The following is a 60,948-nucleotide window of genomic DNA, read 5'->3' on the forward strand; positions in this document are numbered from 1 at the left end:
TCTTCAATGGTATGGGGTCTTGGGTTCTTCGGGTTAGCTCTGCTGAGCATTGGGGGCACAACGGATCAGGTCAGATAAAACTAAGGTCACTAGTAGCTTCAACTTATTATTTCATGTTTAATGACATCACACTCAGGGTTCCCTATAGCGTAGAGGGGAAACGGACTCGGTATCCAGTGATGTGTAGTGATTGTCCTGCATCTGAACTTACTCCCTGAAGACACTATTAGACAGAAAACAATGTGGCATTCGGTACGGGGTGTTTAGGAGGTGCCATTGTTCCTGAGGCATGTTCTGGAGGCTTGTTCGGGTGGCAGCGATGCTTAGGGAAGCTGGCTGGGGTGGCGAGGCCCGGAAATGCCTTGCTCATGGTTCCTAGGTGCTGTGATGAGACACTCTATCTGAAAATTGCTGCAGGACACCTTGCCAGGGACTTTGAGAGCCAACTGTGCCCTGTGCCATTTCAACCCACCTCCTGGTCAGGGGGTCTCTGCTGCCCTCGGGGAACAGGGGGATATAAGCCTTCGTCAGGTCTCAGGTACTCGGAGTCCTTTCCTGGGGGGTTGCAGGTGGGCCGAGGAAGCCACCTCTGGAAGGAGAGCTTGGAAGAGGCAGGGCAGCCTCATCTCCGGGGAGGAGGCTGGCCTCTGATATAGGAAGGAGAGCAGGGCGATGTGGGGACTTGCAGGGGTCCCCAGAACACAGCTTCAGAGCTGGCTGGGTGGGATGAAGGAGTACCTCTGAACTCCCCCACGGTGGGCTCAGGAATGGACACATTTCTATCAGAGCTGATTCAACAGCGGAGGGAAACAAGGCCCAGAGAACGCCAACGGCCTGTCCAAAGTGACTCAGCTGCTCAAGGCCACAGGAGGACGAGGACTAGGTGTCCTGCCTCCTGGCTGGGGGACCCCCAGGCCCTGCGGACGCTCCACTCAGGTTTGCCTGATGCCCATCCGGGAACTTTCCCTGACCCCTCTGCTTTTCCTTAGGTTCCTGTGGCCTGAGGTTCCCCATCCAATGGAGCTCTGTGCTGCAGGCCCCTGGCAGTGACCCCTGGCAGTGTTACCAAGGGCAGTGACAACTCTGGTCATTTCTTCTCTCTTGGCCAACCTCTCCCTCTGCCCAGGATCCTTGGGTTTCCATCATCTTGTTCCAGGGCTCCCTGTGTCCAACCCCTACACCACCCCTAGCTGGTGGGTTGCGGTGGGTCTTGCACACAGTCTCCAGCCCCCTGTTGGGTTCAGGGGCTCCTCTCCCCACCCCGGATCCTCCTACCTTTCTTCTCCTTCTGCTGAGACCAAGCTTCATTCTCCCTTCAGTCGGCTGTGGGCAGTTTCCTGGTGTGTCTGTGGTGTGGCCTGCTGGTGACCAGGGTCCTGATGCTGGCCGCCCCCGGGTGGGCCTGAGCTGTAGAGCAGGGTGATGGGATCTGGGTTCACCTGGGAGGCGGTGGGCCCGTGTCAGCTGCTCCTCTGGGAGGGAGGGAGGGGCTGCACAGTAGACAGAGCCAGGGGTCACCCAGGTGGCCTGGTATCTATTGGAAATGGCATCAGCTTGACCCTGTTGTACCTTGTCTGTCTCTGCACACTCATCTGGTTGCCACTGTTCACCATTTTCTTTGAACTTCAGACTCATGCTCCTGGTTCATGTCCTGGCACAGCAGCTGGGCAGCCAGGTTTGAGGTGGTATCCTGACCCCCAGGAATGCGCACGCACATACCAGCGCATACATCCTTACAGGTATTTCAGGTATCCATCCCCTCCGTCAGCGACCAGACCAGCATGCCTGGGAATCCGCCCCAGCACCAGCCCTTAAGGAGGGGAGAGCCTGGAGCCCTAGAGCTCCCCACCAGGACTGTGCACCATTCTCTGTCCAGAGGGGGAAAGGAGCAGGTAGGTGGAAAAGGAAGACGGGATCTGGTGAGAAGGGGACATCATTGTAAGGAATAAAAAGGGACTGGGACCAAGAAGAGGTTGAGGTCAAAGAGGAGAGTTGGAAGAGAGCCAGTGAATGGACACACTTCATATTCTGAATTCCTCCCCTCCTCTCCTTTAGCTCTCAGGGGTGGAACAAACCAGGAACAGCAGCAGGGGCTGCCCCAACTCCTGCCAAGCCCCTAGACCCATGGGTTTGCCTTGTTGAGCCTGGGTTCTCTCACCTCTTCTTGCTCCTTGCTTATTTCACTTAGCATGAGAGTCTCCAGTTCCATCCATTTACTGGCAAATGCCATCATTTCATTCTTCTTTAAGGCTGAGTAATATTCCTTTGTGTATATGTACCATGTTTTATTTATCCATTTATCTGTTGATGAATTCATCTGTTGATCCATTCATCTGTTGGAACCCCTAGGTTGCTCCACAGCTTAGCTATTGTGAATTGAGCTACTATAAACATTGATGTGGCTATGTCACTGTAGTGTGCTGATTTTAAGTCCTTTGGGTATAGACCAAGGAGTGGGATGGCTGGGTCAAATGGTGGTTCCATTCCCAGTTTCCTGAGGGATCTCCACACTGCTTTCCAGAGTGGTTGCACCAATTTGCAGTTTCACCAGCAGTGTATGAGTGTGCCTTTCCCCCATATCCTTGCCAACATTTATTGTTCCTTGTGTTCTTGATAATTGTCATTCTGACTGAAGTGAGATGGAATCTCACTATAGTTTTAATTTGCATTTCTCTAATTGCTGGAGAGACTGGACCTTTCTTGAGCACATAGGAGAAGCCTTACAGTACCGAGTCCACCACTGTGGAGGCCCCTCCCCCAGAGCCAGGGACCCCCAGGTTGTCTGCCACAACCCCACATCCCCAAAGCCTGGATCTACCACCTGGGGGCCCTCTGAACCCCGTCCCACTTACCCCTCTCAGTGAGATCGAACCCAACTCATCGGTGTCACCTCCCCAGCCGCCCTCTCCTGCCCTCCTGACAGGTCTCCTGTTCTCTGTCAGCCAGAGCGCGGCTGGTTGCCTGGTCACAGGAACATCGCGGCCAGCTCCGTTTCTCTTGCTCCCTTTAAAAGAAATATCCATACTTCCTACCAGGTAAAAATGGAACATTTGACATTTCAAAAAATGACATAACTTTAAAAAATATCTGACAATGAAGGAAGAATTTCCAATATATACTGCAGATAAAAGGGTTAATAGCTTCAGTACCTAAACATATTTTCCTTAAAAAAAAAAAAAAAAAAGAATTGGGCAGGTCTTTCAATCTCAACAAAGGCCAAGGGTGGCTCAAGGCCACGGTGCCCTTGGGAGGCAGAGGCAAGAGGATGGCAAGTGTGAGGGCACCCGGGCAACTGGTGAGCCCTTGTCTCAAAATACAAAACACAAAGGGCTGGGGACGAGGTTCCACAGCAGACCACTGAGTTTCATCCTCAGTACCATTAAAAAAAAAAGCCAAGGGGTAAGAGCAAGTAATTGATTATAGAATAAAGAATGAGTAACATGGCTACACGTGTTCCATGTGGCTGAAAATCAAAGGGATGGAAAATGAAACGAGACCTTGCTATCCAACCATCAGTTCAAAGAAGATTCAACCAACATGATCCTGTGTCCTCAAGGGGTGGGGAAATGGCACTCTCACGTGTTTTTGGAAAGACATAGTTGATACCCTGCTCCTGGGGTCAAGGCAGTGATGAATTAAGGGCAGAGCAGAGCAAACAAACAAAAGAAGCGCCTGGCTTTTGATCCAGCAGTTCTAAAGTGTTTTTCTGAGCAAGTAATTTGAGTGTGTGTGAGGACTGCCATTGCTTTAAAAGTTAAATAATCCTAGGGAAAACCAAAGCAGCCCTCCTCCACCACCCTCTGCCTTAGTCCCCCTCCCCACTCCCCCCAAGGATTTGCTTCAAATCTTTTTTTTTTTTTTTTTGGTACCAGGGGTTGAACTGGTGCACTCAACCACAGAGCCACATCCTCAGCCCTGTTTTGTATTTTATTTAGAGACAGGGTCTCACGGAGTTGCTTAGGGCCTTGCTAAGTTGCTGAGGCTGGCTTTGAACCTGTGATCCTTCTGCTTCAGCCTCCTGAGATGCTGGGATGACAGGTTTGTGCCACCGCGCTCAGCTCTACGCTTTTCTTTTAAAATCTTTGTTGCTTTATATTAAGGTTTTAGAATCAGGTAGTATGAGTCCTGACTTTGTCCTTTTTAAACAAACAAACAAACAAAAAAACAATTTTAGCTCTTGGCTATTCCACATCCTTGCTTTTCAAACTCAATTTTAGAATCAGATGAAATGTTTTGACATTGTGTTGAACTTGTAGATCAGTGTGGGGAGAACGGGCATTAAAAATACTGAGTCTTGAAATTCATGAAGATGATATGTCTCTTCATTTATTTGGTTTCCTGGTGGATACTTTAAAGTTCTCAGATTTTCTCAGTTATTTCCCATTTTTTCCCTTACTTCCTCAAAATATTTTGTCAATTATTTCTATCACATTTTTAATTGCAAAAAATGCAATTTGTGTCCTCAGCGGGGCCTCTTTTTATGGTTTTTCTCTTCTTGTTTCATGGCTGTCTTCTCTTTTCTTTATAAATATATTGTTTTAGTCTGTTTTCTGTTGCTATCACAGAATAACTGAGCCTGGTTGATTTATAAAGAAAACATTTCTTTTAGATTAAAGAGTTGGAGGTCCAAGAACCCGGTAAGCAGGTACATGCACATGTGTGAGAGAGACTGAGGGGAGGTTACAGGCTTGCTTTACAATACTATCTTGCAGTAACTAACCCTGATTCAGGAGAGCAAGAACCCATTCTTGCAAGAAAAGCATGAATGTAATCCCTCTTAAAGGGTCCAATACCTCTCAACAATGAAGACCAAGCCTCAACCTGAGTTTTAATGGAGGAAAACATATTCAAACTATAGAGATATAATATAAAAAGTTCTTTGATTGTTTCATTCAGACTCCTGTGTTCTCTATTTGCCTCATGTTCTTTTATAGGTTTAATTTGGTTTAAGAGGGAAAAGAAATTCAATTGTAAAATGATCTACAAAACAACAAGGGATAGACAGACCGCAAAGAAGGCAGCAAGAAGCCAGAAGAATGAGAAAAGAAGCAAAGACTTAAGATGTGGTAGAAGAAAACTTTTTTTTTTTTTTGAAAGTGAGGAAAGAAACACCCGGGCTGATTTAAAGGACTTTCTGTGTCTCAGACAAAACCAGCGAAAAAAGATCTACAATCAGTTTAACAGCCAAGCACTCGAGAAGGGGGAGGGCCAGACCTGGAGGTGACACATTTCTTCACATTTCTTTGCACACAACAGATCATATTGCCCTGCGTGATTAAAGAAGAGAAGTATGAGTCTCCAAGTGTCTAGAAAGAAGGAGAAACAGGCTGCTGCTGAGCTGGAGTGATGTCAGCCCTGTGCCTTGAGGCACATCTGGGAGGTAAAAAAAAATTTTTTTTCTATGACAACCAAGAAAAAAATTCCCCCCAGCGTCCATGCCTGAGGGAAGAAAGGGTCACTTCCAAAGGACTCCAAAAAGAATCTTGTTGACTCTGGAGTGTTCTGCCACTGTGTGTTCCCTGTTCAAAGACAACAAATTACCTTCTCCCAAGGATAGAGGGAAATATTATGATCCGGCAATTTTACGCCTCATTAAACCGTCCTCATTTGTGAAGGCAACCCCAAGGATTTTCAGAGGAAAGAACCTGAGGGATCTTTCTTTAAAAATATTAATGGAACGTCTGCTTCGGGTCACTGAGGCAGAAAGTAAAATAACAAACTGACAAATGAGGAAGTCGTGGTTTAAACATGCAGAGTCCATCAGAAACCAGGCTCCCGAGACGCTCAAGTAACCGCGGCCATCCTGCTGGAAAGATGGACAGAACCGGCTCCCGGGGCTCTGATGCAGGGCAGAGAGGTGTCCTGGGGTTTCCTATTTGGCCCTCTTTCCTAAGGGCAGACGCGGTTTGGGAATCTCTCCAGACCTCACCTGCGCACAGTGGCAGTCTAATGGCCTCTTGTTCTGAGGCACTGCCTGGGATTTTCAGTGCAGCCCTGACAGGCAAGATGACAATGAGGACGCTGGTCTGGCTCCTGAGCTTCAAGGGCCCCCCCTCCCCTCCCTCCCTGTTCCCGAGTCAGGAGTTTTCTGGTCCAGTGCATCACTCCCGGGTAAAAGCACAGATCCTCGATTGCTGATTGCTCTCCATATCAGCCACAGGTTACTTAAAATGTGGTTTTAATTTTTCAAATACCTCATGACATTTTTGTCACTTATTCCTGACTCCACTGTGGCTGCAAAATGTGGACTATGTTTTGGAGATTGGGTGCCCATCTATAGATCCCAGATCTCCTCGTTTCCATAGTTTGTATGTCCCTGAAAGGATGATGTATTAAAAGCTCGGTCCCCAGATTGGTTCAATTAGCTGGTGAGGGGACCTTGAAGAGGTGGGGTCTAGTGGGTGGTCTTAGGTCACTGGGGCATGACCTTAAAGGAGACTGGGGGATTCCAGTCCCTTCTCTCTCTTTTGCTTCCTGATGACTGGCTTTGCTCTTCCACATGCTCCCTCCATGAGGAACTGCCTCACCACAGATCCAAAGCAATGAGTCAGTCAGTTCGTCACAGACTGAAAGCTCCAAAGCTGTGACCTTAAACAAACCTTTTATCTTTATAAGTTTATTATCTTGGGTACTTTGTTATAGTAATGGAAAGCTAACACCTGTAGACAGAAGTTGTCATTTAGCTCTGGTCAATGCAATCAAAACTCAAGTGTACAGGATGTATCCCAGGAACTCTCCAATGACACCTTTTGCTTGCTCTTTGCTCTCCTCTCTCCCATGTAGTAAACCACTATGGGTTGAGCATCCCTAATCTGAAACTTTGAACTCCAAAATGATCCAAAATCTGACCCTTTTGGAGACTGTTATGATGCCACAACTAGAAAATTCCATACCATGAAGCTTTTCTTCATGCACAAAACTATTATAAATATTGTATAAAATATTCATATTTTATATGAAGCTGCTACGGTTTAAACAGGGATGTTTCCCTTCACTCTTACAGGAGTTTAATCCCCAAAGTCATATGTTAGTGATATTAAAAGGGTAGAAAATTAATTTTACTATGTGCTTAGAGGTGGGGCCTCTGGAAAGTGATTAGGTTTAATAAGGGAGTGAGGGGGAAGCCCTCGCAACTGGATCCTGATGGCTCTGGAAGAAGACCCAGAGAGATCAGACACGCAGGCGTAGCATGCACATGCCCTGCCTCTTGACATATGATGCCATGTGTTCCTTTGGGAGCAAAAAGTCCATCACCAGACCTGAGTCACTGCCAGTGCCATACTATGCCCATGAACCTCGAAAAACCATTGGCTAAATAAACCTCTTTGCTTAAAAATTTGGTCTCCATCAGATATTTCCTTATAGTAACAAAAGGCTGACTTATACATAAACATATCTGATTTTTATGTATCCTTTCAGGAAGCCTTATGTACATGGTCAGCCATCGATATCCACAAGTTCTGCATCCACAGATGCAATCAACTTGAGATTGAAAATATTTGAAAAAGAAATGATATCTGTACTGAACATGTACAGACTTCCTCCTTCTCATTGTTTCTAATCAATACAATATAGAAACTCGTCACGTAGCCATTGTATTAGGTTTCATCATCTAGAGATGATTGGAGGGGCCTGGAATCCATCCCTAGTGGGGACAACCGGGGGACAAGGGGGAAAACTGCACCAGCGTATATTTATTTTTTCATTTTTACAAAAAAATGTACCCTGCATGAAGTGCAGTTCTGCATCTTTTCTCACTGGGACTGAACCTTGGGGACTGCTCTTCATCAGTGCATGGAGGTTCCACTCACTCCTTCTGCAAGCAGCAGTTTCCTTCACCATCTCCTTAATGATTATGGAAATTTAGAAAGACTTTCCAATCCTGCTGCAGTAAGGTTCCGTGTCCACATAATAGTGATTCAGGGGCACATCTGTGGGTAGGCATGGAGCAGTGGACTTGCTGGGCTAACAGGTAGGTACCTGCGATTTCTTCGATACGGCTAAATTGTCCTCCACAGGACACTGGCCCTTTTCTTGGGGGACCTCTTATACCACGACTGGTTTCTGATCACTAAGTCATGCAGAGAGATTTGCTCCAGGAAAACCCGAGAACGGTGAGCAGGCTGGATGGAAGAGGACAGAAGGAAACCGGTCACCTCTGGGGCCCTCGGGGTGACCTGGTGGGAACTGACCAGGAAGACAACAGTAGATGGTTCTGGAGAGATGGTGGGGCGGGTGAAGGAGCAGGAGGTGAGACAGAAGGCACTGGTCTTGGCAGAAACAGGACCTGGGAGAGAACCAGGAACCAGAGGCCTCTCTGGCCTCCAGTGGCTCAGGGAGGGTAGAGGGAGTCCCCGCCGGGGTAGGTGGCCTGGGAGTCCTGGCACTGTGAGCTGGCGGGCTCTGAGCTTGGGGACAGGACTTCTCTGTGGGAGCTGCTTGGGGCTCCGGGGACACATGCACCCGAGGGGCCGGAGCAGGCCTCCTGGGAGCCCGGTGTGGCGGGAGGGCGCTGGCTCGTGGGCCCAGGTTCCAGGGCAGCTGGAGGCGGCTCCATGAACAGGAGGGCCAAGGAGGTCGGGCCGGTGGGATGGACCCATCCGTGACCCTCCCGCAGCTCCTCAGCCCCTCAGCCCTCCCCACCAAGCCTGCGCGCTCCCTCTGCCTCTGTCCCTGGTCCCCGATAGTCTGACTTCCTGGGCTCCTTTCAGCCCAGGGGTCCCGGAGCAGGGACCTAAGGGGACATCTGTCTTCCTGAGACCAGCCTCCCTGCCACCCTTGCAATAACATGGTGGCCCTCTCCTGTGTCCGGGGCTGCCACCCGCAGTCCAGAGAGCTGCTGACAGTGTCCGGCACACTGAGGTTTAGAGCCATCACGGTTTCTTGTCTCGGGAGGGGTTTGGTGGCAGGGACCCTGGGACGTCCTGGGTACTCGGCCCCCAGTGCTGGGAGGGGAGGGGTCGCCTCTGGTCAAGGTCTCTGATGAGGACCGACCCGGGCAGCTGTGAAATGTGGAGCAGACGGATGGGGAGCCCGTGGGGAGGACCCCTGGTGCGTGTTCTGAAGGGCGGAGGACACCAGTGGCTGAAATCGGGGAAGAGCTGGTGGGGGGCCGGAAGGGGCCTGTCCTATCCCCCCCCCCCCCCCCCCCCCCCCCCCCCCCGGCCACCAGGACTTAAGTCCCAGGCCAGATCACTCCTCCAGACTTTGAGCCATGGCTCTCAGAGATGTGGGTCCCTCAGACCCACAGCACCTCCTAAGACGCGTGACGCGCCGATGCAGGTCCAATTTTTATTTTACCAAGAAAAAGAAAATCTCTTCTATCTCCACGGCCACCATTTTCCCAATGGAAAGGTCATTTCAGGGGTCTAAGGACCACCTTGAGCCGGAGCTGACTGGGCTCCCGAACTCCACGGAGCACAGCTCCATCCCTCACCCGTGCACACCTCTGGGTTTCACCTTCCTGGAAATGAACCTCAAGGAGGTAGGAGAACCGTTACTTGAACATTTTCTGCTCTCTACAGATGCACCTAGCCCTACCTGGTACAGCTCTGGCTGTTGAGCATTTGGTTAGTTGAACGGTTATGTTTCCTAAGCATTTTGGTATTGTTCCACCACCTGTTGGCTTGCGTGCTTGCAGATGAGAAGTCTGCTCTTTAAAATTCTTCCTGCCACCCGCGGTGGTGTGCGCCTTATCATCCCAGCGGCTCAGGAGGCTGAGGCAGGAGGATCACAGCCAGCCTCAGCAACTTAGTGAGGCCCTAAGCAACTCAGATAGATGCTGTCTGTAAATAAAACATAAAAAGGGCTGGGGATGTGGCTCAGCGGTTAAGTGCCCCTGGGTTCCATCCCCAGTGCCCCTCCACCCCCAAATCTCCCTGAGCACTGACTGCTTCCTCCCAGTTTTGTATTTTTGCATTTTTCTCTACAATTCGCCAGTTCGAGGGGTTCTTTTTGTTCCCATTGCTTGGTTTGTTATGGTCTGTAACTGTGGCTTACTGGCTCTTCAAAGCTCTGGGAAGTTCTCAGCCATTCCTTCCTCTTCGGGTGCTGCCTCTCAGGCTCAGCTTTTGCAGGGGGCTCAGACCTGTGCTGCTCCCGTTGGAACAAGGAGAAGAATCCAGGAAAGTGACAAAGTCTTCATGTGTCCCCGTGACAGCTGAAGTTCAAAGCAACCGAATCACCCAAAATCTTAGGAGGGTCAAGACACCCCAGGAGAGCTGAGCCGGGCAGCGGTTCGCCTGCCTCACAGACCAGCAAGGATGACTCAGCTGAGGTTTAACGAATGCTCAAAGGTCAAGTACAGGCTGGCACCATAGTCCAGGGCTTCCAAGGCTCAAGGGGAAGGATCCTATGTGTGCTGAATCTCTTCCCCCGGGACCACCACTGCATGAGGGTGGGTGAAGGCAGAGTGGGAAACTGGAGAGAGGGATGCTCCATGGTGAAGATCTCAAGAAAGAGTATGGAAACACAGACTCTCAGCCTCCACAGGACAAAAACTTCAAACCACTAGGATGGGAGCAGCAAGCCTTGCACCACCAGAGAGGGTGAAAAGAAGCAAAGGAAACATATAAAAAGAACTTTCTCATTGCATGGAACACAAATGTGATGACTGGCACTCTGGCAGCTATTTTGGAGGCTATGAACTGAGATGGTTGGGCAGAGAAGAACCAGTTTCCATTCACGTAAAGCTCTCATAGCAGCCGTAAGTGCCAATTTCTGAACTTTTAAATGAGAGATAAGAAACTTCTTTTGCTTAAGCTCCTCTTACTGGAGTTTTTTTATTATATGCAGCCAGATAAGTCTAACTGAATCAGAACCAGATCAACAAACCATTTGTTGAGACCCTTATATCCCTGGGATATCCCTGGATCATAAACCCTGTGTGCCTGATCCAACTAGGTAGGAAGGCAATGTTGTGCTTCCACAGGAAGATTCATTTGCAAGTTCCAGATGCTGAAAGAAAGGAAGGAAGGGAGAGAGTCAGAGAGTTGGGAGGGGGGAGGAAAGAGGGAGGAAAGGGGAGGGGCAGAAGAAGGAAGGAAGGAGAGAGAGAGAGAGAGAGAAAGAAAGAAAGAAAGAAAGAAAGAAAGAAAGAAAGGTAGGAACCTCTTCTAGTTAAAAATTATTTTAGTGTGCAAGACATTCGTGAGACAAAACTTTTTGAGTATTAAGGTCTGTGCCTGAAGCATCTAAAAAACGTTTGTCCCTGTGAGCCTCTTCCTTAATAACCTTGTGGAAGCTTATTCAGACATTAAACAGGGCAACTTACTCCCTCTAGTGGTGACATTAGATTTACACCAAGTTGTGCTTGGGAGGTTTGGTCATTTTGTTTTAGGATCAAAAAATGACTGAGTTTTTTGGGAGGGAGGGAATAGGTAGGTAGGTAGGTAGATAGATAGATAGATAGATAGATAGATAGATAGATAGATATCTCCAGGGATTGAACCCTGGGTGGCATAACCACTGAGCTACATCTCCAGCCCTATTTTTATGTTTTATTTAGAGACAGGGTCTTACTGAGTTGCTTAGGGCCTTGCTAATTTGCTGAGGCTGGCTTTGAACTCACGCTCCTGAGCTGCTGGGATTACAGGTGTGCGCCACGGGGGCCCAACTTTGGAAAAAATTTTTAACTGATTGTGTTTTAACTTTTCTTTTTTAAAAAGTAACTTCACATTTTTTTTTTAGTTGATAGTAATGTAATTACCTTGAGATGAATGGTACTGTTCTTTACTAAAACTTAAATATTTAAGAGTGATTGTTTTATAAACATTTTAAAGCTTGCCTTTATCAAATTAGTTACTATGTATAAACAACTGGTGTCCATATACTTACATAGTTGTATTGTATGTAAAATTGAAAATTCTGTGAACCTAATGTAATCATTCTACTTGGATCTTCTCATAAAAGTATAGTGTTTCTATTAAAATTCTTAATATGATTAAATTGATTGTTCTTGATTGTTCAGAATAATCTAAGAATATTTTATAAAGTTGTTAGTAAACTTTGGGGATTTTGCCAGGTATGGTGGTGCACACCTGGAATCTCAGTGGCTTGGGAGGCTGAAGCAAGAGGATTACAAGTTCAAAACCAGCTTCGGAAACTTAACAAGACCCTGTGTCTAAATAAATAAATAAATAAATAAATAAATGAATGGGGAGTGGCTGGGGATGTGACTCAGTAGTTAAGTGTCCCTGGGTTCAATCACTGGTATCCCCCCAACAAAAATGTGGTGACTTTGTACCAACACCATACTGGAATACTAGAACAATGAATATTTCTATTTAAATTGGATGGTGGTCGGTCAAAGAAAATAATACTACTATATACTAGTAGTATCTAGTAGGGACTGAATCTAAGTTAAAGCTGTAATATATATCAGAAGTACATGCATATATATGTGCTATATAGATAATACACACACACACACACACACACATAACGTTGACCAAAGGAACCCCAGAATGAAGAAAATTTAGCCTAAAACCTAAAAACCTTGTTTATGTTTGCATCCTCTCTTTCACTCATCATATGAAATGTTCTCTCAACTTCCCAACCCCTAGGTACAACAGAGTGTTTTCTACACAATTGTTTACTACAACTGTGTTAGGGCGATACTAACAGGGAGAATATTCTGGACAAATACAATGTGAAATAAATGTTAAGGTATTTGGGGTAAGAAATGGAAAAACAGTCCCCACGGTCCCCACATATCATTCCTGAAAGTTCTAAGGGAAGCTCAAGTTTTGTTAGCGATGCCAGTTCGTCTGTGGCCCTGTCTAGGGGATATTGTTGTTGAAGCAATATTCAATTTTCCAATTCACGGACAAGGGATGTCTTTCCCTTTGTTAAGTTCTTTGAAGACGTTTCTGTCCACGTTCTGTCTTTTCGAGTGTACAGGTCGTCCATCTCCCTTGTTAAACTGCTTCCCAGGCATTCATTCTTCCGGAGGTCATTATAAAGGGGAGTGTTTTCCTGATTTCTTTCCATTCTCAGACCGTTCATTGCCAGTGTATAGAAGCACAATGGCTTTTTCCTTGTTCATCTTATATCTTGCAACTTTGCTAAAGTTGTTCGTTAGTTTTGATCATTTTTTTTTCCTTCTCTTAAATCATTCCTTGGGTTTTCTATGAACACGTGAATATTCACCTGTGAACAGGGACGGCTTGACTTCTTCCTTTCTAATCTGAAAGCCTTTCATGTTGTTCCCTGGCTACTGCCCCCTCACAGTGCTGGGCAGGTTGGCAGAGAAGGTGTTCTGCCTTATCCTGACCTTGGGGAGGGTCACGGGATTTTCATCATTAAACACCATGTTAGTTGGAGGCTTTTCATAGACGCCCTTTATGAAGTGACGGAAGTTTCCTTCTCATCCTAGTTTGTTAAATGTCTTTCTTTCTAATCATGAGGTAGTGTGGCCGTTGTCAAGTGCTTTTTCTGCATCTGCAGATGACTCTGCGGATCCTCGCCCTTTGCTATTGCTCGGGCACATTAGGTGGACGGCTTGTCACATTGAACCGTGCCTGCCTTGGGAAGCTGACCCTGCTTGGGCCTGGCGTGCATTTCTTTTTATAGCTGGCGTGGTGTTCTTGGAGGATTTCGGTCTCTTCATAAGGAAAGAGTGTGTCTGCAGCGTGTTTTGTGATGCCTTCGTCTGGTTCTGGCATTTCGTGACATTCCATCGCAGGCACTTTGCAGAGCAGGCGAGAGGCAGGTGAAGCCCCCTTCGGCAGGATTCTGGCCTGCGATGGGGGCGGGGTGTCCTGGTGTGTGGGTCCTGAGAGTGAGTTGAACACTTCTCTACCTTGATTTGAGCTGAGATTCTGACACTAGTTTGCTTTACCAGCTGGTTCACTTCTGGGCTGTCGGAGGGGGAGCTAGAAAGATTTGGGGGAGGCAGCACCCCCAGGCTCTTCCCATGGGTGTCCTTCTCCTTTGAGGAGCCTTTGCAATGCCCTTATAGGGTAAGGAGGTACCCTGCAGTGGACAGGGTGAAGAGAGCGGGGTGGGAACTGTACAAGAGCCTAAGAGCCAGCCGCCATTGATTGACGGGGATTTGCCATTTTAACAGTGTCAGGTGTCAGGGGCCCAATGGATGGGACTGACATGATAAGGTTGTGGCAATCCATTTTAAGTCACCCCATTTCCAGAATCGAGGACAAAGTTGTACTGTTCAGTGGAGAATCCCTGGGATAATTACCCAGTTGTTAATGAGTTTTCATATAATAAGTTTTAATCTTGCAGGGCCCCATTTCCAGTCACATTTGCCCTATGAACTGTCTTCATTATGAGTTCATGGGCCCTCTATTTTTCAGCCTGTTGATAAGGGCCAAAAATTTACTTTTATTTATTTATTACTTTTTGTTGCTAGGGATGGAACCTAGGTCTTCAGCCATGCTAGGCAAGCACGCCTCCGGTGAGCCACACCCCTGGTGCTAATTTTAATTTATTCATTGTGTCAGAGCATCCAGGACCGACAGAATATTTCACAGCAATGAATATATGACTGTAGGAAATTAGGCAAAACTATGGTTATGGTGATGCATATTCTTTTATAAAACATTAATATTTAGTTGCCTTCTCAATATTATAGGGGCAGTGTTTAAATTTAGCAGGATCCCCAAGTAGAACTATAATCTATGCTCCAATAGGAAGTCCGTGAATTTTTGAGAACCATTGTGTTGTCATACATGTTAAAGTTTAGTTAGAACCTATACTGTAGGCTCAAAAACCAATCGGTGTCCTTTAATTTTTTTTTTTTGTACTAGGAATTGAATTTAGTAGTATTTTTTTTCACTGAACTATGTCCCCATCCCTTTTTATTTATTTTTAATTTTTATTTTGAGACAGTGTCTCACTAAGTTGTTTAGGGTCTTGCTAAGTTGCTGAGGCTGGCCTGGAACTTGTGATCCTTGTGCCTCAGCCACCCAAGTCACTGGGATTACAAGCGTGCACCACTGGACCCAGCTAAACTTTTTTTGGTTGTAGAATTTTTTGGTATATAAACTAATGCATGATTTTTGAATTTCAATGGAAACACATTAAGGAAAATGTATATACATTTACCTATTTCATATTATATTTAAATATATGTGCATATATTTTACTGGATTACCCTTTATTTCCCCAGATACCTGGCGATCTGTTCCTAAATGATGTAAGTAATCGAGGTCCATCACCGATTGATCCCACGCCTGGCATCTGCTCAGGACTTAAAGCTTCAGGTTTCCTTCTCCCCTGGGACTTGTTGCTGCCTAAGAACAGCAGGCTTCTTCATTTTTAGGTTTTTAGCCACCTGAAGCCAGGTTCTTAGCATCTGTCTGTGGTTGATAAGAAGAAAAAAGGGAGGAGGAAAGGGGCCCTGTGCCTCTAGCCCCACCAACATGCTCCTCAGTTCCTGCCCCCCCATTCTTTCCTTTTTAAGTAAAATCTTTTGCATTTCTAAGTGACTAAAAATTTTTCCCTCTCCTCTCTCTCTACAGTTGCTGACCTCATCAGTTCCTGGTGGGACTGAGTCAAAAACAGGATTAGCCTGTTTTTTGACTTTATACTGATTGTTACAAGAAAAAAAATATATATATATATATATATGTCTGACCTTGTGTTTGCTGGCCTCTTGGACAGCCACTTCCCTTTCCAGGTGTCCCAATCGGCTCTGAGGGATCAAGTCAGTGTCCCCCAGTGCGATTCTTCTTCTCCATCTTCCTGGTTCCCAGGCCCCACCTCTGCAGGTAGAGCACCCAGCAGGGCCTCTGCGGCTTCCTTGGGAGTTTGGCATTTACCTAAGAGCTGCGTTGACATCCTCTGGTGTCTGTGGTGGGACAGGGACCAAGTGTCCAGAGTATTTATATTTATCCATCAGAGTCTTAGCCATATGAGGCCAGGAATTAGACTCATGATACCCTCTGGGGCTGGGGACATGGATGACAGGACCAAGGGACCCAGCAAGAAGGCAGGGTGGACTCCAGCAGGGGCCACCCTTTCTAGCATTAGACCCACTGTACCCACTGCAGATACCTCCAGTCTGAATGGGGTCCCCCAGTGACACTTTGCTGCGTTGCACCCCACCACACCCATGAGGAGAACCGTGGGGCTCTGGGACGCTGTCCCCCAGTTGTTTCATTAGCGGGAGTGTTGCCCTGTGGTCTCAGGAGCTCACCTTGGCTCAGGCTGGGACAGAGAAATAGTTGTTACTGGGGACAAGGGATTAGGAATGTCACACTTCACTCTAAGAGAGTTGCCTCGCGTGGACGCCTTCCCAGTCAGGGTCCCAGAGCCACCCTGGCCCGTGGTCTAGACTAGAGTCCCTCTTGGGGTGGGCCTGATCACTTTGGGGAGCATTTTGGGGAGGCCCCTCTGAATGACTCATAGTCTCCGTCCTGGAGTGGAGAGGCTCTGAGCGTCACTACATCTCTAGTGACCTGGACATTGCCCAGGTCCCAGAGGCTGAGGATGCGTCTTCAGACGTAGGCGTGTCACCCCATGGATGGAGCTATGCTCACCTGTTCCTTTGTGATACCACCCCTTTGCCCCATTTGAGAGAATGTTCCATGGAAACATCTGCCCTTGGGTGTGGCCTTCCTAGATGTCAGTCAACCTGCTGACAGTGGACATCATGAAGCTAGACTCAGCACTTTGAAACTTGACCCCGGCCTCATTTGAATGGTTTCTCCTCAATAAAAGGAGTCAGCATGTGCGCTCGCTCTCTCTCTCTCTGTGGACCCTTAAGGTCTGAGGAGCTGTTACAGGACCCCAAAGAAAAAGATATCTCTGTCTATTTGGGGGTTATTTTATGCAGCCCAGTTCCCCTGGAGTGAGCCTGAGTGAGGAACACGACAGAGCATTATCACTGTCACTAACATTTTAGCCCAGGGGCACTCTACAGAGGTGACGGCAGCAGAGGGGGTCAGTTGAACTACAGGGAACAGCACCGCCTCCCCTGGTGGATGTTAGTAACCTCAGCAGCTCTGTGGTCCTAGTGAATCCGCAGAAGCACTCTCCGTCTTGCCAATAATTCTTTTTTTTTTTTTTAAGTGAGAGATAATTTTTTAATATTTATTTTTTAGTTCTCGGTGGACACAACATCTTTGTTGGTATGTGGTGCTGAGGATCGAACCCGGGCCGCACGCATGCCAGGCAAGCACCCTACTGCTTGAGCCACATCCCCAGCCCCTGCCAATAGTTCTTGACTGAGAACCTTCAAGGTGAAGAACACCCCCTCAATGATTAGCAGACACACAGATGGAAATAGAGATTTTCTTACTTACAGGTCCCGGTGGGTATGGGGCATGCCCAGAGGCCCCCCACATGCAGGCCAGGGAGTGAGTGGAGAGAGACCACGACTCGAGGACCAACACCTTTAGGGGTCTTGGGCAGGTTTCACTCAGAGATTTTTTATTTTTATTTTTAATTTTTTAATTTTTTTTATTGGTTGTTCAAAACATTACAAAGCTCATGATGTATCATCCTTCATACATTTGATTCAAGTGGGTTATGAACTCCCATTTTTACCCCAAATACAAATTGCAGAATCACATGGGTTACACATCCACATTTTTACATACTGCCATACTAGTAACTGTTGTATTCTGCTACCTTTCCTATCCCCTACTATCCCCCCTCTCCTTCCCTCCCATCTTCCCTCTCTACCCCATCAGCTGTTGTTCAATTCTCTCCCTTGTTTTTTTCTCCCCCTTTCCCCTCACAACCTCTTATATGTAATTTTGTGTAACATTGAGGGTCTCCTTCCATTTCCATACAATTTCCCTTCTCACTCAGAGATTTTTTTAAAAAATATTTATGTTTTAGTTGGAGGTGGATGCAATATCTTTATTTCATTTTTATGTGGTGCTGAGGATGGAACCCAGTGCCTCACGCATGCTAGGCAAGCGCTCTACTACTGAGTCACACCCCCAGCCCCTCACTCAGGGAATTGTAACTGCTGCCATTTAAAGCAAGCAGGCCTGAGTCCTGGGAGGTCATACTGTGATCAAGTGGTGGTAACAGTGACATATCTGCACAGTTCAGTGGGCCCAGTGAAGTGGACTGTGTTCGGCTGTCCCAAGGAAGAAAGTCACTAGGAGGAAGTTGTATGAGTCAGATATCTGGATCCACCGCTTTGAGGAACTGGACACAGTGTCAGAGGTAACTAGGGCCTGCAGCTGGATTGAGAAAGTGAAAACTGTATTTAAAATGGATGTCGAGGCAGCAATTATAATTGACCACAATATTCGCACAATTTTTTGCAGGGGGGTACTGGGGATTGAACCTAGGGCACTTTATCATTTTATCCCCATCTCTTTTTATTTTTTATTTTGAAGCAGGGTCTTGCTAAGAGTTACAAAGGGCTTGATTAAGTTGCTGAGACTGGCCTCCAGCTTGTGATCCTCCTGCCTCAGCCTCCCATGTCACTGGAATTATAGGCATGTGCCACGGCTCCCAGCTCACTTAAATTTTGTGAGGCTGAGAAGGGTCTTAGAGAAGAGGAAATTGAGGTTCAAAGAAGCTTAATTGAATCTTGGGCCGTGGTCTCTGGATTCCTCATTGACGTATGCAACCAGAGTCAACAGTGATGGAACAAAGCATCTGACCCGGAACCTTCCAGGAATGGCCTCATGTCCTGTTGAGCAACTTTCCGGAGCCACTGTGTCAGGGTGGTGCCTTATAACTGACGCAGGAGCCCACAGGGGCAGTTGGAGCTGGAATCCCTGAAGGATGATGCTTTGGGGGCTACTGTGGACGCTGTTTTTTTCAGGTAAGGCAAGGGAGAGGTGCAAGCAGGTGAGACCTGTGGTTTGGACCCCAGGAGACCTTCTCTTTTTGAAGCACCAGAGCACCTGGCCACCCAAAACAAAGCCAACCAGCAGTTAAAGTAGTCTGAGCTTCTTTACCCAAGGTCTGCAGGACCAGGAGAACGCACAGGTCTGAGTACATAAATCAAAGAAGGGTGGAATTAGGGAAGAAAGATGTCTCTGATTTTTTTTTTTTTTTTTTTGGCAGTCCTGGGGAGCGAACCCAGGTCCTCATGCATGCTAGGGCATCTGTGCTCTCCCACTGAGGTATGTCCCCAGCCTCCCTGTGCATTTTGCATTTGGATGTCAAAGACAGAAAAACCCTAGATGAAAATAATGATAGAGGAAATCTAACTCGGGTATGATCAGAAATAATTTTGTCTGATTTTGAAAAGCATTTTTCTCTTTTTTAAATTAGTACTTTTAAAAAATTATACAGAAAAATTGGACTTTATGTGTTCCATCATGGTGCTTTTAATGTGGACATCTGTTAACTCAAAAGATACCATATATTTAACAAGTATTTCCTGGGGCCTACTGTGAACCAGAAAATCTGCTACTGCTAAAGACACAGGTGGGAACAGAAGCAGCCTGGAGCCCGTTCTCCAGGAGGTTAGGATCCCTACTTTCTTTTGTGTGTTGGGGCTGGAGGGCCCTGTTGGGCAGGCTCAGCAGAGCTGATCCATCCCCAGCCCTACGGGTCTCTTTCAATCTGCAGAGCATTTGGGGCGTTGCTGGTTCTTCCTCCTAATCAACCCGAATAAGAGAGGGGAAATGACAAGACTTTAAAAACAAGTTTTGCCTTGGGAAGAGATGGAAGCCCAGGGAGTGGCTGTCTCTGGGACCTATTGAGCAGGGTCAAGGGCAGCTACCTGGCAGTGCTTGCTTTGGATCTCCTTGGAGCTGGGGCTGTCACCGAGGCAAATAGGAACTGGTTTCTCATGAACCAGTGCATTTGCTTTTATTTTACTTATGTTTTTCTGAAGGACAACTGGGAGAAGCAGAGGATTGAAGGTTAGGTACTTGTGAGAGAAAAAAACCAGAGCTGTATATTTCATTATACCCTACAGGGATAGGTTAAGGGTTCACCCCAAAGCCCATCCCAGCTAGATGCCCATTCATCCTTGGGTGGGGATGTTCTAACTCCAATCAGACTACAGTGTTGGGCAATGTAGCTCAGAGGCTTAGCACACACTGCGCTGACTCTCTAGGTTTGAATGCTGACTCCATCCCTTATTGCTGTGGGACCTTGGGCAAGTCACTTAGCTTCTCTGTCCCTCAGTTTCCTTATCCATAAAATAGGAATAACAGTGGCAACCTTATAAGTGATGAAAATTAAGTAAGATAATGCATTTAGCATATAATGCTTGGCAGATGGTAATTATTATTATTAGTATTTTTTTTATTAGTGTGTTGAAAGGGTTTCCTTTCTTGTGATGGGGTACAGACTGCTTTTGAGCATATATTTCTGTCTTCTTTCGCAAGAGGTGGTCAAGTTTCTAAAAAGAGTGGAAATCCATCTGTAACATTAATGTGGGAAGTTAGGTCTTCCTTGGTGGCAACCAGAAGTTGGAGTCGGTGTGTCTTTCACAAAGTCCAGCACAGTTTCTGGCTCAGAGAAGGCTTTCAGCCATAGTTCTATAAATGAGGAACTAAACTTGGTTTACAATATCTCTCCACCTCTGCTCATCATCTTTTGTGGGGGGTGCTCCTGGCCTGGGTGCATAGACATTGCATGGGAAAACCTTCGAAAGGTTTCCTTAGAAGTGAATTGGCCTTCAAGCTCTGCTTCACCTTCAAAGCCCCAGGAGCCCCTGAGGAGGGTCTTCCTAAGGTCAGGTTGAGATAGGCAGGGCCTCGGGAGCCTGGCCTGGCCAACAGGGAAGGTAGGCCCTTCACTGAAGGGACAACTCTTGGCGTTGTTCACGGGGGCACTCCTGAACTACCACGGAGGATAAAAGGGCCCGAAGGTGCAGTCATGGTGTTGAGAACAGCGATGGTGATTGCAGGTAGGGGTGGCCTGACCCACGGTTTGCCCTGGCATTACTGTCCAACCTGTTCCTGGTGTTCCTTGGAGCAAGGTGTCTCCAGGCCTGAGTGGACACACTGTGGTCCCTTAGTGAACCACAGAGCCCCGAGTGTCCCCTTGGAAGCAGAGACAGGATCTTCTGCACCTCCATCGGCAAGCCCTGCTTGGACTAGAGCAGAAAAATCACTCTTCCTGTCCCTGTAAACGCGGGGTTCTCAAAATCAGCACTCCTGATATTTTGGCCACTCTTGCTTTTCTGTACTTATTAGATGCCAGCAGCATCCACCTCCATCCCCGGTTATAACAACAGCAGTGTCTCCGGACATTGCTCAGTGACCCTGGGGGAGGGAGGAGGACTTGTCCCCAGGGGAGGCACAACGCTGTGTCTCCTTGTCAAAAACAGGAGGAGGGGTCTCTCGGCTGGGGTACTGGGGGAGCCCAGGGGTGCGGTTTTGGACAGGTAACACCGTCGGCTCGCTCCCTCGGCCTCCGGCCTCATTCTCGGGCAGCCGTTTCCACGCGGTAGAAAGACGGCTGCGAAAGTCCACAACCGCATTCCCAGCCCCAGCCCGAAGACACGTTTTTTACCCTCTGAATAGCCGTAGCAGTCTCGGGGAGGATTCTGATTGGCTCAACTGATGACATGCGCCCGGGAGGATTCTGATTGGCTCAGCTGATGACCAATCAGTGTGGCCAGGGCAAGGGGGAACTTTTAATTGGCCGGTTGGTGGGGCTGTGCTTGAGAACGTGGGCGGGCCCATGGGTAAGCCACTGAAGAGGGGCTACCCAAGGAAGGAAGAGCGCGGGAGGGAACTGTCGGGTCCCCAGTCCACCGTGTCCTCAGAATAGCCTCCTCACTGTTTGTTCAGTGGTCTCTTTGATCTCTTTCCCCTGACTTAGCTGAAGTCCTCAAGCTTCCTGGAGAATGGCTCTCTGCTGGTATCATGTCTTCCTCGCCTCTCTTCACCCCATGCCCCTCTCTATACCCTCTGCCATGCCTCAGCCACCATGATCTCTGTGCAGCATCCCTTGTTCTGTCCCCCATCAGGCACTTACTTCCTCTCAAAAGGATCATTTATCAAATTAGATTTTCATGGACTCTGCTCAGTGTGGCTCTTGTCGTAAAAAACAAAACCCAATACTTTGTGGTGGAGAGATTAGTGTCCAGTGTGGCTTAAAAAGAAAGATGCCTCTTCTCCAGAGGCCTCAAGGACCTCATCTGAAAAATGGGTGGTTAGACAAGAAAACGAGCTGGCTCCTCTCCTTTTCTTTCCCAACTCTTCATGACAGAGACTAACTGTGTTTTCCTGCTTATAGGACTCCAAGCTGCTGCTCAGTCAAAAGAGGAAAAGTATGTCCTACAAGAGGGGGAGACCCTGACAGTGGACTGTCCCTCCAACATGAAGTATGCCTACAACCGGAAGGCTTGGCAGAGGTTGAGGAATGGGGAGGAGCCCCAGACACTGGCTGTCACAGAAAGATCTCAGGGGACACTCAATCAAATCCAGGTGGGGAGGTACCTTCTCAGAGATGACCCTCCGGAGTCCATGTTTCAGGTCCGAATGATCAACCTTCAAGTGGAGGACTCAGGACTGTATCGGTGTGTGGTCTACTATCCTCCTCCCAAGGAGCCTGTCCTCCTGTTCCATCCTGTCCGCCTGGTGGTGACCGCTGGTGAGTGACCTGGGAGTGGATGGATGTGGTGGTGTCACCAGCAGAGCTCAGGAGTCCTAGCCAGCCAGCTTTCTCCCAGAAGCTCCTTGTCTGCTCTGTGAGGCCCTAAACAAGCATTTCACACACAGCAAGCAGGGGCTTCTAAGCATGGATTCCCTTTGGGTTGCAGAGCCTAATTTAGGGTACAGTTATGGGAAGTGGGGTGCTATAAAAGGTGAGCAGTAGATATGGGAGAATTTACTCCCCTATCTCAAGTCTCCACTTAGAAGGCATATCCTTGGGAAGCCTCCTGTGACTTCCCTGTCCTCCTCCCAAGAATGCATGAGATGCTTTTAAGACAGTGCACCCCAGACCTCCCAGGGAGTGTCAGCTGCGTGGGGGTCTCATTTTAAATACAGATCCTGACTTGGTAGGCCCAAGGTGACTCCCACTTGTCGGGAATATGTCTCCAGGCTCATTCGGGGTCCTTCTGTGGACAATATGATTTCATGGGGGAGTAGTGACTGGTTTACTTATCTGTCTCCCTTATCAATCTCCAAACTCCTTGAGAAAGGGCCTATGCCTTGTTAGGCTCTCTGTCCCCAGCAACTAATATTACATGAACTAAGGAAGACAGAGGAAAGGCAGACAGGTTGAAGTTCCTAGCACTAGGGGATTCTAAGCCTAAGTCATGGCACATATGCAGTGGATTAATACAAGGTAACTTATTCTTTTAAGTTGTCAATGGATCCTTATTTTTATTTATTTGTATGCGGTGCTGAGAATCCAACCCAGTGCCTCACACATGCTAGGCAAGCGCTCTACCACTAAGCCACAGCCCCAGCCCACAAGAGAACTTTTAAAGTAATATGTACTTATAAGAGGCAGAGTGAATGGGATAAGATAGAATAACAAGGGAATTATTCTTGGAAAAAGGAGGGGCATATAGATAAGTAAAGAAGAGCAGGCACGTACATTTCCAATAACCCAGATACCCTGAGAGCTCCTTTCTCCCTCTCCCTTCCTTTCCCTTGCTTCCTCAATTTCTCTCTTCCTCCTTCCTATCTCTGACTGAGGCTAACCTTATATTACATTTTTGGTTTTGGCAAAGGAAAACCTTGCTTCTTGAAAAGTCACTTTCATCTCCCTCTGTGGCTCCATCTACTTGCCACCTATTCATCCATCCATTCATCCATCTATCCATCTATCCATCCATCCAATGTGCCTCTTGCAGATCCTTCAACTAAGCGTACCTCTGACAAGAATTCTACCCCTAAATTGGCTCCTACTACCATCCGTCCTACCGCCCTTCCTACCACGAAGACCCTGAGAACGTTCTATACCAGCTCCAGAACTGTGGTCCAATCCCTACCCATGCCAACAGCTGTCATCCCTCCGAACACCACAGTCAACCACACAGATGCCATCAGGTATGGTTTCCAGGCCTTGGGACTCCTGGTTTGGACACCAAATCCTTTGTTCCCTAGTTCATGTGCTTAGAGGATGTGGTGGAAGAGGGATGGGGGTAGGTGGGGAGGGTGGGGCAAGAGTTGCTTCAGTCTGGGTGGAAATTCCCAGGGAAGGAAGTGGGTGGTGGTAGAGTGAGGAGGAGACCCTGAACAAGGGTGCCATTTTCCTCAGCTCACCCTCCTCCTTCCTTGGACAACGAAGTGACGAGGAGAGGAAAATCCCAGGTGATCCAGTCTAATAGTGCAATGGAAAAAGCATTGTGAGTTAGGGACCCTGGTTTCTTGTGTCAGGCAAACTAACTGTGTGATTTGGGGCAGGTCAGGACCCTTTCTGGCTTCAGTGTCCTGTTGGTACAGCAGGCATGCTAAAAAACTGGAAGGGATCATGTAGCTCCATAGCAGCTTTAGGTTATGATTGTCTAAAGCATTTGTCTTTGTCTTATTTTGTTTGATTTTATTTGCTTTGTTTGATTTTATCACTGGTGTAAATATTCTACCATAGACCAATGGAATGAAAATTTCTGGAGGTGGGTCCAGTCTTAGTATATTTAAATTAGTTTTTCAGGAGATTTCTAAAGTGTAGGTGTGTTAGTCAGCTTTCTGTGACTGTAACAAATACCTGAGGTAATAAGTTTATAAAGAGGAAAGGTTTATTTTGGCCCAACGCTTTGGAAGTATCAGTCCAGGATTAGTTGACCTTATGGCTTTTGGGCCTGGGTTGAGGCAATACATCACAGTGGCAATGCCTGGCAAAACCTTATGATCAGGACATAGAAAAAAAGGAAGAGAAGGGGGTTGGGGGTCCCACTCTCCTTTTCAAGGGCATGACCTTAATGACCTAAACACCTTCCACCAGATCTCATTTCTCAAGGTTTCCATGACTTCCCAATAGTGCCAATGTGGGAACCAAGCCTTTAATACATGGGACTTTGGAAAACACCTCAGATCCAAATAATAGCAGCAAAGAGCCACTGAGTTGGCATGAACACCTCGCTTTACAGTTGTTATTAAATGCTGATTTATCTTAGAACATGTTATCATTAAATATTGAATTAACAGAGAAAGAAATATTCTTCCATATTCCCACTAATGATATGTCTTTCCCCCGTCTTCTCACCTGATCCTCATTCACGCTTCATATTTCACATGGTGCTAATTCTAATTATACCCATTGCATCATTTTTCCTGCTCCGATTATCCTTCAATGTTGTTATGTAGTCTTCCTCAAATTAGAATTTCAATGGGCACATACTTTTCTGTCCATTGGAAAAATCATCAAGTACCTAGTCATTTGCCTATTCTTAGTCATTGATGTTGTCATCAGAAAATCATTTATTCAAACAAAATTTCCATAAGAGAATTTGAACACGTGTATCATTCTGCATCCATGTCTTATGGATAAATGGTCTTCCAAACGATCGGACAGAATTTGCAGGTGATCCATTATGCATAAGTGCCACCGCAGGTTGCTAACGTGGGTTTAGTGTTGTAACAATATTCCTGCTGGGGCAGGGGCCATAACTCAGTGGCAGAGTGTGTGCTCAGCATGTGCAAGGCCCTGGGTTTAATTCTCAGTATCAAGGGGAGAAAAAAATTCCTGGTAACCATCTTCACTTCTTCATTAATGTGGACTCCTGCTCCAGGAAGGTAGAGACAGTGATTTTTCTATTTAATGTTGGGACTAAATTTATTTCCTCTTTACATATCATTACCATGTTACCCATGATGCAGTGTGTGTACTAGGTAATATATCTCCTTACTTTCTTAATTTCTACATTATTAAAAAGGATTACCCATAATCTGGAACTGGTTAGCTTATAGGATGTAGGTCAGCTGGAGATCAGCTACTCAGTTTCCATTCTTATCAGAGTGGGCAATAACTTATCTATCTTCCTCCTTAAGTAGTTTTACTCACACAGCCTGAGTGCCTGGTACATAGTAGGTGCTCATTTATGCTTTGTGGATTAAATAAAATAATCTAGTGTGAGTTAACGCTTTTCTGTCTTCACTACTTCTACTTTTCAATAGGTAGAGAATGTGGGCATCTTCGCCAACATTCCTAGAAGAGACTGTACCTCTTTTTACCTGTTAATTCTATTAACTAATATTAACTATTCTGCTGGTCAGAAGTCACTGACAGCTGTTTGAGAAAGAAGGAGTGGTTAGCCCTGGTGACGAAAGAGTGGAGGCCCCAACCTGGGGATGGTGAGGCCCTGGAGGGGGGGATCCGAGCGCCCTGTCTCAGGGTTACTGTGTGAGGGACAGGCTGTGGGAAAAACAGTCCTGTTCAAGTGTTTTAGGAAGTGATCACTGGCAGAGCCACTAAGGAAGTGGGACTGCAAAGGGAGGAAAATAAGTGGTTTCACAGGGACAGCTTTGGTTTTTCAAGGAAGGTCTGGGTGACACAGAGGTGTCCCTATGCTGGAAACCTCAAATATTGATATTTCTGCATTCACAGTCACTGGGTAGAGGGGCTCTAAGCAATGGGTGGGGCCCATGAATTCCCAGGCACCCTAGGGCTCTGGGGACTTGTGTGAAGCCTCTGAAAGACATGAGATGATGATCCAGGGGGGCGGGTGGGTGCCCCCCAGGATCCTTGGGCATGAAAACAAACAGCTCCAGGGGATTAGGCAGAGCCCTAGGGAGGGAGTGGGGTGAGTGAAGCTCAGAAACCAGGGCTCTCTGCAGGAAGGCTCTACCAGGGCAGAGGCTGGCATCCTGGTGGGTACCGTTGCAACCACGAGACAGACGCTGGCTTCCCTGTCCCCAGGGCCTGGCTGCTAGCACCACTGGTTGCTACTTGACCAGGCATCCTTGGGAACGCAGTCCCGGGTGATACAGGACAAGGTGGAGACTAGGGTGGGTGTCAGCACAGATGGGCAGTTTGTCTCTTGCTGGGATGATTCTGTCTGCTATTTTGTACATCCAATTTTAAGTTTCGAATGGATAATGTGTGCCGGTTTGAAAATTATTGCTTTGTTTTATTCCTTAAATGTGCTCAATTCTGTTTCCTGGTGATTTTTTCTGTGGTTTTGTTTTTCGATTTATTTAAATTTTCCATCCAGGGTTGGGGAGTGGAATTGAAGAAAGAGTACCGTTTCTTCCCACTGTTATGAAACAGATAGTTATGAAAGAATCCTTGCTTTGCCCACAGGGCTGCTGATTCCCTTAGATGTTAAATTCTTATATAATATTACAATGTTCTCTGGCCTCTGTTCCGTTGCTGCCTCTTCCTCTCCTTGTCCCTGTGTCTCAGCGGGTGGAGGACTTGCCTTGACATCTGCTTCCGGATCTGCTGACGGGATGCCCCTGTCCCTGCTCTCACTGGGTCTCTTTCTCATGGTATCTACTGATGTCTACTTGGGACTTGTAGAATCATTTTGCTAACATCTAGACAAATCCGAGACTGGATTTTCTCTAGGATTGGATTCTTCTTGATTTATAAACGAGGAAACAGAGGCTAAATGCAGGGGGTGGGGGTGGGGGTGGGGGGAGGGGAGGCAACCATCCCAGGAAGCAGGCCACGGTGCTGAGGACAGGGATGAGCTGAGCTTTCCAGGCCCGTGGCCCTCTCTCTCTGCCGCATCCAAGGCAAGATGAAGCTCACCTGGACGTGAACCCTATACTTTTACTAAACATGTTTCTAATGGGTTGTTTTAGGGAATGGAGCGAAGGGCTTTGCATAGGGCCAGACAGTCTGGAAAGGTATGGGAAGAACTGAGCGGATAAGATGGGAACATGAAGGAATTTCTAAACCCTTGAGTGTGAGGTCCTCATGGCTGGTGACAACTCTCTCTCTCTCTGTCTCTCTCTCTCTCCCCCACAGGCTCTCTGTGTTCAGCATTGTCGCTCCTGTGGCCTGTGGAATCCTCATTAAGAGCCTGGTCTTCACTGTCCTGTTTGTTGTCACTCAGAGGTCATTTGGACTCTAGATCCAGGAACCCACGACAGTGACCCTGACCTCCATCCATGTCTACCTGGCAGGTGTTGGAAGCCGAGTGGAGAGGGACCTGAATTGAATCTGTGCCCACAGGTGATTCCTAGGCCAGGATTGCCCACTCCCTGGCCCTGTCCACACACATCACCCTCAGAAGAGAAGATGTGGCTCCCGGCAGGACCCAGCTCTCCATTCCATCTGCAGCTTGGCGTGAGATCAAGACAGAGTCCAGTGCTTTCCACTGTCCCTCTCCTGTGGGGTTGTGAGGCTGAGTGGGCACAGCTGATCTTGCTGCCCCACGTCCTTTCCCTGGACTACACAATTTAGGCCACATGGACAGAACTTAGAAGTGTCCTCCTTCCCCCGCCACTGGAGCGAGCCTCCCTCTCTCGAGAATCCGATGCCTGTTTTTTCCTTTCATCGTGATTGTCCCAACATTCCTACCCATGCAACGAGGAGAAGAGAAGAGGCCATGGTGGGAATTAAGTAACTGGGAATGAGAAAGTGACGCTGACGGCTCGTCCCGGGAAAGCACAGGAGACAAGATGGGCGTGTAGGGCGATGGGTGGCTGGAACCCGCCTTGCCGGGTGCACTTTGCCTCTGGACCCTGAAGCTAACCCATGAAGGTGGAGGTGTATGTGACCAAGGCGAGGCCACGCGAGTCCCACCTACTGGCAGGAAGGAAAACCAACTCTTTTGCCGAGGGGATCCATAGCCACGTGGAGAGCAAGGAGTTCTGCCTCTCGTCCTTGAATCACATGAGGGGCAGGCATGGCAGGGTGACAGTAGCCCACCACTGAGGCTCTGGAGGCTGTCCCTTGTGGGCCCCTTACCTCTCACTCACCATCCTCCTCCATTTGGTCTCCCCTGACGGCTCCCATGCTGTCTCTGGGACCCTCCCACTGGGCCCCATGAAATAGGTATGCAGGCCACCCGCGTGTGTCCCCCAGCCTCATACCAGGACTTCCTATCTCCTACCTTTGGGTTCTAAAGCAAAAGGGTCCTTCCAATTCAGCAATGGTCAAGGTCATTGTCATCCTAAAGCCTCCAAGAGCGAACACACCTTGCCACGTAGCATCTGTCTCACGCCAGAAAAATATATTCCTATAACCTCCAAGACTTTCCCCTCCTCCTGTGGGGGAAAAAATACCTAGTTCTCTGGTGCATCCTTCCATCCCATGAGGGCCTCCTTCTAATGAATATCACTCTGTCTGGACCCACCCAGGGATGGCACTGACCTCAGAGATGATTTCTGATCACCGTTTTGAGTCCATTTGAAGGGGTGTGAGTGGAATTCAGTTCGTCCTGGAGCTCTGGCCAGTCTGCAGAGAAGGACTTATCCAGAAGCTGAGCATCTCAGCTCCTTCCCTGTCTTGGACTGAGCAGCTCAGATGCAGCAACTGAGGTGGCTGGTCTGGGACCTGCATTTTAGCAGTTTCGATGTCGCTCCAGTTTATGAAGGTGACAAAAAAAACCAGGTCGGGGTCGGGGGGACACTGTAATTAGATGCTGTCCAGAAGAGGCAGGACACACTGGAGCAGTGTTTCCCAAATGGCATCCCTTAGAACACCTGCATTGCATTATCTGGAAGCATAAGACACATGTTCAGCTTCCAGGGCTCCTGCGGACTTGTTGCATCATAGCATACAGTTCTCTTCATGCTTCTCAGGTTTGTTTCAAAGAAATCATAATGCTGTCTGTTAAACACCATGACATCCAGTTGCATGGCTTGGTGAGTCATTGAATTACAGGTTAAGTTGTATTTAAGTCCAATAAATGACATTTGCCTAGAAAGTTCTGTGCACTACATTACATTGGAAGACAAGCGGTCATGCTGGACACTCTCAAGTGCACACTTGGGAACCTGCCCATGTGGGTGATGTCAACAGGCTCTGTCAGGCACCACCTTCTGGCTGGGTTTAGCCAATGGGCAGCAGGAGAGGACAGCAGAGGGTGGGAAGAGACGAGGCCAGGGAGTGGCATACGTGTTTGCATTCACTCTGAAGGTTCCCTTAAGCCCCTCACCAAATGGCCACTAGCTCCAAGTTCAGGTGACTGCTCCATCCTCTCGCCCTGCAGATCTGTAGGTGGTGACAGCTCACTATGGCCGCCAGATTCAGTTACTGCAGCATCCCATATTGGCTTCCCCAAATGCACGTATCTTTATTAAATGTTCCTTAGTTATTCAGTCTTGGCGAGCCTTCTGCTTCTTGCTGGAAACTTGGCTGACAAAACAATACCGTGTCTGGGTTTGAGTCCCAGCTCTGCATTCTTGCTGTCAGTATGTCTGATCTGGAGTGACTCCATTTTCTGGGCCTCAGTATGCCTCATGGCCTCTAAGGGCACAGGGCCACCTAACCAATGTCAGTGATGGTTGTCAAGACCAACAACAGCATTCTGCTTGGGCTATACTGATAGCAGAGGGATTGCAGAAGGAGCCTAGGAGCTCACAGGGTCAATGAGGAGGCTGGAAAATCAGGTTTAGAAAATCGGTAGATACCAAGAGGGAAGGCAGAGCAGAGGCCCCAGCTGGGATTATGCAGGAGATGATCTGGCGATGTTTCTCTGGACACATAAGTCACCAGCCACTTACTATATGCTGTTTCTGGACTCCGAATGCTTAAATTGCCTCCGTGTAAGTCATCTCCCATGGGCCCTGAATCTTGAATCAATCCAGTTCTCGGGATTCAGAATCCTGGGTGAAATCATGCATTTTGCTGAGCTTAGGTCAGTGCCTGTGGGCATGTCATAGCTGACCGGAAGAAGTGTGGGAGGAATATTTGCCTTCCTACTTAACAGAAGGGGAAGCAGAGGTCCACAGTTCAGGAAAACTTATGTGTTGGGCCACATTCACCTTTCCAGTAAAGTATTTGGTGCCAGAGAGTCAAGAGATGACGAGTATCCATTGCATACTCTTGCGGCACTGACTGGATTAAGTGAGAGAACTGGAGTAAATGCCCAGGGCCTCCTCGTGGTCATTCACCTGTAGCTATTTTAGCTGTGGTGTCCGTGTCTATGCTTTCTCCCTGACTGGGTTGCTTGGGGAAGTCTACATCCTACACAGGCAGAGCTCAGAGCAGGCCTCAAGGTGCATCTGACTGCAAACAGGGCTTTTGCAAGCATGGTCTATTTGGACACCTGCCTCAGAGTCACTAAGGTTGCTTGCTACCATGCAGACTCCTGGGTGTCTCTGCAGGCCTGCCAACTCAGAGTCCTGGCGTGTGTGTGTGTGTGTGTGTGTGTGTGTGTGTGTGTGTGTGTACCGCCAGGCTTCTGGAGTGATTCAGCCACCTGCCCATACCTGAGAACCACGGTGTGGAGTAAGACTGGCGAAAGTGTTGTCATCTGAAAGCTCAACCCAGACCTTAGAGGGTGGGCACAGTTGGGATGCACAGTGTCATTTCAGATGGGGACTATGGTGTGCGGGTTGGCGGGATGTGGTGGGCAGTGGCCAGTTGTTTTGGAGACTAGAGGTACAGAGTGGAGCAGAAGGGGGGACCCCACACGGATGGGGCTAGACGTGCTGTAGTGGAGAACGGGGAGCCGCTGAGTGTTTCGCAATACGACTGTGACATAATAGAGGTAGGAAGGACGCTGTCTCTTCACCTTCTGCTTTTTCCTGGGCTGTTCCCTTGTTACATTTCCCTCAGGGTTTCTCAATCTGAAGAAACAGCAGCACCTCTGGGGGACAACCGTAGACACCCCCCATGGGGCAAGGTCCTCCTGCCGCTAGAGAGTCCCTGGCAGACAGAAGACTCAAGGAGAAGGACGGGATGCAGGGGGCAGGCCAGCAGAGGTGGCCACCGATGGGGCTGCTACTGCTGCTGCTGCTCTGTGTCTCAGGTAAGGGCAGGAGGGTGAAGGGTGGGAGGAGCAGCTCAGGGCTAGGGGCAGAGACCATCTGGAGGAACGCAGCGGCTAAGAGGAACTTTCTCTCATTTCTTTAGAATGGACTGGAGTGAGATCAGGGCCTGTGCTAGAGACAGGTCAGGGGAAAGGAAGGCAACAGACGCAGAGCACTCTGTCCATCCTGGTCCGGCAGGGACTGTGCCATAAGACAGGTTGGAGGTTCTTCTGGGGCATCTTGAAGTTGAGGATGTGATGTGGAGCCAGCCAAGCCATCCCCCAGCACCACGCTGGCATCTCTGGAGATGCATAGAAATGCAAAGCCAATCTCCCTTTGGAGGAACATGTTCAGTCAGGAGGCAGAGGAGGCATGCAGAGAGGAAAAGGTAAACAAGCACCAAGGGCAGAGTAGCAAGAGGGACACAAAACGGAAATGGAAATCACTCTAGCAAGGCTCTGAGAAGAAAGGTGGTGTTCAAGCTGCATTTGAATCCCATCTCTACCACTTTCTGACCTCAGGCAGTTCCCCTAACCTCCCCGAGCCTCAGTTCCTTCATTTGTAAATAGTGCCCAGACACAGGTGCTCATTTTGTGGATGGCGTGTACATCAGAAAGTTGCCCTAAGAATCAAACAAACAACAGATGGGTGGGAAGCTCTTGGCTCAGAGTTTAGGGCATAGTAAGTGCTTAATAAAAGCTATGGATGACGATGACGACGGTATCACCAGGTTTGGGGTGATGCGTAGTATTGAGGGCCAAGAAGGGAAAGAGGAGAGTGTCCGGAGGGACTGTTCTGGTGGGCTCCCCTCTGGATCAATGGAATGGAGACAAACGGAGAGGGTGGAGGACTCGGCTTCTTGGGGACACCAGTAAAGTGCGGGACACCTCCCTCTAGGGCTCCAAGCTGAGGGTGAAAGTGAGGAGCAGAAGTGCCTACAGGAGGGCAGGAACCTGACCGTGACCTGTCCTTACAACATCAACAAGTACGCCTTCAGCCTGAAGGCCTGGCAGCGGGTGCGGAGCGACGGCAGCCTGGAGACTCTGGTGATCACGGAGACTAGAAATGCAGACCTAAACGTGGCCCAGGCTGGGAGGTACCTGCTGGAGGATTATCCCACTGAAGCCATCATCAAAGTCACCATGACCGGGCTCCAGAGGGGGGACGCAGGGCTGTACCAGTGCGTGATCCACCTCACTTCTCAGAACCTTGTCATCCTGCACCATCGGATTCGGCTAGTGCAGTGCAGTGGTGAGCATCAGGGAGACCCAGGACTCCCGGGGGAGGGTCTCCTCAGGCACAGAGGGTGGGCTGGGACCCTATCCGCCATGAGGGCTTGCTGCCCAGAGAGTAACGGGGAAATTCCAGACCCGAAGTCAGGGCACCTGGGCCTTCCAATTCTCTTGCTTTGTGACTTTGAGACTCAGAAACACAACTCCTCTCTGGGCCTCAGTTTTCTCACCTGTGAAACAAGAAAGTTGGACGATGGGGCTGGGGATGTGGCTCAAGCGGTAGCGCGCTCGCCTAGCATGCGTGCGGCCCGGGTTCGATCCTCAGCAGCACCACATACCAACAAAGATGTTGTGTCCGCCAAGAACTAAGAAAAAATAAAATAAATGTTAAAATTCTCTCTCTCTCTCTGTCCCCCTCTGTCTCTCACTCTCTCTTTAAAAAAAAAAAAAAAAGAAAGTTGGACGAGGTGAACGAAAACACCACCGGACTCTGTGGGAAACTGGCAGGTACTGGGACTTGCGAGGTGCCAGGCTGGTCTGGGAGAGCTGCTGTCTCTCAGTGTGAGGGGACACTCCAGAGGGTAACTCACCTGGTCCTTTGGCAGACAGGTGGAGCAGCTGGGCCCCCACAGGACTCACTCGATTTTCTTGTCCCTGGAGAATCTATGAAATGGGCTCATTTTGACAGGAAGGCGCTGTCCCTTTTCTCAATGGACTTAAAAAGTAGTAGAGAGCACAGTGAAGGGCCTTTCACCGACCTTTAGTTGCTTCTTGTTGGCGAGGACACCCCTTTGTTAAAAAAAACCTGTCAGCCCAGGTGGGGACGTGGCGTGGGAGGGGCTGTCCAACGCTTTTGCCTCAACCTTCTCAATTGACTTCCTTTGGAGCTGTGGTTCGGGTGGCCTCCACCACCGTGGGGTCTTGCTCTTCTGCCAGCCTGAACATATGACTCTCAGGACAGGATTGGGTCCAAGTCACACTTCTTAGGATCTGTAAATAGAGTTAGCAGGCAAAGGGAGGGCATTGCAGGTAGAACCTCAGGAACAGAGTCAAACAATTCCTCAAAGCTTGGAGCATGCCGTGGCCCCGGTAGTTAACCAAGGGTTCTCATAGTTAAGCAGCTCCATTGCCCTAGACTCAGGAATATTTTATTAATTTGGCCATAGTCCTCGAAAACTGTCAAAGAACTAAAACTGCAGTCTTTACAAGGTGTGACCATTGCAGATTGCCTGGTGACAGAAGGTTCTGGATCTGAATATACCTAGTGAGCTTGGGCAAGTCCTGCACTATTTCTAGGCTGCAGTAAACTGGTGGGGCTTCTTCACTGTGATACTCATTGTTTGGGTCGGAGACACGAGGGCCCTACATTTCACACTTGGCAAAGCCGGCGGCTCTAGGTGCCAGTGGGTGGACTGCAGTCCTTTTAACTTTGTCTTTTTTTCAGCTCTGGGGTGGGGGGGTCAAACCCAGGGCTTAGTGCATAATAGTCAAGCACCCTGCCACTGAGCTACATCCTCAACCCTATTATTTTATTTTAAGACAGGGTCTCACTGAGTTGCTCAGACTTGTCTCAAATTTGCAATTCTCCTGCCCCCACCTCCTGAGTGGCTGGGATTATGGTGAGAGCCATCGTGCCTGGCTAACTCAAACCTTAATAAAGACAGGAGAAGTGATTGAGAGTGACCGAGCCCATGCTAGTCAATAAGAAGTGTATCAAGTTAACACAGGATAAACCGAAACATAATTATTTCCCTCAAACCACAAATAACATGGAGTAACATTTTAATAGCAGCTTTGCATTCCTTCTCTCCAGTAATTAAGGAAACTTTAGGCTAATGTGGCGATGGAAATGACATCTTGCACAGATTGTCCCTGCCTAGAGGAATTGCAGGGGGAAAAAGATAGAAGCCTCCACAAGGACACCTGTAGTGATCACTGAGGTTGTTTGGAGAGCGTAAGAGAGTCAGGGACTGGGTTTTGCTCAGCTAGGTTAAATAAATAGTTGGGGGTTTCTTTCTGGCGTGCTGTTGAGCCCCGTAAAGGACACTCCTCGGTGGACGGTGGAGATGCCTTCTCTATTTGTTCTTTAGCTTTTGAGGTGGGGGAGGACACAGCAGTGACTGAGCACAGAGAGAAACCCACGTAATGTGAGGCTATTGGGAGGTGATGGATGTTGTCCCACCAACCCCACTTGGGAAGTGAATCTGGTGTGGGGATTTGAGGGGAGAGAAAGGTGGGCTGCAGAGGGCATGAGGAGGGAGCTCCCTGCCCTCCCTGATGGACAAGATCCATCACCAACAGGAAGTAAGTCCAGGAGGAGGTTGTGGGCATGGGGTGTGGGTTGGCTGAACCGTCATGGGCTGAGTGGAGGAGGGGCTGAGAGCTGAGAACTGGGCCAGGTGCCCCGGATGAGGCCCTGAAGGCTGAGACCAGCAGGGTGTCACACACATACACAGGCACAGGGTTGGGAGGCCCGGGCCTGGGGGCTGGCTCTGTTGCTCTCCACTGTGTGACTGTGGACACCCCCTGTCCATCCTGCTCCTTGGGAGGGTGGATTGGTGGTGTTGAACCCCACTACCTTTGGCCTTCTGAGACTGTGAACCTTTTCCCCCAACCAGTGTAGCTCCGTGGAACAGTGGCTCAGCCTGTAGGAGAAGAAAGCTGTTCCAAACACCTTGGAGGTCCCTCCCCAGCTCAGAGGAAGTCAGCCAGGCTGGGTGGACAGCTCAGGGTATGCTGCCCCATCTTGGTCAATCATCGCCTGGGCACCTAGTAGGGGCCAGGTCTCACGCAGTCAAGACCCTGAAGAGCTTTGATCTCTTCCGGAGCATAGTCCACACCAGACAGAATGAACCCCCAGAGAGCCCAGATTTGCTGTAAGTTGTGTGTGCTGAGGATCACTGCAGAGACAGAAGCAGAGCAGAGGCACACCCTGAGCTTAGCTGGGGCCCTGGGCTCACCCCACACACATTGTGGACTCCAGAGGATCAGGCTGGACCACCCAGAGGGCTGCCAGGGGGTCCTGAACACAAGCAGGAAGAATGACCTTTATGTAGATTTCTATCCCAAGGCCCCACCCAAGCCTTGGGTGCTAGTCTATCAAGGTGGCATCCAGCAGCCCCAGAGGGAGGTGGGGGTCAGAGGAGCTAAGATCAAACGGGCTTCGGGCTTCGGTACCCCTGTGGACAAGGGGCTGCACCTAGGAGGGGTGGCCTCCTGGCTAGTGGAGTCTGAGCAATCGGAAGACTCTGACTTGGAGCTAAGGAAGGCGTGAGAGAATCCCTTCCTTACAGAGCAGCTCTAAGCACCCCATGAGCAGAGACCCTCAGAGCCCTGGGTGGGGTGGAGCCAGAGGTGGGTACCAGAAACCTCAGAGGTGGCAGAGGAGTTAGAAAGGGCAGAGGGAGGTGGGGGACTGACGTTGGAGAGAAGAGGGAGCAGGGGGTGGAGATGTGTCCTCTACAAAGCCCGAGGACTGAGTGGAGTGGAGCCATTGGGTGGGGTCAAGCAGGACAACACATTCAGGTCCCAGGGAGCCTTGAACGTCTGGCAGTCATGCTCTTTGGGTGTAGGCAATGGGAACATGAAGGGCCTCCTTGGGCTCCTTGGTGGAAAGGGAGATCAGCACAGGGCAACCAGCAGCTGTGTGCAGGAGGTAGGGGTGGGGGTGGGGCTGGTGGCAGGAGACTCGTTAGGTTCCTCTGGGGTGAGAGCAGGGTGGAGGCTGGGGAAGGTGGAGTCCTCATCTGCACAGGGTATAAAAACCTGCTTGGCGGCTCTCGTAGCCAAGAGGCAGGAAGCAGGGGCCTTCAGAGCTGTCCACTCAACAGGCACCCACCCTTTGGGTTCAGGAGGGTCAGGTGGAGGGAGTCACGCTTGCCTTTGACCTGCAGGACTTCTGGAGCTGCCTGGTGTTCCTGCTCTGATTCTTGTGACCTGCGGATTCATCTTGAACAAGGGCCTGGTGTTCTCAGTCCTGTTTGTCCTCCTCCGGAAGTCCAGGCCTCAGGTAAGTGGCCAGACTTAAGGTGAAACGAAGGCAGGACAGAGACACCTGCTCCAGATGCTGGGGAGGGTGGGGTTCCTAGCCCCTCCCTGTGCCCTGATTTCTCTTCTCAGAAGGTCTTTGGTCAGGGGGCAGGGCCAGCCCCTGGGACAGTGCCAGGCGTGGGCCAAGATGCTGGGATCAATGCCAAGCAGGCTGAGCGGGTCCCGCAGGATGGGAGGAACTGACAGGAGGTAAGCAGCCCCTTTCAGGGTGGGGAGGCTGGACTCAGGCCTGGGCTGGCTTGAACGGTCATTTCCAAATGCTGTTCATCTCTCTTGCTCCTCTGCTGAGAGCCATAGCCGAGTCCGAATGACGCATGGCATTTTTGCCAGAACAGACTGGTTGAGAGGTGATGCCAGCAAGCCATTGAGATGATAATGGTTATGTTAAGCTGTGTATATTAGACCCCTGCTGTCCGCCTGGGCCTGCTACTTTGGAGTTCTTGCAGGAATTCCCGGAGAGTTCCCATTGGTTGGGGAAGTTCCGGGGAGGGATTTCTGGTTGGTGGTTCCTGGAGGAGCTGAGTGCCTGGCTTTCGGGAGAGTTCCCGGGGAGCGTGTGTGGAGTGTGCTGGTGGAGTTCAGAAATAAAGTTTGTTCCTGCTTCAGTGGCTCGTGACTGCGGCACTCCTCAGATATCCTCAGCACAATGGGACCCAGGGAAACCTCCTCTCTGGAGGCCACCCATTCGCCTTCCTGCCCTAGTGACAGCACACTCCATGCACAGTTCAAGGGAAAATGAAAGGCTTCCTGAAGTCCCACTGTGCGCTCTCTGCTCAGCACCTGTCCCTCCCAGAGGTGGGAGATGGGGTGGAGAGCTGCGTAGAAGGAGCTATTATCAGAGACATCAGCAGGGACCACGGGTCAGCAAGGGATTTGGGCCTTGAATAGAGCAACTGGGACTCATAGAGAAGAGTTCCCCTAAGGACCTTGCATCCCTTCCCCTATAGTCCTCCAGAAGTCCTGCTGGGGACTTCCTGGACCTTGGGTGAAACTTACACCAAGACCCTCACTCTGCTGGTATTTTTTTTTAAAATAAACTTATTTCCAGAGCAGTTTTGGGTTCACAGCAAAATTGAGAAATTGCAGAGTTCCCATATGCTTCCATGCTGTCCCCCCTCAACTTTCCCCACTCTCAAGGACCCCCTCAGAGAAGTGCATTTGTTACGGCCGATGGACCTACATGGACTGCTGAGGTCCATGGTCCTCATTCGGGTTCCCCCTTGGCACTGTGCCTTAATGGCCTGTACCCACCATTATATCCCATGGAAGGGCTTCTCTGTCCCTGAAATTCTCCACCTATCCATCCTTCCCTTCTGGTCATTTTTAAGCACCTCCCCACTCCTGAAAAAAAAAGTTTATTCTGAAAGAAGCTTCAGTAATTAGCACAGAGAAGGAGGGGTCCATTTTAAAGTGAAGCTTCCTTCCCAGACCCTTGGATCTGATCCTCTCAAGGGACAGAAGGGACAGGCTGGCTTGCTTCCTTTGCTTTGCCATCTCCACCTGCCACCTGCGGCCTGGGAAGCCAGGCTGGAGCAGGGGAGAGAGGAGGAAGGAGAGGGGAGGTCTTCCTGTGCCCCATGGGGTTCGAGCTGGGGTTCCTTCACAGAGCGCTGCTGTGGGCTCTTTCACCTGTAGAGTCCTAGACAGGCCCATGTGTCTCTTTCCTGGGCAGCTGCTCCTGCTCCTCCTTTGGCCTCCAAGCCCTTTACAATCCACTTCTTATTTTCTTCTGTGGACTTCTGCAGCACCAGGCAGCCTCTTTGGACAGGATCAATAGCAACAACCTGAGCCCACTGCCTCACAGATGTGTAGTGACATCCAGTCCTCGGGGAACACTCACCCACGAGTCTCATGTGGCCCTGGTGGCTCCCGTACAGCTACCATCAGACTAGCTGATCAGTTTTGGAGTTGAGTCAGACATAGTGGCTGCCTCTTCCAAACTTCAGGGGACACTGGACAAGCTCTCCAAGTCCTGACATTGAAGCTTGTCTCCTTGGGCTTGAGGTAAGGGATGTGTCCACTCCCCCATCCCCTAGGATCACAGCAGACCAACAGCTGTCTCCTGAATCCTCTTCACAACTTCATGCCCTTGAGGGTAATAAGGGTTAAAGCAACAGCAACAGAAAAAAAGTTTTGCCCCCTCCCTGCTTTGCTACCCACCAGTCCCCACTGGTCTGGAACACGGCATCTATTTTCTTAGGACTTGCATGAGTTAATGTTCACTTGAAGACAACAAAATACAGCCTACCTATTTTAAGTAGAAGGGGATTTTTACTTATTTATTTTGGTACTGGGGATTGAACCCAGAGGTGCTTAACTACTGAGCCACATCCCCAGTCCTTTATTGTATTTTATTCAGAGTCAGAGTCTCCCTAAATTGTTTAGGGCCTCTCTAAGTTGCAGAGGCTGGCTTTGAACTCACAATTAGAAGAGGGTTTTTTTTTTAATACACTTTTTTTTTTTTTTTTTTTAGTTGCAGTTGGACACAATATCTTTATTTATTTATTTACTCATTTATTTTTATATGGTGTTGAGCATTGAACCCAGGGCCTCGCCGGTGCTAGGTGAGCACTCTACCTCTGAGCCACAATCCCAGCTCCTAGAAGGGGATTTTTAAAAAATAGAGTATTAAATGGTTTACAGCATCAGATCCAACCATCAGATCTGGGAATGACTCCCACAGTCGCACTACAGCATGGGACTATTAAGGGGCTACCAGTCTGGCATTAGAAGAATCTGGAAAGTTCCCACAACAGGAAGCTGCTGGCACAGCACTGGCTGTAGAAACAGTTCAGACTTGACTCAGGGTTTGCTGGCAAAATGTGTGCCTTGCTTCCCAGTTAACTTGGCCCCAAACTTTAATCTCGTGTGTATGTGTTTGGTGGGTGGAGTCCAAAATATCTGGAAGCCCAGCTGCCAGTGAGTGTGAGAAATGATTTTGCAGACTGTAGGCTGAAGAAAAGCCCATGAGACGGGGGTGGGAATGAAAGTCAAGTCCACAGCTCGCACCCAAAACAATCGCAGTTGAAATGGACACAAAGATAATTCAAACTAAAATTCAGAGTTTTATTGTTTCTTGTATGGTCAATGAAAGACAAATATAATTAAGTGGAAAATAAACATCCACTCTCGGTCTTATTATTCCAATTAAACACTATTGTTCATTTATAAAAGTCATAATAGCAAGGTCCCAGTTACCCAATAGCACATTGGGCACAAGGTGATATACAACCCTGGAGGCATAAAAAGAGACAGATGCAGAGGACGAATTCCTACGTTTCCTGTTCCAGGATTTATGACACTTTTCTTGGAAACTTCGTGGTGTCTGAGAAAATGACTTCTGTTTATCACCAGTCTTCTTTAATCTATTCCTGGGGCACCCACGTGATCACTAATCAGTCAGTGATGTGGCAAAATTCAGCTTCCAAGGCGGTCACGTCAGTGAAAATCGTTCCATTTTAGCATCCCAAAAGTTTTTGAAAAACTTGTAAAACTGGAAATGATTGCTTTTGGAGCCAAGGCCAGGTCTTTTAGGATAGAGGCCAGTCTTCAAGGACTGGAGTCCTCTTTGGGGCTTGAAGGGAAGTGATCATCTCATCTATCGCCTTGACCTAAAGCCCCTTGCTGGCTTAGGACTGTCCATCTGTCAAGTGTCCTGGCCTGTCTCCCTGAGTCCAGGCTCCATCAGCCCAACCATACCTCCTAATGAAATCTGCTGGGAACAGAGCCAGATGTTTGGCACTTGAAGGCCAAGTGTGGAATCCCTCTTCTCCTACGTGCTGTGCACTTGGGGAGAAGCCAGTTCCTCTCCCAGGCTGGCCCTCTGCCCTCTCAATCACATAATAAAGGAACACCTACCTGCAGGAAGATGGGAAGGTTAATTTCTTTCTTTTCTTTTTTTTTTTAAATAGTATCTATTTATTTTCATTTTTTTTAGTTGTAGTTGGACACAATACCCTTTTTCATTTGTTTTTCTGTGGTGCTGAGGATCAAATCCAGTGCCTCACACGTGTAAGGCAGGCACTCTACCACTGAGCTACAGCCCCAGCCTCATGGGAAGGTTAATTTCAATGCAGGTAGGTGAACGTGCTCTGTTTTAGATTTTTTTTTTTCTTTTGAGATGAGGTCTTGCCACATTTTGCCAGCTGACTCCAAACTCCTGGGCTCAAGCTATCCTCCTGCCTCAGCCTCCCGAGTAGCTGGGACTAGAGGTGCACACAAAGTGCTGTTTCAACTTTAGCGGTTTTTGTCTTTTTTCAAGACCTTCAAGCGCCCAAAACAGAGTCAGCATGCTCCTTATTTCAGGGCCTTCATTTACCTGTGGAAATTCTTTGCAGTTATTCAGTTTAATGTGTTTTTAAATATTTCCCACCTTCACCCCCTGGCTCCACTCTGCCCGTTCCCCGCTCCTTGGCATCTTTATTCTGTACATCTTTTCAATCCACTTTCCTAGACTTACTTACACTTATGTAGATCCTTGAACATTTATAGAATTAATTTTGTGGCTTTATTTTCAGACAAATTCCACTCAACTGTATTAAAAAACCTGCAAATCCAGAGAAAAGCTGTCCTGCATACCCATCTTGCACACCATCTTGTGTCATCTGTCACCATGAGAGTGGCTTTGCGACTCTGTCAATAGCAGTTGATGGTCAAGTGGAAATTAGGAGGAAAAGACAACAGACAGGAGAGCAGTAGGGAGACTGTTAGAGGAGAAAGGGACCCGGGGGAGAGGAGGAGAGGGGAAGGTTAAGGGGTGGATAGACCAAGGTGTGTTCACTGCATGTATGAATGTTCCACAATGAACCCATTCTTCTGTGTAATTGAAATGCACTAATAAAATTTTTGTTCTCAAATTTCTATGCTGTCTTTCCCTGCTGTGGGGGAAAAAATAAAATCAAGACTAGTTTGTCTCCATGTGCAATTCATTCCAACATTTCTTTATATCACATAAATTGTACTTCTTGACTTTATTTATTTATTAATTGTACCAGAGATTGAACTCGGGGCACTTTATCATGTTTTGTATATTTTATTACAAATATTTTCTTACACTGAGCCATATCCCCAGCCCTTTTTAGAGACAAGGTCTTGCTGAGTTACTTAGGGTCATGCTAAATTGCTGAGGCTGGCTTTGAACTCACGATCCTCCTGCCTTAGCCTCCTGAGATGTGCATGTGCCATGGTGTCTGGCTTGACTTCTTTTTTAAAAAACAAGTTATTGCATCTGCTGGCATATGAGTTACTGAGTGAGTTAAATAAAAAACTTTTTTTTTTTTTTTTTGGTGCTGAGGATCTAGGGCCTTGTGCACACCAAGCACACACTCTGCCACTGAACTACACCCCCAGATAAAGATCTTAATCTGTCTTTATTTTTATTTGTGTGAAACTCATGATTTAATGTTTTTGACAGTAAATTATATTTATAAATTTACTATATTTATACATTTTTATCCAATATTTTGTTATGCTTCTGATACTATCCTTGTTGCCATATATAAATTTTAATCTTTAAGCTAGGCATGATGGTGCACGCCTATAATCCCAATGGCTTGGGAGGCTAAGGCAGGAGGATCGTGAGTTCAAAGCCAGCCTCAGCAACTTTGCAAGGAACTGAGCAACTTATCAAGACTCTGTCTCTAAATATAAAAAAGGCTAAGGGTGTGGCTCAGTGGTTAAGTGCCCCTGAGTTCAATCCCCAGTACCAAAATACTATCCCCCAAAAAACAATAACAATAAAAAAACCTTTTAAAATAAAAGAGAGACCAGTAAAATAAAGGAAGGGGACCCAGGACCCCAAGGTGGTTGGAGGGGAGGTAAAGAGAAGATAATGGGGAATGAAATTGAACAAATTATGTTATGTGCATGTGTAAATATGTTATAATGAATTCCACTGTTATGTATAATTATAATGCACTGATAAAATTGTTTTAGAAAGTAAATAGAAAAAAATAAAGCTTCAAAAAAATATTTTTCTACATGTAGGATTCCATATAATGTAAACATCAGATTTTACTTTTTCATTTCTCCTAGTGATGTCACCTAAGTTGTCTCAACTCCTTACTGTCAGACACCCCTCTCTCACATACACAAAAGAACAGAAAAGTGAAAAAGAAAACTTTAAAATATATTTGGGCTGGGGTTGTGACTCAGTGGAACAGTGCTCGTCTAGCATGTGTGAGGTGCTGGGTTCGATCCTCAGCACCACAGAAAAATAAATAAAAAATACTGTGTCCATCGACAACTAAAAATATTTACCCCCCCACCCCCACCCAACACAATACATTGCTGAAGGGCCCACATGAGAATTTTTCTAGAATACACGCCCAGTTGGCATAAAGCAAGACAGACCAAGGGAACAGAATAGAAGGTTCAGGGAAATACCCACAGCTGTATGGCCACTCGACTGCCACCCAGGTGTCTCTGATTTAGTGGGAAAGATGGTGCTGACCTCAAATTGAAGACTGACTGGTCGACTGGATATCCACACCGGGCGAGGGGGAAGGCTTTCTCTCCTCTTGATTCAAATCAGACTCCAAGATAAAAGGCGAGATCAATATGGCTTTTAGGAAGAAAATATACAAAACATGATCTTAGAACACATGGGCCACGCCAGCCAGGACCTGAACAGCAGCTCCTCTGAGGCAGCAAATATATCATTAACCGGAAACAAAACACAGTAACCAGGCAGACTTCTGGGAGTGAGACCCGGGTGTGGGATGTCCACTTGTTTATTCCACACAGAAATTCCAGATTGTTCTGCAGAAGCCAGGCTCCTTACATTCCTGTAGCAGGGCTCCAGGGTTCCCCTGCGTACGCTCTGGCCATAGTGAGTGTTGTCCAACCTGCTAGTTCTGCTGAGCTGATGGGTTCAAAGTGGCCTCTCCAGGCCTTAAAACGAGCATTTGTCTCATAATTAATGAGATGGGGCTTTGTGAGCATTTGGATGTTTCCAGAAGCGTATCATCTATTTTTTGACCATTTAAATTGGATTTCCTTTCTTCGGCTGTTCTGTTTTTGTTTTTGTAATAACCCCTGGTTCAGTTTCAGGGTCAGGTCTGAGACTGCCAACCTGTTCTTTCAGCACACCCAAGAGCAGATAAAGCTGTGGCCACGGCTGGACTGATTTGGTCAGCGAAGGTACCATGAGCCACTGTCCGATTCAGTTTATGACTTAATAGACCATGAAAGGAAGATTAGCCGCCGCTGCCAGCTACTCATGGTCCTGGTCCCATCCCCCAAACCACAGAAGACCCTACTGCTGTGCTGTGGGGTCTTACCCCCAGGCTCTCTTCCGAGGGGCAGGAAAAGCCTCCTGCTCTTTAGAACCAGGAGGTGACAACTGACTTCAGGGGAGACAGGAGGTGACTGGGAGATGGCCTCCCAGGCCTCCAGGTCTCTTATGTTCCAGGAGGAGCACAGGGCCACATGCCCTGCCTCAGAGAAGCTGCTGTTCAGGCCTTGGCTGGTGTGGCCCGTGTGTTCCCAGGCAGGGTCGCCAGGGTGTCCTTGTGGAGTCATTCCCCTGACTGTTCGTCCACAATGACCATGTTGGAAAAACACATTTTTGTTTTTCAAATTGAAGCCATCTGTGCCCCTGTTCTGTCTGGGCTCCGAGCACCCAAGCCACCCCCTTGCCGTCTGTAACACAGCTTTGCTATTCTGATCACTTTTTTTTTTTCTGGGAGTTTTCTTATCCAGGGAAATGGTTTGATTGTCCATTTTTGAAGCAAGAGATTTTGGCACTGCACTCTGAGATAGGACGGTGGATCACGATCCTTACCCAGGCTGAATCCAGTCCTGCCTCAAACCAGACTCCTCAATAACTCCTGGCCATGCAGTCTCCCTCTGGGACGCCCTGAAGTGTCACCTCCGTGACAGCTCTGCTGGGGCTACGTTCTCTGGAAAGCCTGCATTCGACGATATGATTAAATCCATTCATTTTCCCTTTTTGATTGATATTGCTGGGATCTTATTGAAGGTGTTCTTCCCCCATCTGAAGCACAATGGTATTTGGATTCTGTCTTTTAGACAGTGTCTGAAGATATTCTCACACACCGTCTAATAACTTCAGGGTTTTGACATTCACAAACACGACACAGCAAAGAGGTGGGTCCCTTATAGGGGGTGGGATGGGGTGGGCAGGGCGTGGTCTGAGTCATCTCTGTCACCTGGCCCAGTGCTGTTCAAAGTGACAGCCACTGACCACAGAGCTTTTGCATTTCATGAAAATCAACAGAAGATCAAAATCCAGCTCTGTGTTCCCCCTCACCCCATGACAGCCCTGACACTGCCTGTGGCTGCTGCTTGGACAGGGAGCTAGAGGACAGTCTCGTCACCTCGGGGAGCAATGTCACCCGCTGACTTTAGAGACTTCTGCTCAATATAACTGGTCAGCTAACAACGCTTTCAGTTCCTTGTAAATTTAGCTTGTAAATGATTAAAGCTTTCATTATACAACTTACTTTCACACCCGAGTTTATATTATAAACTTATATACGTTCACACTTTGCTTATATTACAGTTTCCACATAATTAAAGCAGATTGTCCTCTTAAAGGGAAAAATGCTTTTTTAAAAAAATTTTTAAGTTTTCTTTCTCAAAAGAAAGGGCTTTTTTTTTTTTTTTTTTTTTTTTTTGGTGCCTCAAGTTCTTTTTCTCTTTCCCTGAGTCTCTCCTGCTTTATCCCTGAGCCTGATGCAGTCCATTTGGATGAATGATGGGGAGCATCAGGGTGGAGAAAGTTTCTCTACCTCTCTACCTCTTAGGTTGGTGTCTGAGGGTCTGTGAATTAAAGTAGCAACAGACAAATCAACAGGAGAAAAGGATAACAATTTTATTTCATATTTTATGTGTATGGGAGTTCACAGGAAAGAAGTAGAACTCAAAAAAAAAAAAAGAAAAGAAAAGAAAAGCAGACTCAGGGACTTATATATGATTTATTTATTTATTTATTTTTGATACTGGGGATTGAACCCAGAGGACTTTGGCATGGATCTACATCCCCAGTCCTTCTTATTTATTTATTTGTTATATGAAATTGCTGAGGCTGGCCTCAAATTTGTAATCCTCCTGCCTTAGCCTGGGACTACAGGAGTGAGCCACCGTACGGGCTTACATGCTGTCTTCACAGTGGAAGGGGGCTTGGGCTTTGAGTCTTTGGAAGTGATTGGGAAAGCTATGGACGGGGAAGAGCTATTGTGTTAAGTTCTCTTTATGCAAACTTATCTGGGTCAATGCTCTCTCCAGGGGTGAGTGTCCTCTCTCTCTGGTAAGGGGGGTGTTATGAGGATCTGGATTGTTCCCCATAGGTTCACATGTTGAAGGCTTGGTCCCAACACAGCCACGTTTAGAGGTGGGGTTGGGGGAAGTGACTGGATCATGGGGGCTCTGACTTCCTTCCTCGGTGGATTAATAATTTGAGGGCATTAATTGGGAGCTGTAGGAAGTGGGCCTTAAGAGGAAGTATGTCCTTGGAGGTGTGCCCCTGGACTCCTCCTCTCACTCTGCTTCCCAGAGGCCAGGAGCCCATCAGCTCCCCCTCCCCCATGCCCTCCCCCCATGATGCTCCGCGCCCCCCCCTTCAGAACCAAAGAGATGGCGCCATTGACCATGAACCTCTGAAACCAAGAGCCAAGATAAATCTTTCCTCCAAAACAAGGGGACACCTTGACAAAGGGGATTTGATGCCCTGCTCCTAGGCAGCTAAAGGGAGGGCCGAGAACAATTCCTGCAGCTGTCGATTTTTAATTGCCTTCAGTTACCAGGAATCCCATGTGTCAAAAGGGCATATTTTGAGGTACCATATTTGGGGTGGAAGGGGGCTGCTTGGTAGAGGGCAAAATGCTGGGTGTGGGTTCAAAGATGAGATTCAAAGATCCAGCTGAGCTGTAAGATCACTGCCCTGCTCTAAGCTCAGCCTCCACAGCAAGAGGGAAGAGGCTGGAGAGGGGCCCTGAGGACCCTTCACCAAGAGCAGTTAATCCATGCGGGATTAGCATTCCACATGAATTTGGGGGGAACTACATTCAGACCATCGTGGAGCCCTTATTGACACCTGTCTGGACGCAGGGTCATCCACTTTATACTCTGGACTATAATCCAATATTACTTCCTCCTGTGGCTGCATAGTTCCAAGTTGGGCCTCACTTTTTCCTTCATGCATTTATTTATTTATTTTGGTACTGGGGAATGAGCCCAGGGGCCCTTAACCACTGAGCGACTTTCCTAGCCCTTTTATATATTTTTTTGAGAGACAGGGTCTCACTGAGTTGCTTAGGGCTTCACTAAGTCGCTGAGGCTGGCTTTGAATTTGCCATCCTCCTGCCTCAGCCTCCTGGCCACTCAGGTATTTACCAGACCAACACTGTTTGAGATGGTCCTGAGCCTCCTGCCTGCTCTCTTCCTGCAAGGGACCCAGGCCCTTGTCTGACGATCCTTTCTCGGTGTCCCTTTCCTCCCAGCTCCCTGCCCCCCCACTTCCCGGGGACCATACTTACACCTCCTGGAATGGAAGTCTGTACCTCCCAAAACTTACCAAGGTGAAGACACACCATTACCCCACTGTGCCTGGGATGAGGTCACCATATTGCTCTGGGGAAATGACAGGACTATGGGCATGGCTCCAAGGGCCCTGACCAGTTACAGGGAACACAGAGAGAGAGAGACAGGAGGAAGTGTCTCTTAATTCACAGTTTTCTCAGCCTTCTCAGACCTCCTTCCAGCCAGAGCGCAGGGGCGAGAGGGAGTGGAGGGTGTGGAGCCGGCAGGCACAAGAAGTTGGGTCACAAGAGGGCGGATCCTCAGGGGCAGGACAGAGGTATGGAGGCCCAGAGACAGACTCTGCCGTTGGTGGCCCCCAATCCAGGCTAGGCCCCTGTGCCCACAGAACCCGCCTTCCCAGGCCAATAACTTCCCCAATCAAGGCACTGACCTTTTCAGTGTGTCCAGCCCAGAGATGCTGAGCAGGGTCAGCTTTAACTTCTGACTCCCTCTCCGCAGAGGCCTCCCGATTCTCTTCTCCTCCACCAACAGGGACAGGGTGGGTGGCATGGCCTGGGAAGGCCTGCGCCTGCTCATGCACCCTGTGGCCCTGGTGCTGCTGGTCCCAGGTGAGGTGGGAGGTGGTGAGCAAAGGACAAGGGTGGGGCCGGGAGCGGGCTGGCTCTGTGACCACAGGACTGGCTCTGGGGACATGCTCTGAGTGCAGATGTCCTTTCCTCTCCCCTTTCCCGGGCCGCGGCATGAGTGGGGGGGTCTGGCCAGGGACCTGACGAAGGTCTCCTCCTCTAGGCTCCTGGGGACTGACGGTCACACCTGAGGAGCTCCGTGAAGTGGTGGGAGGGACCCTGGTGGTGCAGTGCCGCTCCTCGCCCCAGGAAGGGCCCTACGTGCAGAAGACCTGGTGTCGGCAGAGGTCTCCTGGCAGGTGCACCAGGCTGGTCACCACCTCCCAGCCTCTGACAGCAGTTGAGAAGGCTCAGCACACAATCTGGGACCACCCCGAGGCTGGCTTCTTCATCGTCACCATGACTCAGTTGAGGGAGGAAGACTGGGGCGTCTACTTGTGTGGAAGCTTCAACTCGTCCCAGAACCTGATCGACACCTTCAGGAACATCACCCTGGTGGTGTCCCCAGGTGAGCCCTTTTCTCCAGGAAACGCCCCCTCCCCCGGGGACCTGGGGGGAAGGTTTCTAACCCCTGTCCCATGCCTCTGTCGCCCCCATTTCTGACAGGCCTTCTGCTCTGCTCTGGGGGAGCAAGGAGCCCTGTCCCCAGAGCTGGGTTTGCATCTCTGGTCTCCCTGCCAGTCCTGGACCCAGCTGGGGGAAGGCACGTCCAGGGCTTGAGCGACAGGAGCCTGGGGTGTCTTCCTGACTCTCTTACACAGGCACATCAACAGCTGGGGTGGGCAGACCTGAGTGCAGGCCACTGCTGGCCTAAGGGGTCCCAAAGAACCATCTCTGGGCCCCTCGTTCCCCTCAACAGCTTGAGGCCAGAACTCACTTCCCTTCTGGGCACGCTGACCTCTACCTTTTCTTTCTCCGTCTCCTCTGCGGGGACTGTACCCTGGCTCCCAACAATGACAGGAAGGTGTGGGGTCTCAGCCAGGGGAAGGAAGAGGGATGACCAGGCAACTTAGAGAGCCTCCAATTCAGGGAAGGAGGGAGCAGGCAGGTGCTCCACCCTCCGGGGGGTCTGGGCTGGTGGATTCAGGGATTAAGACACAGGGATATCAACTCGCACTAGCTGACCCACTCATGGAAATAGCCGTGTTCTTCCACGACGGATTGGGTGCCCCCTGAGAGAGTTCTGCCCTGGGAGACCTGCACCTGTGTGTCCCAGCCCCGGCCCTCACTTCCCACCAGCCTGTGGAGAGACTCTTCCCCTTTGGATTTGACTTCAGTGGTTTTAAAGATTTTAGGATCTGTTCACATAGACATTTTTCCCCCCTCAAGGAAGAAATAAATGGCCAAAAAAAAAAAAAAAGAAAAAAATACTCAGCATTGTGATCATTAGGATAATGCAAATTAAAATTGTAATGAGATATCACCTCTCTCTCCAGTAAGAATGACTGTTATCAAAACAAGTGCTACTGAGGATGTGGAGAAAAGGGACCCCCTGCACAGCACTGGGGGGGGGGTGTAAATTAGTACAGCTGTTGTAGAAAATAGTATGAAGCTTCCTTTAAAAATTAAAAAATAGAACTTCCGGGCCGGGGAAATTCAAGTGGTAGAGTGCTTGCCTAGCACCTGGGAGGCACTGGGTTCAATAGTCAGCACCACATAAAAATAAAATAAAGATATTGTATCCACCTAAAACTAAAAAATAAATTAAAAAATAGAACTTCCATACAGTCCAGCAATCCCACTACTTGCTATATATGCAAAGGAAATGAAATCAGTCTTTCAAAGAAACATCTGAACTCCCATGTTTACTGCAGCACTATTCAAAATAGCTAAGAAATGGAAACAAACTAAGGGTCTATTAACTGATGATTGGATAAAGACAATGTGGTACATATACATAATGAAATACTATTTGGCCAAGAAAAGGACGAAATCCTGTCATTTGCAATGTGGATGTAACTGGAGGCTATTATTTTAAGTGAAATAATCCAGGCAGAGGGAGACAAGTACTATATGATCTCATTCATATGTGGATTATTAAAAAGTTCATCTGATGGAAGTTGAGAGAGAGGTGGTTCCCAGAGGCTGGAGAGACTATGGGGAAGGAGGGTGGGAGAACTCTGACTAATGGATATCAAGTTATAGTTAGGAGAACGAAGTTTTGGTGTTCTATTACACAACAGGGTGACAGTAGACAATGATAATGCACTGTTTTAAAACAAAGTTAGAGGAAAGGATTTTGAATGTTTTCACTATAAAGAAATGATAAGCGTCTGAGGAGTAGACTTGATTTTGTACACATGTATTGAAACATCACGAGGCACTCCATAAATTTGTACGTTTTAAATGTCAATTAAAAAAAAAAATCTCAGGCCCAGTTACTCCTGCCCTGAGGGACCCTGAGAAGCTGGTTCTGTCCCTTCTCTGCGTCCTCTGACGGTTCTTAGGATGTCATCTCACCCACAATCCTGGTCCTCTGAGAAGACACCATCTTCTTTGTGTCCTCCTTAGCTCTGATCACTTCTCCGGAGGGAACCCCCAGCCCTTCCGTCAACGGCTCTGAGCAGGGGTAAGTCCGGGGTCTCCCTGGGAGGGAAAGTCCTGGGAAAAGATGACCAGGGAGCGAGCTCTTGTGTCTTTGGAACCAGGGAGAGGAGACCCAAGAATTCTCCTCCTGCAGAGGAGTTCCCGAGACCCAGATGCCCCGTTGGTAGAGAGGAATGGAGAGAAGGAGGCAGGTCATTAACTTTGGGGAAACTGCAGAAATGACAGTTAAACATGGATTTCTGGAACGAGATAAAATGAACCCCTCAAAGCGGGAACTGGAGGCTGTGTTGGTGTGTGTCGATGGTGGATATGGACAGTGGCTACATCCTGGGGGCAGTGGTGGCTAGACAAATCAGCTAGCAAAAGGTGAAAAGATCATTTTAAAATTCTGCTCTTGACCCTTGCCATGGGCGTCCCTTCACTGAGATATAGGCTGTCACAGCCTAGGTCTCAGGTGCCCTGGGGGACCTTGAGGCACAGCAAAAGCATAAGAGATTGATGGAAATAATCAATCACCTGTAAACACTGACTCCCTAGCCCTCCCCTCCTCCTCCAAACTCCAAGACAGAAGGATAATGAATTAAGATGCATTGCCTAGCGAGTTCAAAGGTGAAACCCTAACCAGAGGGCGAGAATAGCAGCAAACGGGGGTGCCCGAGGCCCTGTGTTCTGGGGCTTAACTCGCGAACTTTTGAAACTCACCAGGCTAAAGGATTTAGCTTTCAGTTCTCTGCCAGGCTGAATATCTGAGAACCCCCAAAGAATCTGAATTCACAAGCCCAAATAATTTGTCAGTTTAGAACTTCTACTTTACAAGAGGGCTAACACACCCAACAATAAAAACCCATCCAAAGCACAACTGCAGGAACCAACAATTCAACGGCTCTCAGTAAATATGATCAGTCCACCTCAGGGGGTAGGGGAAGACATAAACTGCAAATCAAGAACAAGAGCCATCAAAAAAAGCTAAATGGCAATACTATTCTGGAGAGTGAGTTGGAATTGGGGTTGAGTTGGAGTTGGAGAAAAGTTGAGGAATTTTCACAGAAAGTTTTTGGAAAAGATGGGAAGATTTAAAAAAAAAATAATCAAAGGGAAGTTAAGAGACATGAAGGAGAAAAATAGACGTACTAACATGTAGGCATTAAGCACTGTGAGTAGTGTCTAAGAGTAACACAATAAAAAGTAGATCTGTGAGTAAGACAAGATGGAAAGGGAGAAATATTTGAAGAAAGAATGAATATAAATTGCTCAGAATCATAGAAAAAAGAGAGATCTGAGATTGAAAGTAGGAGACATGCTCACAGACAGACACACACCTCTGGATGCATTATGTGAAATGGGAGAGCATCAAAACCAGAAAATTCTGAAGGCGTTCAGATCACCGACAAAGGAACAAGTATTAGATTCACACCAGACCTCCTAAGAGGAAAACTGGATGTAAGGAGACCATTGAGTAATGTTTTTTAAATATCGAAGAAAGAACATTGGATTTAGGATTTTGCATCCAGCCCAACCGTCATTCCAGTGTGAAGTCAGAAACTTTGGGACTTCCACCATCTGCAGAGGTTTGCCACACACAAAGATCCCCACTGAAAACGCTCTCGGAGGAAGTACTCTAAAATTTAGACAAGAACCCAAATCCAGAGATGCCGCAAGAGGTGAGGAAGTGTGACCAAGCACGTTGGTAAAGTTCCTTCCTTCCCTCCCTGCCTCCTTTCTCACTCTTAAAGTAAAGGCAACGAGAACCAAAATAAAGAGGAAGGGAAACTACATCTGTGACAACTAAAAATACTATTCCTGACAAGGCTGACATGGGGTGAGGCAGAGAGACCAGGAGGCCCCTGGGGGACGTTACCTACTTATCTCAGGAGAGGCAAAATGTAGAGATAGTCACAAGTTCAAGGTTGCAATCGGAGAATGTTGACCCTTCCAACCAGCAAAATGACACTCCATCCAAAGGAAAGTAGAAAATCAACTTAAAAAAAAAAATCACACTAAATGGAAAAACAATGAAATAAGAAGGCAGAAATATGTTCTAATATAAATGTAAGTGGGTTAAACTTACTAAATAAGGACACAGACTGTCAGGCTCTTGAATTTAAAAAAAAAATCCCACCAATATATTATCTGTAAGACATATACTTACAAAAGAAAAGATTCTAAAAGCTTTTAAAAAGTTGGCTTACATGAAATAAAATATTGTGGTAATCTTAATATTAATTATAATATTAATATTAATGAAAATAGAATTTAAAGTAAAATATTACGATACAAAGATATATAGCATATACTTATTACTATATATTACTATATATACATATAACATTTCTGAACATATGATAAAAGATAAAAATAAACAACAAAGAGAAGAAAAAAGAAAATAACTACACAGTCTACAAAGATATTTTAACGAATAAATTCTTGTTTGAAATCCTAGGAGCAGACAGATTTCTAAGTTATAATAGTCTAAGGGTAACACAATAAAAAGTAGATTTGAGTAGATTAGCGCATATGAAAAAAATCTGAAACGTTAGATAAATAGTCTTCAAAGAAAATTTGAGATGATTTTGTAGATATCACCAGACTTTTAAGAAACACTTGATTTATATTTTATACAAGATGTTGCAGAAAATAGAAAAGAAGCCAAGCCTGCTCAGAACATTTGAAGATGCTAGTGTCATCTTAATATTAAAACTGGTTACAGGAAATAGAAGAAATCAAACTATCTGTTCACCATGAACATAAAATCAAAATCAAGATAATCATTGCTGAGTGAATTCAATAGTGTAACGAAAAAGAATATGTAGATTATGATCAGGTGGGGTTTATTCCAGGACTGAAAGGATTGTTCAACTTTAGAAAATCTATCAATGTAAATGAACCAAATTAGTAAACTCTAGGGAAAAGATCAACTAATGTTGAAAAGGCCTTAGGAAAGGTTCAACATATTCTTTTTTTGGAGGCGGGTACTGGGGACTGAACTTAGGGGCACTCAAACACTGAACCACAGCCCCAGCCTTATTTTGCATTTTATTTAGAGACAGGGTCTCACTGAGTTGCTTAGCACCTTGCCTTTGCTGAGGCTGGCTTTGAACCTGCGATCCTCCTGCCTCAGCCTCCGAGCCGATGGGATTACAGGTGTGTGTCACTGTGCCAGGCTGAAAAGGTTCAACATATTCTTGAGGAAAACTCTTAATTAAATAGAAATAGGAAGATAAAACTTGGTCGTTGTATTTTATGACTATAATAAATGTTGCTGAGTAGAGAAAGTATAAATGCAAATAAAGGATTTTTATAGATGCCACTAATGTTTAGTATAGTATTAGAGGTCCTGGCCACTGCTCCCAGGAAAGGAGAATAGGTAAGAGGAAAGAAGATTAGAGAAGTGTCAAAACTGTCAAATATGCAGATAGATGATGAAATCGTCTAACCTAGAAATAGGGAGAATCAATAAACTATTAGATTTCATGAAAGAGGCTGCCAGACGTAAGACCAACTGACCCAAATCAAAAGTAATTCTAAGAAAAAAAAAATCTTTGAAAAATCTAATCAAAATAAGATGGCTGGTGCCGTGATGCATACCATAATCCCAGCTGTTTGGAAGGCCAAGGCAGGAGCATCACAGGTTAAAAGCCAGCCTCAGCAATTTAATGAGGCCCTAAGCTACTTAGAGAGACCCTATCTCAAAATTTAAAAAAAAGGGGGGGGGTGCCCGCTGAGGATGTAGCTCAGTGGTTAAGCACCCTTGGGTTCAATCCCTGGTACCAAAAAAAAAAAAAAAAAAAAGATTCTATTCATTTCAGAAATAAAACCTTTAAACTTTCTATAGAGAATTAATTTAACCAAAGTCTCTTTGGGGAACAATCTTTGATTGCTAATAAATGATGTGAGTGATCTGAGTGAAGAGAAATAATACATGATCTTGAGTGAGACAATAATATTAAAAGATTTCAATTTCTTTCAAATTAAAAATGTCCATAAGTGTGACTCCAAACTCAACTTTAGTTTAATTTTTAAAAAGAACTTGATAAATTTTCTCTAAAATTATACAGAAACATAAAGATACAGGACTTGCTAAGTCTACCATGAAAATGCAAAAATGGAGAACAGGCTCTATCCTGCAAAATATAGTGATACTATTAATAGCAGCACAGTGCTTGGATCAGAACTGATAAATGGCTAAAGAATTCCAGACAGATCTGCCTATATAAAGGGAACATACTTAAAATAAGGAGGTGACACAAACCAATGGAGCAAAGGGCCCATTATTTGGAAAACATCCTTGAAATAACTGGCACAATCTATTTAAAAATGAAAAAAATGAACAAAAAGGTAGATTCCTACCCATATCAAAGACGAACTCTGGATGGATTCCAGTTGCATATACATGAAAAGTGAAATGATTGAGTTAATAGAAAAAAAATACTGCAGATGAATATTTGGGTGATCTAGAGGTGAGGAAGGACTTCTATACAAAGCTTTAAATCACTACCCGATATATACATGAATCAAAACATCACATTGTACTTCATAAATGTGTACAACTATTACATGTCAATCAAAAAATAAAAATAAAAAATTGGGATCTAGGAAAAAAAATTAAAAGCACAAACTATAAGGCAAAAATGAGGAATCAATTATTCAATGGAAAAACATCATGAGAAAAGTTCTCAAGCAGATAACAGACTGGGAAAAACATTAATTAAAAATGTCTCAAACGAATGTGGTAATAGTGTCTAAAATATACAAAGAGCTGGTACTGACCCACAGGGAAAAGACGGGCATCTCCAAGGAAAATGGCTAAGCATTAAAGGCATTTGTTAAAGAGGGAAGGGCAGTAGGCATACAGTGATGTCCACACTTGTGAAAACATTCAAGAAACGTCAACCAGAACTTGCCATCTTGCACCTTTCAACTGGCAAAGTAAGGACCCTGTGAAATACTGGGTGTTGCAAGAGATGTGGCCCCAGGGAGGCTGAGGCCGTGCTGTGAAGCGAAGCAGAAGTGCTCCTGTCTCCCAGGCAGCCCCACCCAGGCCAGGGCGGATGCAGAGCATCTCTGAGATCAGGCAAAATATCACAGCTGAGGAAATGAGGCCCGGAGACTGCCCAGGGCCTGACCAGCCACTTAGGATCAGAAATAAGGCAACGACTCAGGCTGAGTCCCAAGAGTCCCTCTCCACGGACCCTGCACTGGCCTATGAGCTCTCATTCTGGGGTCTGCCTTTGTGGTCTGGCCACATTGCCTCTTGTTTCTGGGCCCTCCTATTGGCCCTGCCTGTCTGACCTGGTTAAGGAGCCTGCCCGCTCCTCTGGCTCTCTGGATCCCACCAGCTGAGCTTTGACACCTGGCTCTTCTCTTTCCTTCCATCCAATAAGCCTGGGTTTCCTGTGACCAGGGCTCCTCTCCAGCTCAGAGACCCCTGTGGCCCCTGTCTGCACCCAGGAGTCCTTTGTTCCTTCACAGTGAGTTCAGGGTGGATCCCTAGGCACCTAATTAGGCTCTAGCCACAGGGATCCTAGCTCAGGGACAGAGGGACAAGGACGCCCTGCCCATGTTCTCTCCTCCTTCCCCCTCCTCCAGGGAGTCAGGCTCTCCCTCCTTCCATGGCTCTGCGTCCCCTGAGCTCCTGCTCCCCATGCAGTATGGACTCCTCCTGGCCAAGGGCCTGGTGCTCTTCATCCTGTGTGTGCTCCTGAGCTTCTGGCGACCCCGGGTGAGCGAGCTGGGTTTGGATGGGTGGCCGTGGAGCCAGGCCAGCTTCTGTCCCGTGGAAGAAGATGGCCGGGGAAAGTCATAGCTGAGTCGAATTGAAATACTCATTATTTCTTAAAGAATGAAACTCAGGGATCGAGAGAGGCTTTCCTGGAGGCTCATGCCCTGGCTCTGCCCCAGTCTCTGTCTTCAGAGGGAGAAGAGCAGAGAATATTGGAGGCATTGGGGGAAGGAAGAGGAGGGCTGGAGGCGGGTAGAAGGGAAAAAGGCAGAAGGATTGGAGATCAGGGAACGGGTCAGGTTAAGAGGAAGGGTCATGAAGAGGGGTAGGGAAGGATTCACTTTAATTTATGCGTTTCTTCCTCACCTTCTTTCCTCAGGGTCGTAGGACATTGCTGGGACAGTAATGATGGGGGTCTCTGATTCTGCTAGACCAGCCCAGGCCCCAGAACTTTGGGTCCATTCAGCCACATCTCTGGATACAGGAACAATACCTATTCCCTTCCCCTGGGCCCCTACTGGACGCTCCCATGAGGAACACCACAGCTCTGTGAGAAAACCCAGCAGGAGAAAACTTCCAGTGGCTGAATTCATCAGGGGTGACCCTCACCTTGGATTTGAGCACTTTAAGATCCATTTTCCTGGCTCTGACCTCCCTCCAAGCTGACCACCCTCGGGAAGTTTATCTGCCTCCCACTCTGTGCAAGGCCCGGCTGAGGTCTTCCCCTCCTCCACATGGGCTCCTCCTCTCCCACGACTCCTTTCTGCAGTCTCCTTGCCCAGCTTGGCATCAGGATCCTTTGTGGACTCTGTTACTGGGAGAACTGTTTGCTTCCTCTGGACCTTGGATCAAATCCTTGGGGTTGAAATGCCTCGTGTCGACTGAGCAAGATGGCACACCTATCTCCCTCAGCTTCCTTTCCTCTCACCCAGGTATCTTAAATGAGATAAAATGACTTAAATATAAATCATAAAATTGAGACTTCAAAGGCTGGGATCTGCAGACTGGAAACTGAAGAAGTCCTAGAAGTTGAACAAAAAACTCAGACGCAATTAAAATGCCCCAAATCTCCCCCAAATGGGAGTCCAAATATTCATCCACAAAGAAGATCTGGCCACCAGGGTCTGATATTCTGTTGTTGGTCCTGTGAGGAATTCTCATACCTTGAAAGAGAAAACCAAGCCCAACAAACAAAATACCATCCATAGAGCAACACAAGGCCAGCGTCATAGCTCAAACATTTAACATGCAGCACAGCCTGGGCACTGGCCACTCAGAATGGGTGTCCTCCATGAACAGCTACTGCATGCCACCTGAATGCCAGCCGTGGACAAGGACACCATCCAGAGAGCACAGGATATGAAACACAATGCATCTCCTTTTCCTTCTGTTTTGGGGTGTCAAGTATAGAAGTTTCCTCATCTGTAGCTTGGCTCACACCACATGACCATCACCTATCTGTGCAGACACCATTTTTGCTTCATTTATTTAATTTATTCTTTTACTCCGTTTCCTATTTCACCTGCCTCCCCACCAAGGCGACCCCTCTGATGCATTTGGGATGGAAACTTGATTTTGAATGCATGTAAAATATGCAGTATTTTTTTTCCTGTGACTGTATTTTTTACGTAAAGCAATTGTGTTACTCCCTTTTCACATGCTGGTTTCACTGGTGGCTGGGTGCTTCCAATACCCAGGCACGGATTTTCAGTGCTGCAGCTTATTCTATGGAATGCGTCCCTCCTAGTGCATGCCAGATGGGTGTCCATCCACTGAACATGTGCAGTTTTGTTTTGGAAGGGCAGGTTACAAGGGATTGAACTCAGGGGCACTTGACCACTGAGCCATATCCCCAGCCCTATTTTGTATTTTATTTAGAGACAGGGTCTCAGGTTGAATTTGAACTCGCAATCCACCTGCCTCAGCCTCCCAAGCCACTGGGATTACAGGTGTGTGCCACCATGCCTGGCTCATGTGCAGTTTTTCCTTTGCTTTTCCATGTTGCAAACAATCCTGTGATGGACCTCCTTCATCCTATTCTCTCATGTGAAACTTCCTTCAGGATTTATACCCAGGTGGGATCAACTGAGTTGCAGAATCTCAGACATCTAATTAATACTGCCAGCTTTGTTGCCTCAACCACGAATCTAGGTAACTAGAAATTATGTGCTTTTTTGTGAGTCTCTGAAGTACTTAGCACCACCTATGGCTTGGTCTTGCAGGGGAAAAACAAGTGGGAAATGAGAATAAATGTAGCTAGCGATGGTCCGTAGGGGTTAGATGTATGCTACCTCTACTTCTGTGCTTTGTTGGAAATTTGATAATAAAAGTAATATATAGGGGCTGGGGCTGTGGCTCAGTGGTAGAGTGCACGCCTTGCATGTGTGAGGCACTGGGTTCGATCCTCAGCACCACATAAAAATAAAATAAAGGTATTTTGTGTCCATCGACAACTTAAAAATTTTTTTTTAAAAAGTAATACATAAACATAAGCACTCATGCACTAAATCCACCACTCTGGTTTTCAGTTGTATATTTCTGAACTTAATCCTTCCTTGATTTATTAAATTTATACAAATTGGGACAAATTACACAGTACAGAAATAATGAGAATCACTTAAAGAACTTTAGCAAAGGGATAAAAGAGAAATAAATAAAAATACACCTTTATGAATTCAGATACTAAGAGATACACTTTGTAACTTTTTACCTTTCCATCTGTGGCCTCAAAATTGTCTTAATTCTTTTCACTACCATTTTCAAACTTGTGGTAAGTTCCATGTCTTAACATCTAAAAGTGTTATTTTTATTTAAGATTTTCCACATATTATTACTTCTTACATTACATATCTTCTTTTTAGCTCTAATGTTGTTAGGGAAAATTCTGATACTCATTTTATTTTTCTTGGTCTTAATTGATTCATTTTCTCTCTGTGGAAACTTTTATGATTTTTTTCCTTTGAAATTATTACAAAGTGTCTTAATGTGGGGTATTTAATTATTCATCCTATTTGGAATTCTCTGAATACATTAAATATGTTATACATTAAATGTCATATATTTCTTTAATTCTGTATTATTAATTTTAGTATTATTTGTGAAGTAGTTCCTCCCCTTCATGTACTCTTTTTTTCCCCTTCCTCTGGAACTTCTGACATTTCTGATCCTATTCTCCATAATTTAAATTTCCCTTACATTTGCCCATCACTTTCTTCCTTCCCACTGTCTCTGGGGAGTATTCCTTGACTTTATCTTTCCATCCCCAGTTTTTCTTCCTGCGGGTCATTGCATTTATGAATTTCCTTATTTCAACAATTTTCCTTTTCATAATCAATATCTCTAATTTGGTTTTTTTCATAATTTCTTGTTCATGTTTGTTCTTTTTCTGAGAATATTGATTGTACTTACTTTTTCATTTTCTCATGATTTTGGTTTCCTCTGTAGCAGATAGCTCAATTTGTTCTCTATATTTACTGGTAGAGTAGCTTGCCCAGCATGCACAGGCCCTGAGTTCAATACCCAGTATTGAAAAAAAAAAAAAAAAGAAAAAAAATCTATTTGTTCACATGGTTATCTCTTTTTATAGCACTTGGTAGTTTTTCTCAAGCTATTATCTTTTATTCCCTTGGTTCCTGAGGATCAGTGAATCACTATAGATTTCACTCCCTAGCCAGCCAAGTGTGGCACATGCCTGTAATCCCAGCAGTTCAGGAGGCTGAGGCAGCAGGATGGTAAATTTGAGGCTAGCCTCACCAGCTTACCAAGATCCTGTCTAACAAGAACATTAAAAAAAAAAAAAATTAAAAAGGGCTGGGAACATAATTCAGTGGTAAAGCACTCCCTGGATTTTTGGCCCCAGTACCAAAAGAATAAAAGGTTTCACTGCCTAAGGAAGCCCTAGAAGTGAATAAAGGTGGAAAATTTGCCAGAAGCTGTCCAAATTTGTAGATACACTCAGTAGATCACAAAGACAGCCATCCAAAGCAATGATTTACTTAATAAATGGAAAAGGAGCGTGTCTAACTATTTGGAAAAACATCAATTTTTATCCCCTTTTCACTCCCTAATATAAAAAAAAACTTCAAATTGATTAAAGGGGGGCTGGGAATGTGGCTCAGGCGGTAGCGCGCTCGCCTGGCATGCGTGCGGCCCGGGTTCGATCCTCAGCACCACATACCAACAAAGATGTTGTGTCCGCCGAGAACTAAAAAAAAATAAATATTAAAAATTCTCTCTCTCTCTCTCTCTCTCTCTCTCTCTCCTCTCTCATTCTCTCTTAAAAAAATTGATTAAAGGGGTACATGTTAAATAAGAAGATATCAAAGAAGAAAGAAATAACTGTATAAAACTCAGGAATGCATAGAAGAGAGGCAGGAACCATAGGGACATAAGGCAGAGAGATTTGACAAAGTCAAAACTATAAAAACCCTATATCATAAAATCGCTATAAAGGAAGAACAAACCCAAAACCAAAACAGAACAAAGAAATGTTGAAAAGAGATTTTTAGAGTTCAATTAGAAATCGATAACAGTAACAGAAGGAAATTGGG

The 60,948-nt window shown here is 47.1% G+C and overlaps 3 protein-coding genes across 3 annotated transcripts; all 3 read left to right on the forward strand.

Moving 5' to 3' along the window:
* Positions 1-22,138: 22,138 nt before the first annotated feature.
* On the forward strand, positions 22,139-29,671 carry LOC101974526 (triggering receptor expressed on myeloid cells 1). Its single transcript, XM_013355733.4, has 3 exons — positions 22,139-22,491; positions 23,705-23,900; positions 27,766-29,671. The coding sequence occupies exons 1-3, from the start codon at positions 22,218-22,220 to the stop codon at positions 27,869-27,871; spliced, it is 576 nt and encodes a 191-aa protein (XP_013211187.3). The 5' UTR covers positions 22,139-22,217; the 3' UTR covers positions 27,872-29,671.
* Positions 29,672-32,422: 2,751 nt separating this feature from the next.
* Positions 32,423-37,186, forward strand: LOC101954594 (triggering receptor expressed on myeloid cells 3). The gene is made up of 3 exons (XM_078018524.1): positions 32,423-32,519; positions 32,619-32,969; positions 36,847-37,186. Exons 1-3 carry the CDS (start codon positions 32,423-32,425, stop codon positions 36,978-36,980), a joined length of 582 nt encoding a protein of 193 aa, XP_077874650.1. The 3' UTR covers positions 36,981-37,186.
* Positions 37,187-47,968: 10,782 nt separating this feature from the next.
* Positions 47,969-57,488, forward strand: LOC101954870 (trem-like transcript 4 protein). Its single transcript, XM_078020047.1, has 5 exons — positions 47,969-48,114; positions 48,296-48,640; positions 50,644-50,701; positions 56,266-56,398; positions 56,778-57,488. Exons 1-5 carry the CDS (start codon positions 48,054-48,056, stop codon positions 56,802-56,804), a joined length of 624 nt encoding a protein of 207 aa, XP_077876173.1. The 5' UTR covers positions 47,969-48,053; the 3' UTR covers positions 56,805-57,488.
* Positions 57,489-60,948: the final 3,460 nt, after the last annotated feature.

This window comes from Ictidomys tridecemlineatus, chromosome 8, assembly GCF_052094955.1.
Source record: "Ictidomys tridecemlineatus isolate mIctTri1 chromosome 8, mIctTri1.hap1, whole genome shotgun sequence".
Taxonomy (NCBI): domain Eukaryota; kingdom Metazoa; phylum Chordata; class Mammalia; order Rodentia; family Sciuridae; genus Ictidomys; species Ictidomys tridecemlineatus.

Coding starts and splice junctions, on each gene's coding strand:
- LOC101974526 (XM_013355733.4), top strand. CDS start 22,218: ATGAAGTATGCCTACAACCGGAAGGCTTGGCAGAGGTTGAGGAATGGG. Junction 22,492..23,704: donor CCGCCTGGTGGTGACCGCTG/GTGAGTGACCTG, acceptor TGCCTCTTGCAG/ATCCTTCAACTAAGCGTACC. Junction 23,901..27,765: donor AACCACACAGATGCCATCAG/GTATGGTTTCCA, acceptor TCTCCCCCACAG/GCTCTCTGTGTTCAGCATTG.
- LOC101954594 (XM_078018524.1), top strand. CDS start 32,423: ATGGATGACGATGACGACGGTATCACCAGGTTTGGGGTGATGCGTAGT. Junction 32,520..32,618: donor TGTCCGGAGGGACTGTTCTG/GTGGGCTCCCCT, acceptor ACCTCCCTCTAG/GGCTCCAAGCTGAGGGTGAA. Junction 32,970..36,846: donor GATTCGGCTAGTGCAGTGCA/GTGGTGAGCATC, acceptor TTTGACCTGCAG/GACTTCTGGAGCTGCCTGGT.
- LOC101954870 (XM_078020047.1), top strand. CDS start 48,054: ATGGCCTGGGAAGGCCTGCGCCTGCTCATGCACCCTGTGGCCCTGGTG. Junction 48,641..50,643: donor CACCCTGGTGGTGTCCCCAG/GTGAGCCCTTTT, acceptor TGTCCTCCTTAG/CTCTGATCACTTCTCCGGAG. Junction 56,399..56,777: donor TGAGCTTCTGGCGACCCCGG/GTGAGCGAGCTG, acceptor TTCTTTCCTCAG/GGTCGTAGGACATTGCTGGG.